The sequence below is a fragment of the Pinus tabuliformis genome, chromosome 9 (assembly GCF_031772625.1).
Source record: "Pinus tabuliformis cultivar Carrire ecotype Pingquan chromosome 9, CPIR1, whole genome shotgun sequence".
NCBI lineage: Eukaryota > Viridiplantae > Streptophyta > Pinopsida > Pinales > Pinaceae > Pinus > Pinus tabuliformis.
Genome location: NC_142307.1, coordinates 64,058,010 through 64,130,098, shown reverse-complemented (window position 1 = coordinate 64,130,098; position 72,089 = coordinate 64,058,010). Strand labels below are relative to the sequence as shown.

General features: G+C 40.7%; 1 pseudogene; it reads left to right on the top strand.

The window, feature by feature from the left end:
• Positions 1–18,288: 18,288 nt before the first annotated feature.
• On the top strand, positions 18,289–19,741 carry LOC149147124 (putative U3 small nucleolar RNA-associated protein 7; annotated as a pseudogene).
• The last annotated feature ends 52,348 nt before the right edge of the window (positions 19,742–72,089 follow it).

The window sequence follows — 72,089 nt, the reverse complement described above, 5'->3', positions numbered from 1 at the left end:
ATAACTCCTAATGGTGACAAGCCCACCATACTAGCTCATAATGTAAAAACAAGCCTCAAGGGGCCAAATAATGATGTATGCATGCTGTAGGGCCCTCCCAGGGCTCAATAACATCCTAAAGTGCCATATTGAGGAATAAATTCCTCAGAATATGATGGATAAGGGTGTGGCCCCTTGTTCTCCAAGTAGTAGACCTGTGGTGCTCTCAGTGGGTCTGCGGGCACATCAATGACCCGATGTGTCTCCATATGAATCAGAGATGTCTGTAGATCCTCTACAATGGTCCAGGTGGTGGAATGAATGCTTCCATGACATTGTACAAGCGCTGGGATACTTGCCAAGAGTGTAGGGATCTTATGGGGGCCTGTTGGGTATTGAGTACCAATCATGTCACCATCGTCCCAAAAGTGGATCACTAGTAGTCTCTGAACATCCATGAAGATTTGTGGAGTGCTATCTTGTTGAAGGAAGTGTAACTAGGTTCGGTCTTCATAGATGTACTTTTGATATTTGTACTTATTCAAGAAAAGAAATATTATTTTTTATAATATATGACAATGAGTTTTTTGCTCATTGTAGTAGGTCTAGCACATGTCAAAGTGCTATAGGTGCGTCAAATAGTCAAGAGAAAATATTGAAGGGCTTAAGGGCATGTTACACTATGTATCAATATATATTAAAGTCAAAGGGAAACCTCCAAGCAAAGTCAAGTCTACTCCTAGGCAATGGCACCTTCAACAAGCTCCTTCAAGCATGCTACAACGCCATGGAACTATCCGAAGTCTGCTCAACAAGTCAGCCACCAAATTTCCCTCAAAGTTGGCCTACAATTAAGAAGACAAGTCGGCCTAAATGCAGTCAATCAAGTTGGCTTAAATGGAGGGGCAATCCTCTATTTATAGAGGCTGTCCACTCTAAAGACAACACACCAGTTGTGCTCTGAAACCCGCCTGAGAAAGAGAACAAGAAGGTTGAAGGAAGCTAAGGTAAAGGGGCTACTAGGAAAGCGAAGAGAAGAGGAGGAACAACGAAGAGTAAGGGACTGTTTCTAGGGTATACACAGTCACACGTGCGAGGGAATGAAAGACAATCTGCAGCTGTAACAACAGTAAGATGACTGTTGGATATTTCTATTTGTTTGGGGCTAAAGCTAGGCCCATAAAGGCCTCCAACTCCAACGTGGAATAAGGACATCAAGCGAAGTAAGAAAGGAGACTGAAGTATAAAGGAATGTTTCTAGGGCTAGAAACAGTCACACATGTGAGTTGCAGTAAGGGTATGTCTGAGCCATAACAACAGCTAGTGAACAGTTCATTGTTTGGATGAGAGATCAAGCCTACAAGGACTCCCAAGCCTAGCAAAGGAGCCTATCTCTCTAAGGTAAAAGGACTCTAATTGGAAGACGAAGTGCTAGAAGACAAAGTGCCGAAAGAAGTGCTGGAAGACGTGCCGAGGTATATGGTGCAAAAAGGATTAAAGACTTGACTTGTGCTTGGAGGATCTCTTAGTCAGGGGTTTAGGGTTTGACATTGATCAATAGAAGCTTCAATAAGAGAAATTCACTAAAGGGTTTTCCTCTCAAGAGAAGAGAGGTTTTGGCCCTGGCAAAGAGCCAACATCTTGTGTTCTTGTTTTTATGTTTTGGTAGCAGTTTGATGAAGTACACACATATGCACTAATAAGAAGAAGAAGAATAAGCTAACAAGAAAAGTAAAAAGACTTCACAAATTGTTATCAAATAACGAAGAATCACACTACACTACTTTGCCATAGATTCTTCAACATGTCTGCTGCTGTGGAGGCCCATGGCTCTCTATGCACACCTTACATGTGCCAATGTGGACCTCTGGCAGTCGGGATCCCATATAGGGAAGCCAAACCCAAATGGAAACCTCCTACAACCCTGCATAAGATCCAATGCGTCCCCTAGGCTTCCAGTACAATCAGTCATTAGAATAATCGGGTAAAGGAGCTTACAAACCATGGATAACAAAGTGGGCACTTCATAATGGCATGCCCTTTCGTAGTGGGCTTTGGCATGTGCTAGTGTCTCCAAACTCCAAAGGGGGTTAGCCAAGTACCTCATTAGGTGGTTTCAACCCTTAGAGGGGATAGTATGTCCAAGGTACACCCTTCTAATGGGGGTGGCAAGTGACAAATAGGTGAGATGGAATAGGGAATGAGGGGGGCAACCTTGGGCCACATAATGGGGCATAGGGGTAGCTAGATAAGGGGAAGCCCACACCTGGGTATATAATGTATAGGAGGGAGTAGTCGTGGTACATGAGGTGCCTTGACCTTGATTTTTCCACCCTTCTTTATATGCCTTTTGCCTTTTATGAATTTTCTTTAATTAACTGCTTGGGGCTCAAAGGACAAGAGCATGATGTGTATAATATAGCAGTGATTACCCCTTTTGAGGTAGGGCGGTTCATTGCCCTCTAGGGGTTGGGACAATCATGGGTTCCTGAATGATAGAGGAGGCTCATCTAGGGCCTATGGAACTAGGGTGATGGCCATGGATGGGGTAGAGCTCATGTGTCGGCTTTTGCCCACGTGCTAATTATTTTTGTCCTGACCATCTTTTGCATTTTGTGGTACAATTTCTTGTTAAATGTGGCCATTTATGCTTTTCACTTTTTCTTTTAATTGCTTCAACCTCTGTGACATCATACTAGGCCCGACCTAAGGTGGGGGCAAGGGGATAGGGAGGCTAGCCCTATGTGGACTCAGAATGGGAATGTGGACCCAGGTGGGAGAAAAGATGAATGGGGGTATAGTGAGTGGAAAGGGAATGATATGTGCAGATAAAGGAGTGGGACCACACACCCAAAATCAGGATTTCCCAAGTAGTACCACCCTAGAACCAAACGGTCAATAAAGGAGATCCCACGGGACTAAGATCCAAGGGTAACGACCAAAAGAGATCAAGGGGATAGGAGCAAAAACTAAGTCCACTCTTTCCGCCAAATCCCCCCATCAATCCATACCTAGAAGTATCCATAATAAGTAAACCCAATACTCAATTACGAAATGACAAGACATACATTTAGATTCTGGAGGCCGACCTTCAAACATACGATCAATACAGGTGGGTGAGGAACCACATGGCTGGTTCAGGCGGCAGAGAAAAGGCACAACGAGCTAGTAGGAGGCATCAAGGGGTTGCTCGCTGCTAGCTGAGGCTCATCATGTAGAAAAAATTCTCATGGGGATATCAGCCACAAGGTGGTGGGTAACATCTGGCTCCAACTGGGACGTGATCTCTCGTAGAAGTGGCTGACGCTGCTCGAACAGGAGGTCACGAGAACTCCAACAATATCTTGGTGACCATAGACTTGTTATCTGCACATGTCAAAGATCAAAGCCACGGGATAGCATGTTTTTCACAGTGTCTGATGATCACCCATGCTTAATGTTAGCCCATAAAATATGAAAATCATATATATTATTATTATTATTTTTATATGCAATCTAATCTATCATGAGAAACATCATATGCAATTAGTTCTAATGCAGAAATCATTATGCAATGCATCCTACTCTAACATGCATATAGTACAACATCAAGAATCAAGGAAAGGAGTGATATGACTTATTTTGACTAGTTGAGGCCAAAGTTCGTCGTTGAGTTTGGCAATGTAGTAATAGTCATCCCCAACTTTCCCATGAATCCTGACAGGAACTAACTCTTTGTCCACCAAGACCAAGTCCCCTATTTTGTATTCTTTCTTTGGTTTCCACTTTTTGCTTGGCTTGTGGTTTGGTCTTTTAAGGATACAAACCTCTTGTGAAGGGAGAATGAGGGAGGGCTTCGCGGTGTTATGTGCTTCATAGTAAGGACCAGGTTCAATCACATGTGATAGGTAGGTAGGTTCTCTATGAAGGATGAAAGGGTTCCCATCAGAGTGAGGGATGGTAGCATATGATAGATCCATTTGAACATGCCCCCCAACAGTGGCTTCCCATTTCCTAGATAGCAACATCCCCCATACATAAGGACTATTGATGACAACAATGTCCATGAGAAGGGATATGTTGGGGTTTCTAGCTAGAGAAACCTTAAGATCCTTAATGAGACTCCACTTCCACAGGTTTGGAGTTCAACCCACACACCTTCTTCTATGGTCGGGTAATGTTGAGACCTAATTGCTTCATAACAGTTAAAGGCATGATGTTTGCGGAAGCCCTTGAGTCGAGCATACAATTATGGAGATAAAGGTCATTGATGGCCAAAGTGAGCATGAAAGGTTCGTGTCCGGGGTTTCGATCGGGAATGTGAATGTTTTGCAAGTCTTCCGATAATTCTTCCTCTTCAAAACCCAAGGACTTCTTAATTTGCTGTCCTTGCTCAGGAAGTTTAGCAATCTCTTTCAAAGGGACAGATACGGTCATCTTTCCAATAGCAACATCCATATCAATGTTAAGCCCAACATGTTTTCCCTTCTCTTTCCTTTTGGTGTTTTCTTCCCTTTGAGGGCCCTTTTTTGGTTTAGCTTTTGTTTGGGAATCCTTTTTTGAAGGGTTCTTTGAAAGGGATTTCTCTTTGGGAGGCTCTTTAGAGGGTACATTTTTGGGAGGATCTTGCTTGGGAAGAGATTCCTCTTTGTCAGGCTCTTTGGAGTTTGCAGGGTCTTTGCCATGGTCTCTTCGGGAATATTGGACCCCTTTGAATCTTCCACTACGTTCATCATTGTTTAGGATAGGCTCTTCTTTTTCAACTTTGGTCGTGACCTCATTGATGGGAGGGTGAGTGTATGAACCTCCAAGTAGAATGTTGAATATATCAACTTCTACAAGGTTAGCTTGTTCATTTGTTTCATCATCATCACTCTCATCACTCTCGTAAAGCTCATCTTCAAAGGAAGAGTCTTGGTCCACTATATTGGTTGGGGCCAAGGTGTTTGGGACTTGAGATGAGCTAGGTTTATCTTCATCACTTTGCTTTCTTGGAAAAGGCTTCCCCTTTGGGACAAAATTTGACTTTTGGGCCTTCTCCAAAGCGGTGATTTTGTTCATAACAATTCGATCCCGTGAATGAAATTCCTCACTAAGTTTGTCCATTTTCTTGAGGATAGCCCAAATGGTTTCTTCATGTTGATCCTTTGGTTTCTCCTTCTTGGTCTCAGTTTTGGTTTTAGGGATGTCATCAACATTCATTTTTGAGATACGAAGGTTTTCCTCAACCTGAATTGCTTTTTCTTTAGCTTTAGCCAATGTGGAAGGTTTCTTGTCTCTTAAGGCATATGTTAGGTGACCCCCCACAACTTTGACAAATTTATCAAGGATGTTGGCATCAGAAGGCTTTAGGTGATCAGGGATATCTCGTACAACCCTATCAAACTTTTGAATGAATTCCTGTAGGCTTTCCCTTCCCTTAGATATTTGATAAAACTTCTCGATGTTGAAGGTTCCTTGGGCATTGCAAGACCACCTTTTCATGAATAGGTCTTCAAATTCATCGGAATCAGAGATACAACCAGGAGGAAGACTAAGGTACCATTCTCTAGCTTGTCCCTCAAGTGATAAGGCAAATAGCATCATGATCCTATCTTCATCGAAGATCAACCTAGGGGACAATTTCCAATAAAATTCTTCAACAAAGTCACGGGCACTCATAGTGGCATCTCCCTTGAACCTAGGTAACCATCGGTCATATTTTTCAGGTAAGGGTTTGGGATCATTACCGAGCTTCAAAGGAGAAAATACACTAACCAAATGTCTTTGACTTTTGGTCATCTTGTTGTTGCTAGTGCCAACAGTATCCGTCATTTTCGGAGTTGAGTCACTAACTTTTTCAAATTCAGGAAGGAGAGTGGTGCCAACAGGTGATGGTTCACGGTTCCTTCTTGCAGCAGCCCTAGTTAAAGGAGGAATGTTGTCACCTTCAAGCAAACTAGGGGTTTTGACAATGAGTGGAGTCGCCAGAGGAATAATAAGAATGTCGTCAATGAATCAATTCCTCAATGATTCACTAGGGAGGCAAACCTGCTTCCTCCCTGACAACGATGCCATAAACGTTACCACTCAAACCAGCAGGGGAACTAAAGGGGTCCCTAAGAGGGCAACTACTAGGTTAAGGGCAACTGCGAAGGCTTAACCCACTGTCACCACAGCTAAGTCTCCCTGCTCTTTATGGACTTTCACCGATGGGAGGAGTCTCGATAGTGTAAGGATTCACTTATAAAGTATATGTCAATGGATAGGTGAGAAGTGACCCTAAAAACCCTTTCCCAAGGATGGAGTGAAGAATGGAGCTTGCTTGCTTTTTAAGCAAGTGACTTGGTCCACCAGGGATAAGGTGTCAGGATTGGAGGGTTGAGGGAGAAAGGGTAGGATTATGAACAAGTTTCTCAATCCCTATAATCCTTGGGAAACTTTGATTCCCAAATGGTCCTTGACAGATAGTCTTTATTGAGAAGTGGGACCACACGGGGCTAAGTGGACCCAACCCAGGTTCGGGGATGGAATGTAGCAACCATAGATGTTCCTATAGTGGACAAGGTGAGGGAAAGGACCAAACAATAATATTTACTTCAAAAGGTTGAATTGATCCTATTAGTGTCTAGCCTTGGGGATGCCTAGGCAAAATTCGGTACTACAGCTAAGGCTTGAGATTCCCGGAGATTCCACTGTCAGAATGGCCTCAAATTTGGAGAGAGGGAGGGGACCCATCGACGTAGTAGCCTAGAGGAGATCAAAATTTTTCCTTGGGCCAATTGTCGGGAAATTGATGCCCTAGGTGACCCATTGGGGCTAGACACAGGAAAAGGGGGAAAAATGGTGAAAGGAAGGTTAATATGATCACCCTTTTTATGGAACCAATGTCTAATTCACTTGGGGATATGGAGTCAAGGATGATAATGAGTAAGAACTTGGATTCTTGATCAAGGAGGCCTAGAAAGTCAACTTCATCCAATGTAGATAGTAAGAAAAGAAAAGCGACTTTAAAGCATTTATACTTTAAAGAAAATGATGCAAGCTTCTCGAGATAAATAATCTCTAGGACATTTCATTCATATAACATTGGCCCATACATTCAATAACTAAAACATTGCTCAATTCCACATTACAATAATGCAAAAACTAGCGCTAATTTTAGCAGTATGCAGCAACAAGAATAACAATGATAAAAGCACTTACAACGTTATAGAGTATATCCAACCAACAATTTGTTTGCATAACAAAGCTCCAAGATAAGAAAATAGCCCAAATCCATATATCAAAATTCATCCATCTCCAAAAATATCCTCCAAGGGAAAAGTGCGAAAATTCTCTATGAGTAGAGAGATCCCAAGTCAAGTGATGATACAAATGAATGTATCTAACATCAATATATGGCCTCCTAAGGAGATCGAATTAGCCTATGGGCCCCTAAAGATAAAATAATTTGCAAATAATAACTCCTAATGGTGACAAGCCCACCATACTAGCTCATAATGTAAAAACAAGCCTCACAAGGGGCCAAATAATGATGTATGCATGTCATAGGGCCCTCCAAAGGCTCAATAACATCCTGAAGTACCATATTGAGGAATAAATTCCTCAGAATATGATGGACAAGGGGGTGGCCCCTTGTTCTCCAAGTAGTAGACCTGTGGTGCTCTTAGTGGGTCTGAGGGCACATCAATGACCCCATGGGTCTCCATATGAATCGAGATGTCTGTAGATCCTCTACAATGGTCCAGGTGGTGGAATGAATGCTGCCATGACATCGTACAAGTGCGGGACACTTGCCAAGAGTGTGGGGCTCTTGTGGGGGCCTACTGGGCATAGTGTACCAATCATGTCACCATTGTCCCAAAAGTGGATCGCTAGTAGTCTCTGAACATCCATGAAGATCTTTGGAGTGTTGTTTGCTGCTGTGGAGGCCCATGGCTCTCTATGCACACCCTACATGTGCCAATGTGGACCTTTGGGGGTCAGGATCCCATATAGGGAAGCCAAACCCAAATGGAAACCACCTGCAATCCTGCATAAGATCCAATGCGTCCCCTAGGTTTCCAGTACAATCAGTCATTAGAGTAATGGAGTAAAGGAGCTTACAGACCATGGATAACAAAGTGGGCACTTCATAATGGCATTCCCTTCCGTAGTGGGCTTTGGCATGCGCTAGTGTCTCCAAACTCCAAAGGGGGTTAGACAAGTACCTCATTAGGTGGTTTCAACCCTTAGATGAGATAATATTCCCAAGGTACACCCTTCTAATGGGGGTGGCAAGTGACAAATAGGTGAGATGGAATAGGGAATGAGGGGGGCAACCCTGGGCCACATAATGGGGCATAGGGGTAGCTAGATAAGGGGAAGCCCACACCTGGGTATATAATGTATAGGAGGGAGCAGTCGTGGTACATGAGGTGCCTCGACCTTGATTTTTCCACCCTTCTTTATATGCCTTTTGCCTTTTATGAATTTTCTTTAATTAACTGCTCGGGGCTCAAAGGACAAGAGCATGATGTGTATAATATAGCAGTGATTACCCCTTTTGAGGTAGGGTGGTTCATTGCCCTCCAGGGGTTGGGACAATCATGGGTTCCTGAATGATAGAGGAGGCTCATCTAGGGCCTATGGAATAAGGGTGATGGGCTCATGTGTCGTCATTTGCCCACATGCTAATTATATTCGTCCCGACCATCTTTTGCATTTTGTGGTACAATTTCCTGTTAATTGTGGCCATATATGCTTTTTACTTTTTCTTTTAATTCCTTCAACCTCCGGGGCATCATACTAGGCCTGACCCAAGGTGGGGGCAAGGGGATAGGGAGGCTAGCCCTATTTGGACCCAGAATGGGAATGTGGACCTAGGTGGGAGAAAAGATGAATGGGGGTACACTGAGTGGAAAGGGAATGATATGTGCGGATAAAGGAACGGGACCACACACCCAAAATCAGGGGTTCCCAAGTAGTACCACTCTAGAACCAAATGGTCAATAAAGGAGATCCCACAGGACTAAGATCCAAGGGTAACAACCAAAAGAGATCAAGGGGATAGGAGCACAAACTAAGCCCACTCTTTCCGCCAAATCCCCCCATCAATCTATACCCAGAGGTATCCATGATAAGTAAACACAATACTCAATTACCAAATGACAAAATGTACCTTTAGATTCGGGAGGCCCACCTTCAAACATACAATCAATACTAGTGGGTGAGGAACCACATGGCTGGCTCAGGCAGTAGAGAAAAGGCATAACGAGCTAGTAAGAGGCATCAAGGGGCTGTTGGGTGCCGACTGAGGCTCATCATGGAGAAAAATTTCTCCTGGGGATGTCACCCACAAGGTGTTGGGTAACACTACCGAGGCCTGTTACATGGCTTTAATTCATCATACTAGTAGCATTTTACAATGTCCTTGCACGGCTGCGAAATCTGAAAACAGAATGAAGAGAAGAAGAAGAAAAGGGCTTAAAAGCCCTGATGAAGTCTGGAACTCTGACTGATCTAATGGTGCTAGAATGCTCTGAAGTGTACTTTGATCATGGAGTCTTTGACAAATATTCAAATGCAATTTGAGTGGTCAATAGGTATAATCCTACTGGTGCTTCGAACATCTCCTTGGTTGTCTTCTTCTCGGTTAAGTGAGGGATCAAATGATCCTTCGTGGCATCCATAAGTATCCTTTGCACCTTTATCTCCTTATTTTCCATAAGAGCCTTCTCCAAGAATGTGATGGCTTTGGAATTTTGATCTTAGCAATCTCCCAGAGATCGTTTTCCTCGAGTATCAAGGTGACCCTTGCCTAAGGTATAAAGTTTAACTCTTCGCCTAACCTATCTTCATATCAAAGACTCACTGCGACCATTTTTAACCAAATTTTGCCAAAAAAATTCTGAAGAATATTTTGCCTGGTCCTTTAAGCACCAAAATCTGTTTTTATATGTCAACCTGCGCTGCCATGTATGACCATGTTAACCCGAGGCTCTGGCTACCCATAGCTCGACCAACTCAAGTTGCTCCTTGCCCGGTTCTATCATCTGCACCCACGCGGCACAGTTGTTCCTTGTGCCCTCAGATTACATGACCTTGTAACCATTGTTGTTGGTTGCAAAACTTAGCACCACCATCACTGTCTTGGAATTGGCCCAACAACTGTCTCTTGTCTGAGCTTTGTCCAACCATGTTCGCTACACAACATTATGCATGCAACCTCATTGCATGCCTGTTTTGTGACCTGGAAAACACCTAGCCCAACCTCTCCTCTCCTATGCCTAGTTGGTTCCTTAGTCCTTGCACGATTGTCTCCTAAGCCTGTCGCCCTTGTGGCTGTTTCTGTTGGGCTTGATTGTAACCAACGTTTTCTGAGCCTTCCAGCAACAACCAATAGGTACATCTTGCATACATTATCACTAATCTCGCTACACCGATGCCGCCAATGCTACCACTGTCCTGACCCAATTCTGTCCTGTGCCATTGTGCCTCAACATCTCAATCCGCTTTGTCGCGCTCTGCTGACAGGTCATCGTATCTCTGCCTGCCCCCTCTATTGGTCTCGTTTGCAGGCTGCTGATTGCTATGGCGGTTGGGTAGGTCATCAGACATGTTAGCCACCTTGACCCCTATGTTTGTTTTTTGTTTTTGTTTTTTATTTTTATTTTATCTAAAAAAATCAACCTTGCTCCATGCTATGAACTTTTACCACCATAAATAATTCAAACTCAGCGCTGGACGATTTCTTCGGCCCTAAGATTTGACCTTTGTATAATCACGGTTTACTAGGCCCAACGATCCTGTACAAACCTTGATTTGTGTCATTCCGAGATTGGTTTTTAGAGATCAAGCTTTGGTACCATATTAAATTCCGTTAAACCTAGCATCGGTAAATTATTAACCTAGCATAAGCGAGATCCACTAAATAACTTACATAGCTAGGTTCTTAACATTCAGCGGAAGCAAAACTAAAATAACCAATATCATAAAACGACGTAGATTCTCGCCAATCAAAGTCTTTCATTAGTAATCCAAACTTACTTGGGCTCCTGACTTGGGATAATGGCCCAATTGAGAAAATATAGAATACAAAATAAACTTGGATCTAATCTAGCATATCTGCCCTAGATCAATGCTTGATTTTCTCGACAGATCTAGATCTCCAACCTCCTTGCACTCCCTCGGACCCAACACAGTTCTCATTGAGATGCCTTTCTCATTCTTGTGTTGCTATAGTGTGTCTTTCCCATCTCCCTAGTCTTGCTTTTATAAGTTTACATTGAGCTAAATCCCTAACCCTAGTCTCCAAAGTGATTGACGAACAAGATTAAATCTCGTCTCACTTGAGATTGATGATTGAGATTAAAACATGTTCACTAAATTAATTTACTTTACTTTTCCTAAGTATACTTTAGCTCAATGAGCCAACATAATAACATGTGCTTTTTCCTAAGTTAGACTTAGGCTAAGTTACATTAGTAATCTTACTCACACTAGAGAAGGTATCTGAGGAGACTACGGGTGACTTCTGCACGTTTACACACAAGGCCTGTGTAGAGGTACTTGCCTGAGCTACAAACATCAACACTCTTGTGGATTTCAACCTCTTTAAAAGAGCTTGACTTATCCTCTTGTACTTCGCTACTTGTGGGGATGTGATCTTATGTGGAGTTTTTCTATTGGAGACTAGTTTGTGTATTAGAGACATCATTTTGGGATTGAAAGAAGGCATTTTTTTGGAAAATTTATGATTATATTTTATGGTTTTACATGTAATGGAATATTGCTAGGGTTTCTACTTGTTCCTTGTCTAAATGCAAATTTTTATTGCAAAGTCTCTATGAATTATCACATGTTTAATCTATTTTCCTTGAAATCCCTAGAAGACCTCCTCGAGAGCATTCTTGTAGTTAATTTCTCCCCTCATAAAAAGATAGCTAGGGTTTGAACTTTGGAAGTTAAAACTAGGGTTTCCCTTTAGTCCATGCATGAATTTGATATCTCTATAGTTTAAATGTCTAAGACTCCATCACCTAAGTAGGCAAAGGCACTGGGATCCCATTGATGATCGAAGCTCATGAAAATTCTTACCTTTTTCCTTCTTACTTTTTTGGCCCTTCAAGGAAGCCGCTAGGGCTAGGGCAAGGGCCAAATTCAACTAGGGCTTGAACCTTTGAAACGTTGGAGTTGATTTGGCATATTTTCACCTTGATTGGCCTCACAAACTCAAAATCTAGCTTTTTCCATGCTGTAATTGTTCTCATTAGGGCCGATGTCATCAACCCTAGGCAATTAGTACCCTAGTATACCCTAGTTGATCTAGGTGGATATTGGTGGCCACCTGCCTATTCCACTTGGACCCCCACCGTTGTTTCTTTCAGTTTCTTTAATTGTAGCACAACTTTCTCTTTTTGCCAGTTTTTTGGGTCCTAAACTTCTGGAGCTGTTTTTTGGGACTAAAGGATGTTTTTTTTTTGGGAAAATAGAGACATAAAAAGTGCACGATCTATTTATTGGTATTTTTTCGATCTCCTCTTGGAGATCTTCGGAACGAGGTATTATAATAGTCAAATGGAGATCGTATGCCAAAGTTACGACCCTGGGAATTTGATGTTCCAACTAACCCTAATGGGGCCCACAAGCTTTTGGCGCTTCATCTCCTAGGGTTAGATTTCTGGATGTTTAGGGTTTCCCATTGTTTCTTAATGAGAAAAAGGCCTTAGAGCCTCATTATAACACAGTTCAAAAGGCATGTAGTTGCCACATCTCTTTTCAGAGATAAGCTACCATCACCCGGACTAGTTCATTTCCATTCTGCATGTAACTGTTTCCAGTGGTTTGTTATTAATGAATTAAAATTCTGTTTCGCTGTACCTGTATGTTTCAGTTTATATCTATATTTCATTTCGTTCCTGCATAAATCCGGATCACTAGTTCTATACAAGGCTTAAAATTAGGGCTTGTTGAAGGTTCAACATCTCCTATTGTTGATCATACCTCAAAGTAAATGTTTTGCTTGTGCTTCTATGCCTAGATGCACTCTTGTTGAACCATATCTTGAAATCCCGGGCCTCAAGTACTCTTTTCAAGGCTTAGTTTATGGTATGATGCTCTTTGACATAAAGAAGTGTGCCCTAATCCAACTAAGAAGTACCTTGCTTAAGCCATCCACATACATCACCTTGAACCAATTGAGTTAGAACATCTCTTAAGTGATATACATAATGGGAAGCCTCCCGTGTGGTGAAATTCCACTAAAGAGCAGGTGGTGGAGGGATAAGGTGATAGTGGCAACCGCCTCATTGCTATATCTTAGTCTAGCTCATGCCTTGTGAGACCTCTTGTAAGGTGTGCTAGATTTTGAGGCAACAATGCCTAAGCTCATGGACCCTGAATTTCTCCCTATTTCATTACTAGGACAAATTGTAGCTGGGCTTGAAGATGTTGGAGTTCAATGTTGAATTCATGAAGCTGTTGGCAGTGGTAGGATAAGATGTCTATCAAGGTGTCCATTTGAACTATCAACTTGTCCACTTTCCTACTAGCCATGGCTATCTCCATCCAAATCTCGTCCTCTTCTCTCAAGGACTTGGGGGTTGCACATTGCTTCTTCTCTTTGGTCTCCATTTTCCCTGAGTGAACTTGGGCCCTAAGTCTTCTGTCTGCTATTGCTTGGATCCCCTTTCTTGTCCCTGCAAAATGGCCATGTGAATTTTCCTCTCCTTACCTGTTAACAAAACGTTGTTGTCACCCTTGAAGAAAATCTCAACCACACTACCTTAAGCACCTAGTGACTCCAATTACAGAATAAAATAATCATTGTCAAATTATAGCTTCTGGTCCTCCTCAGCCTTAGTGTTGCATTCCCATTCTGTGCCATTAATCCTTCACGATGGGCTCACATGGGTTGATTGCTGCAATACCTTGTGTTGGCCTGACTTACCCACTCTAACCACATGAAATAATCTCTGTTGCATCTAGAATTCTATATCGGACGCAAGATTGAAAGCTTGGTATGCTGTGGACATCACCATGACTTAAGACCTATCTCCATAACCTCTAATTTCCATTGCCTAGCGGCTCAACTTCATGTGTTCTTGATTCTCCATGCAAAGGCCACTATCATCGGATATGGTGCCTTTAAACCCACCACCCTTTAAATGACGACTCATGAAAATTTGCTATGGGATCAGGGCCTCTCTTTGAGTACCATTGATTGTCATGATTTCAGGGGCCAAGAGCAAAGCTTGATTGGCCGAGTGGTCAGCTGCATTGTTGAGGGTCCTGTTACCCACCATTTTATGGGTGATATCCCTAGGAGAAATTTTTTCTCCAAGATGGTCCTCAGCCGGCAGTGCCTTGTAGCCACCAACTAGCTCGTTGTGCTATTTCTCCGCTACTTGAGCCAACCATGTGGTCCCTCACCCATCTGTCATGATTGTATGTTTGAAGGTGGGCCTCCCGGACCCAAAGAGTGGGCTAGGTCTGTGGTCTTGTCCCCTAGACCCCCTTTGGATGTTAACCTTGGACCCTAGTCCCGTGGGATCTCTTTTACTGACCTTTGGGCTTTAGGGATGGTACTACATGGGAATCCCTGATTTTGGTTGCGTGGTCTCGCTCCCTCATCCACATATATCATTCCCCTTCCACTCATTATAATCCCATTTGTCATTTCTCCCACCTGGGTCCACATTCCTCCACTGGGTCCACATATGGTTAGCCTTCCCCCTCCCCTTGCCCACACCTTGGGTCGGGCTTGGAATGATGCCCCAGAGGTTGATGTAGTTGAAAAGAAAGATAAAAGCATAATTGGTCACATTCAACAGGAAGATGTACCACAAAATGCAAAAGATGATCGGGACAAACACATTTAGCACATGGGCAAAAGCCAATACATGAGCTCTACCCCATTATCATGTCCATCGCCCTGGATCCGATAAGCCCTAGATGGGCCTCCTTTATCATGAAGGAACCTGTGATTGTCCCAACCCCTGCTAGGCAATGAACCGCCCTATTTTAAAGGTGGTATCCACTGATATATCTTACACATCATGCTCTTATCCCTTGAGCCCCAAGCAGTTAATTAAATAAAAATTATAAAAGACAAAAGACATATAAAGAGGGGTGGAAAATCAAGGCCGGGGCACCTCATGTACCACGGTTGCCCCCTCTTATACATAATATACCCAAGTGCGGGCTTCCCTTTTACTAGCTACCCTTGTACCCCAGCATGTGGCCCAGGGCTTCCCCTTTCACTCCCTACTCCATTCATTTCTTTATCACATGCCACCACCCTTTGAAGGATGTACCTTGTACATACTATCCCCTTTATAGGTAGAAACCACCTAATAGGGTACTTGGTTAACCCCATTTGGAGCTTGGAGACATTAGCACATGCCAAAGCGCTATGGAAGGGCATGCCATTATGAAGTGCCCATCCATTGTCCATGGTTTGTAAGCTCTTTAACTCGATTTCCATAAATGACTTGTTGTACTAGAAGGCTAGGGGACGCATTGGACCTTATGTAGGATTGCAGATGGTCTCCATTTTGGGTTTGGTCTCCCAATACGGCGTCCTAACCTTCCAGTGGGCTACATTGACACATGTAGGGTGTGTGCAGAGAGCCATGGGCCTCCACAACAGTAGACAACACTCCATGGATCCCTAAAGATGTGTAGAGATTGCTCGAGATTCACCTATTGGATGAGGAAGATGCACTTGCTTCAACATGCTGAGCCGACCCCACAGTTGTACCATGCACTTGGCAAATGACCCAGGACTTGTATGCTGATGTGGCATCACATACACCATCGTATGAACCCTTACAAATGGTCTATAGGCATCTGCAATCTACCTGGAGACCCATGAGGTTACTTGTGTGCCCTCACACCCATTGGGAGCACCGCAGGTTTATTATTTGGAGAACAAGGGGCCAACCCCTTGTCCACTACTTTTGGGAGTCTTATTCATCATTGTGGCACTTATGGACTTCATCAGGGTTCTTAGAAGGCCCAACGACATGTATTATTGATCATTCAACCTCTTGATAAGCTTATTCTTTTGTTTATGAACTAGTTTTGTGGGCTTGCCACCAAAAGTTTGTTGTCTTGCACATTATTTTATTTTAGGGGCTAATGTAGGCCCAAGTAGCTAAATCGAACTCATTAGAAGTGTATAAATAGAAGTGATGAGGATTCATTTTAGCATCATTACTTGGATTTGGAACTAGTATCTCCATAGAGATTTTCGCTACCCTTCTTGGAGGATGAATTTTTGGAGCATGGAATGAATTTTGATGTTTGGATAATTTTCATATGTCTTGGAGCTTCTTGATGACAAGTTTTTTGGATGGTTGGATGTATTCTTATACATGTAAGTACATTTTGATGCTATTCTTTCTTTCTAATTTTGTCACATATATTGTTGCTGGAATTTCATTATACCAGGGCTTGTTTGCTGCATTTCTTATGCAAAGTTGTGGAAATTTTGTTTTTGGATAGTGAATGCTTCATGTATGGGCCATGTATAATGAATGAATGTTCCTAGGGATGTTTCATTACCGAAATTTATCTTGACAAGCCATTTACCTTGCAAAACGAAGTTTAAAGTCTTTGACGCTACTTTTGCTGTTGCCCTAGTGCCAAGCGAAGTTGTGTTTGAGGCCTCCTTGACCTAGAAAATTCAAATGTCCATAGTCGTAATTCTACCTGACTCTAATCTCCCCAAAGGATTAGGCACAGGTCTACCCAAAGGTGATCAACTTAAACCTATTCTCCTTCTCCCCTTTTCTCTTCTCTAGGTCTAGTCCTCTAGGTGACCTAGGGCATCAATTATCTCACGATCTAGCCATCCAAATACTTTGCTTTTTGGTCCACAACTGCGCTGGTGTGTCTAGATAATGGGATCTTGAGATATTGCAAGCCCTAGTTTGAAGACCAATTCTTGCCCTTGGTTTGCCTTAGGCTAGAAACCTCATTGGGATCCTTGCATTGCCTTTTATTGAAAATTCATCCCTTGATCCCTTTCCCCTCCCTAATTAGGTCAAGCATATTCTTGGTTGCTAAATCCTATCCCCTTGAACTAGCCTCGGGTCCACTTGCTACCGTGTGGTCCCATGCACTATCAAGGTTACTTCTTCAAAGATCACATGGGACCCAAGTTTCCATAAGAATTCTAGGGCTTAAGGATTTCCGTTATAAGGAACATACTCAAAACCTAACCCTTGAAATTCTCCCCAAGCCCTTCCTTGAGAGCCTTCCATCTTGTCTTCCAAGACAAGCGAGCCATATATTTGAGCCTCTTTTGTGAATAGGCTTCCAGGATCAACCCTCACCCTATCATTGGTCCATCCATTTCATGATCCTTACCATAATGGGTCTCCTCCCATCTGTGAAACTCCGTAAAGAGTAGGGAGCCTTAGCCAATGTGACAGTGGGCTATTGCTCCATTGTCGCCCTTAGCTTAGTAGTAGCCCTTCAAGGATCCCCTTTTAGGACCCCTGCTAGTTTGAGCGGTAACAGGTCCTATGCACATGCTTGAGTTGGATGCTTTGTATTGAAGATAGAATTGCTAAATTTCTTTTGTACAAGTGAGGAAATTTTGCGTCAAAAGGACTGGTCCCCAATGCTAGATGCCAGATTGTGTTGTTTGAATCACCTACAATAATGAGGGATCTGATTTATAGGGATGCAGCCAAAAGGATGCCTTGCAGTAGCTCATAGATCTTGGCTTGGTTATTTGAGGCATCATCCAAGCTCCATGAATATTCAAATTCTGTTTGTCCTCCAGGGCCATTGAGAACCCACACCCCCCCCCCCCCCCCCCCAGGAAATCGGAAATTAGGATGTGAAGAAAATTAGATAAATAAATAAATGAAGATTCAAAATCAAATTAGGGGCTATTAATAGAATAAAAATGCAGATTCAAAGTCAAATTAGGGTACCATTAATAGAATATAAACAGAAAAGTTGGGAAGGAAAGTAATATTGAGATGAATCCATTCAAAGGAAAAACAAGATATGAAGAAGAAAAAAAAATCAAGGGAAAGGGCAAGCTAAGGGGGGAAAGGTGAGGAAACCACAGAGAATCTTTAATTAGCCTGTGTGAGAGAAGCTTTGGACAAATGACCTATGGATGAGTAATTTGAAAAAGAGAAAAAGGAGGATTCTTAGAAATTTGGATGATTCTATAAAAAATTTAGAGTGAAAAGATGAGAGTAATCAATGCATCTAGTTATAAGTTAAAACAAAGAGGAAAAATAAAAAGCAAATGCATCAAGCTAAAGGAGGTAATGAGAAACAGATTAACCCAGAAGAAATAGCAAAGCAGAAAAGAAGGGAGGTCAATTATTGACTGAGGTGATGAATAATCGGTTTCCAAGATTGGCTGAGTTTATAGCCATTTTCACAGTTGAAATTAGTGGATGCTTTTGTGTTTATATCCATCTTCGCGATCAAAATTTTTGTGTTTATTGGCTGAGTTTTGCAGATATGTCTATATCTATGACAGATCTGGTACAGAAATCCACTGTCTCATGTACGCATACTATGCCACTAACATTTATGACATTTTGGTAGTTAGGATTGATTATCTATTCCTGACCTGATCTCTACTTAGAGACAATAGTTCTGACATAGAAATGGTAAATGCTGATTTCAATTTTTCCAGGATCAGCCGCTAAGACTTGGATTTCTTCCAAAGAACTTTCTTCTGGCATCTACGAACAAGTATACTATATCGCGATACTGAGACACGAGTACTGGTGATCTGATTTCCCAACACCAAACACAACTAGGTTGCTGTGATACAATGCTTATGAATCCTTTTAATGCAGTTATAGCTTTAGGACACAACTATGGCACTTTTACAATGTGGAACCCTAATATGAACACTCTTACCAGTATGCTATGTCACCAAGGTCCCATGACTGCATTGGGTTTTGATTCTCGAGGGCACCAAATGATTACAGCTGGAAATGATGGAAATTTCAAAATATGGGATCTGAGAAAATATGCACCTTTGCATGGCTTTCATATCATGCAAAAAGCTGGATGTCAGTTAAAGATGTTTACTGGCTGTTGGATGTGAGTCACTAACAGAAATTTGGACAGATTCTCAAAAAATAAAGTAACAAAATCCATATTTGAAACACCATTTTGTAAATTGATTTCAGGAGCAAAATGCTGCATTCTGTCCATGTGAGCATGTACTTGACATTGGACATTCTACAGGGATAACTTCCATTCCCATACCAGGAACAGGGGATCCTAACTTCCACACGTTAGTTTTTGAAACAACCAAGCAGCATTGTGAGAGAGATTCATTCCGTACTTGATAAGTTGCAGTCAGAAATGATTATGTTATACCCAGAAAATATCGGTGTTGTGCAATGCTCTCAGAGAGAAAACAACAAACTTAGACTCAGCAGGCCCAGGAAGTTAACATGCAGACTACTATTGCAGCTGGTAAAAATGTTTTCTTGAGAAATAAAACAAAGGGAAGAAACAAACCAAGCAGAAGACAAAAGAAAAAGTAGGATAATGTGATTATAGCAAAACGGCTTTTTATTGAGCAACAACTAAAGAATGAACCTCTTAAAAGCATAAGATCAGTTATTTAAATCTGCCTAAAGCTCTTGAATGTTTTGTTTTCAAGTAAGTGTCATATTTTAGCTCAATCATAGATCCAATATTATGTGCTGTATAATTTCAATTAGATGTTCTGCACAGAACTGATAAATTGGTCCTCTGGTACTCCATTGCTTTGTAATGTAAAGAAACGTGCAACAACTTTGCAAAAATTGTTCTCAAAGTCTTCCTGTATTATGGGAGAAAATGATTTCACGTTGTTAAACTCGTACAGTAGTCCATGACGAAACAGTTTTACAATTAGTGTGATGCAGGATAGCTTGTAGGTTCTTCCATTCAAATTTAGGTACCATCTTCTCAGTTAAAGTTAGTTGCAGATATTTTATATATATATAAATTAGACTATGTAATGTTACAATTTTTTTTCACTTCTTTTTGTTTTATTAAACTTCCAGTTTTCAGACATCAGTTTCGGTTTTCTAATATGAAATTTTGATTTTGTAACTAAGGCACATGGCTTATTTTATAAACATAACTCTTTGGTCACAATTGCCTTTTTCATTTCAAAATTCAGAGTCTACTTTTTGTTATCTGGTTTTCATTTAAAGTTTGCAAGTTTGTAACAGTTATATGGCTGCTGTTATTTGTGTAGTATTAAATGATTGATGTAGTATTAAGTGTTGAGATTTGTAGTTTGGGAGGTACTCCAAACCCTAGGCTTAAGGGTTGTGGACGAGTTGGCACACAAGTGCAGCTTGTGGGCATGAAACCCAAGCCTGTGGGCTTTGCACCTGAGCATATGGGTGTGACTTCATGAGGCTGATGGATGGACATGATAGAGGACGCCTAGACGAACCGGATGCAACGAAAATCATCGAAATCCAAGGTGTAGAAGTCAAGATATTAATTTTTGAAGTTATGGTGTGGGCTTGTGGCACAAAGTTGAGGTCAGCCTAGCTGTTAGGAGGCCTTATGACAGGTTGTCAAGCCCTCAAAGGGCAGTTCATTGGAGCCCTTAGGAAAGGTATAAAAAGAGGTGAAGTGTGAGGCTATTGCTCACATGCTAAGTGCATTATCCATCAAGATTAGCTTTGAAATACAGTGTGAGACTGAGGCAAGAGAAAGGAGATAGTGCAGCCGAATTTTGGAGAGGGTATTCTCTGCAGTTTTGGTGTGGATCTTCTGAGGAACAGGCCGCAGCAAGGTGACTTAAGGGCAGATTTGAGGCGTCTTCCTTGCCAGATCAGGACGCAGTTCAGAGGTAAAGATTGAGGGTTTTATGTGGTAGTTTTGTGTGGAATTGTGTCTCTGTTCAGGCTGCATGGGAAGGCTTGCTACAACAGCGTATGGAGGGACTGTTTTGAGGGTTGTTAGGCCTAGAGAAGGTCCTTTCATCAGGTCGCAACTCCTTATGAAGTTAGTGCAGGTGGACAGAGGGTGTAACCCTTGGAAAGGTGACTCTTCTCCTTGCTGTAGCAAGCGGACTGCTGTAGGGTGCTTTGTGAAATATTCCAAGGCCTATAACAGTGATTAGGAAGGGCTTGAAGGGCAGTGAATAGGGATACTTATCTGGACAAGGGAACACAATGATTGAAGGATTGTTGTAGTAGATTTGGCAAAGTGTTTCATACCCTAACCAGTGATTGAAGCTACAACAGTGTGCACATAACCCAAGGGCAAGAGGGCAGCAACAATATGGTTGCAGATGGTCTCTTGATGATGGATGAATGCTAGTTGGATGGGTGTCCTAGGATAGGACAGTTTGAGGAGTCTATTAGCAGCCAAGAGGAACGGTGATCCTAGTGTGAGGATGCCCTAAGCAGAGTGAAAATGCTACAACAAGGATTGGTCACTCGTGGTCTATTGGAGGGCAGTGTTATGTAAAAATGATTTTGTAAAGATTATTTAGTGTAATTAGACAAAAGGGCACGATCATAAGATTATTCTCTTTCTCAAAAAAGTACCCATGGCAATATATAAGCCCAAGGACCCTCATTGTAAAAAACCATCATTCAGTGCATTAATAATATATATATATACGGCTGACTCTGATACCAGATGGAGCAAAATAACTTTGATTATATATATATATATAAATCAAAGTTATTTTGCTCCATCTGGTATCAGAGTCAGCCGCTGTTGTTGAAATTTCATCAATTCACTGCCTACTGTTCTGTCTGCAACACGTCCGTCGCTCCTCGTTCCATTGAACATCACTCTCTGTTGTCTTGTGAATTCTTGTGCTACTCTGCTGCCCCTGTGCCTCATTCTCATCACCATACACTATGTCGACCACCTTTGTTCCCCTGTGCCCTATCTCACTGTGTATATTCATTCCCATTGTTTCCAAATTCTGAACTGCAACAATCTCGTGCTAACAACCTGCGCCCACCACCCGATCGCTTGTCTTACCCTTGTTATTTCTTCACCGCTAACTCTTCCGACCACTCTGTTGTGTCTTGCGTCTCATTCATGTTCTTTCCTACGAGCCAACTCTTCCGCAAATTATTCAATGCCGACTGTGCCGCCTGCCCTGACCGTGCCTGCCTATCTTTGTGGCCACCCCGCAAAATTTCCAACTCGTCGTCCCCGATTGACCGACCCTGTCCCACACCGCTATCACCACTCTCTCCGCCCTGACTCCCCGTGTCTGTTTTTCTATCTTTTTCTTGCCCCTCTGCTGGCTGCCGTGTCATATTCAAGCTTGAACCATTATCGCTGGTCAAACACTGCGTTGTCCGCGTAACACCTTTCCGTCTATAATAGTTGAATTATAGTGGTAAAACATTATATTAGGGTTACATATTAATCAACTATATGATTAATAAAGTTGATTAACCATATAAATTTTTAATTGTATAATTAATTAATATTTAAATTAAGTATATAGTTAATTAATAAATATAATTTAATTATATAATCCATATATAAGTATAAAAGAAAAGAAAAGAAAATTAGAGTCAAGTTAATGAAGAAGGTTAAGTTTGGATAAATATACTCCACCACATACCCTATCAATGTCTTCATCAATGTCAATGGCTGATTTTAACAAAAAAATGATAGATCTTGAGACTAAGGTCAATGAACATGCCGAAAAAATCGAGGAACTCCAGAATTCAACGAAGAGAATAGAGAATCAACTCGAGTAAAATCATAATGAATTTAAAAAGGATCATGTAATCCTTTCAAATAAGGTGGATCAAAATCATAATGCAACATCAATAGCTCATGATCGAGCAATGGTGATGTTGACCTGTATTTGTGACAAGTTGAAGATTACACCTGATCAAATACCCCAAAATAACAAAGCTACTCAACATCCAAATTCTTCGGATACATCAAACTCATCAGACTCACATGAGACCCCTAAGTCTCCAAAAGCATCGTCCATGCCCAATCAACAAAATAGTAACACGAATTTTCAAAATATGCAGCTTTGGAATCAATACTCAAATATGCAGTTCTTGAATCAATACCCTTTCTTCACTCCACCAGTGGCTACATATCAACAAAGAGCAAAACTGGAGCTCTCCAAATTTGATGGTAACGAGAAATGTAGTGTCGCATGGTTCAATAAAGCAGAAGAATATTTCGAGATTTACGGTATTGACAATGATGATGAAAAGATTAGGCATGCATCCATGCAAATGGAAAGTGAAACATATAATTGGTATATGTGGTGGAAGAAGACGTCACTTGCTATCAGTTGGAAGAAATTCAAAAATGCATTCTTGAAGAGGTTTCAAGGTGTCAAGGAAGAAGAATTATTCTGAGCACTCACCATACTCCAACAAAATCGAGATATGGACGAATACACTCGAGAATGGGAAACTTTAGCTACACGAGTACCTGGATTATCAGAGACTCATCTCATTCAATCATACATCACGGGAATGAAACCCCATCTCTAAGTTGAGCTTGAGCTTCATGACATCACTTCTATAGAAGAAGCAAGACAGAAAGCAAAAGCTGCTGAAAAGAAACACGAAAAGATGCAGTGGCCAAAAGTGAAAGAGTATATTCGAGATGAAGATTTTCCCAAACTGCAAACATGGATAATACAAAATATGTTCCACCACATCTTCGTGAAGGAGACAAAACGAATTTGGAAATGTAAAGAATGAAAGAAGGTAAGTGCAAACATTGTGGTGAAAAATGGGACTCTAAACATAGATGTGCCAAGGGAAAAGAAACCAAGAACCTGTATACATGTGAAACTGTTGACACCTAATCTTTGTGATTGGGGGAATTTGTAAATAAATAAATCAGGAATGCGAACAGTCATCGAGAGATGAACTGAACAATCACTCCTAATGTATATAACAATAACCTACCTATGGAATAATCAGACGAATCAATTTTACTGCCTTTGGAGAGTTACTGCCTGGCCTGACATGGTATCAGAGCCAGTTCTAAAAATAGTTGTAACTCCCTTCATTTTTGCCACTGCCTCTGTCCTGAGCACTGCTCTGCCTCTGTCCATGAGCAGATATAGCGCTGCTCTGCCTCTGTCCATTGCCTGACCAGATATAGCGCTGCTCTGCCTCTGTCCAGACCATGAGCAGTCAGACCATGTCATAAACGTTTCAAAAAAAAGGGCGTCTCCATTGATTATACTCTGCGGATTCCCACATCTCACCTACGCCTTCATTTGTTTTCTGTAGCGACCGTTAACCAAAAGCCTACTCCACCGAGAAAGTCATCCTTTTGTTTGTCTCAGGCCTGATCATATCCCTTCAATATACCCACTATGTTACGACCATCATTGGTAATGACGGATATTGTTTCATCGACTAAATCCTCCAAGCCTGAGATAATAGACATGGCGGAATGCGCACAATAATATTGATTTGGAAATACGACGACAAGAGAAGCTGAACAGATTTCTTGTTGAAGAGCTTCCGAAAAAGCCACAGTTGTTGCCGCAGAGGGCGAGCGCTTCCGAAGATTGCTGGCACCCGATGCCGTCGGCACCTGAATTCCGATTTTCTTGATCCATCTTGTAATCCCGAAAAGATGGAAACAGAGTTTGAAGCCTTGAAATAGAGTCTGGAATTTGGGAATATGGGCAAAGAATCTATTTTCTATTCTGACACCTCCAGCGATGAGATGGATATTGGAATTGAGGGTAACTAGCCTGTTTTATAGCATGACTTCTAAAATTCTAGAATGACAACTTTTCTTTGAAAATACAAAACCTAGTGCCCTCGTTTAAGTCGTGATTCATGAGGGTAGAAGAATAATCTAGAATAACATGTACATTTGACCATTGTATTTAAAGACAAAGAAGATGGCGCCGTGTGTGGGAATGTGAAAAGATTGATGCGTTGTTTTGATGTGTTGCTGATGCGTTGAAGCATGACATAGTATGCTGTTGCTGATGCGTTGTTTTGATGTGTTGCTGATGCGTTGAAGCATGACATAGTATGCTGCTGTTGATGCGTGGTTTTTATGTGCTGCTTTGAGACAGCTGATACGCGTGGTTATGTTATTGTCTTTTTGATACCTCTGCGTTAGATATGACTTGAAACGCAACCATATGTATTTTTAACGCTGTCCCATATGTTTTAAGGCTGTTCCATATTTTTTAACGCTGCCATATGTTCTAACGCTGTCAAGCACTTTGGAAGGCAGTCTTGCTGCGTGGCCTAAGCAACAACTCTAGAATATAGATGTTTTTTTTTTTTTTAACATTCTCAAGGAGAAAAGGCAGACTTATATTGCATTCGCTGCAAAAGAAATGGATCACATGATGCCTCTACATGCAAGCTACCATGGGACAAAATTGAGCAGAAAAGAAACCAACGGAAAGGTAAAACTGATGATACAGACAAAGGTAAAGCACCTGAATCCGCTCACTATATTGAGGCACAATGTAACATTGGAGTAAATGAAGATTTGTTTAATGTTTCACTTGCTTCTTCGAAAAATGATTGGTTGCTTGATTCAGGAGCAACCTGTCATATGACTCATAGAAAAGATTTTTTTGAAGATTTCACTGACAATGTTGATGGAGCAGTATACTTTGCAGATCAGTAAAAAATCAAGCCATCAGGGCTTGGCACAATCAGGCTTAAACTGCCTGGTCTTCCAGACTTTCTTCTGGATCATGTTCTATATCTCCCACAACTCAAGAGAAACTTGTTGTCCTTGGTCCACATCCGCCAGCAAGGTCACTCCATTCATATGTTTGATGGCAAGCTTGAGGTAAGAAAAGCATCTGAACACTCACTTGTCATGAGGGGAATAGAAGAAGAAAGACTTCTCAAACTGCAAGGAACCTCTGCTCATGCACAACATTTCTCTTATATTTCTCATCATGAAGAAGGTACACTTCCATCAAGTTTATTATGGCATGCTAGATTTGGACATTTAAACTATGACAGTGTTCGCTTATTGAAGAAAAATGGTGTTGCTGGTTTGCCTACAATTCCTAGGAAACATAAGCAATGTGATGCTTGCATTCTAGGAAAGCATAGCAAACAGTCTTTTCATGATTCACATTCAAGAGCACATAGGAAGCTTGAACTCATTCATTCAGATTTATGTGGTCCAATGCCTGTTCCTTCTGCAAATGGAAATAAATATATCATGACATTTATTGATGATTACACCAGAATGTGTTGGGTTTATTTATTGAAGAACAAATCTGATGCCTTTCAAACATTCAAGAATTTTCATAAATGGATTGAAAATGATGCACAATCTCATATTGGGTCTATTCGCACTGATAATGGAAAATAATATACATCAAATGAATTTGATATCTTCGCCAACATGGGATCAAACATCAAACAACTGTGCCTTATAATCCCCAACAGAATGGTGTAGCTGAAAGAATGAATAGAACAATCTTGAATATGGTACAATCCATGCTTTTCTTCAAAAATGTAAAGATAATGTTTTGGGCTGATAAGAAACAAGACTCCTTATGAATTGTGGTATGGACATGTTCTTTCGGTAAAACATCTCAGGATCTTTGGTTCCACCTGTTATGCTTTGATACCAAAGGTACATAGAAACAAACTTGGTGCTAGAAGTCGTAAGTGTATCTTCCTGGGGTATTCAAAAACCTCCAAAGCATACCGCCTCTATGATGAAGTAAATAAAAAGTTTGTTGTATCTAGAGATGTAATTTTTCTTGAATCATCCAAATCTGGCAATGTTGTTGAGCGACAACTTGATTTGGATAGATTCGCAAAAACGAAATCATTTCAAGAGTTTGATAATCAGATTCCACATCTTGAAGGGGGGATTCCTATACTAGATCAACATGTGGAATCTTCTTCTGAAGAACAATCTCCTCTGCATGAAACTCCAACAACGGATGATGCTTTAAGTGATGTAATTGATAGAATTGGGAGACTCAATCTTGATTCAGTCCCAACTCAATCTTGATTCAGTCCCAACTCAATCAACATAGCAGCCTGGACCATCTCAGAAAGGTCCCCCAAAGTGGCTGACAAAGACACTTGAAAGTGTTCATCTTGATGAAATTGGAAAAACAGGAACCAGAAATTCAAACCGACAAAATGGAGGTGATGTAGATGACTCTAATTCACCTGTTGATATGGATGTTACTTATGATTGTGAATTGAACTTGTCTACAGATTTTGAACCAACTTCCTTCAAAGAAGCCGCTTCTCATGATGAATGGAAAGAAGCGATGCAAAAGGTGTATGATGCTCTCATAAAGAATGGCACTTGGAAGCTGGTTGATCCTCCATTTGGAACCAAACCAATTGGCTGCAAGTGGGTCTACAAGAACAAGTACAAAGCTGATGGCTCACTTGACAAGCACAAAGCTAGGCTTGTGGCAAAAGGTTTTGCACAGAAGGAAGGGGTCGATTATGAGGAAACTTTTGCCCCCACAACAAAATGGGCCACCATCCGGACACTCTTTGCACTAGCAGCTCAGAACGGTTGGAAAGTCCATCAAATGGATGTAAAAACTGCATTCTTGAATGGAGATCTAAAAGAGAATGTTTTTATGTCCCAGCCTGAAGGATTTGCTGTGAAAGGACATGAAATAAAGTATGCAAACTTGTGAAGTCCTTGTATGGCCTCAAACAAGCACCGCGAGCCTGGTATGAAAAACTAACTGAGCATCTTCTGAAACTCAACTTCAATCATTTTGATCTTGATGATGCAATTTTATTTGTCAAGAAAGTTGGCAAAACAGTTGTGTATCTTGTGGTATATGTAGATGATCTTTTAATGACAGGGAACAATGAAAGCTACATTGCATCCATAAAGAAGGAATTAGGGAAAAGTTTTGAAATGACTGATTTGGGCTATGTTCATTACTATCTTGGCATTGAAGTAACCCAACATCCAAAATCCATATTTCTTTCTCAAAAGAAATACATTGGAGATTTGTTAAACAGATTTGGCATGACAGAGTGCAATCCTCTTTCTACTCCAATGGAACAAAACTTAAAGCTCACATCTATTGAAGGAAAGGAATTTGAGGATGCAACAAAGTATAGACAGCTTGTAGGAAGTCTCATCTACCTCACTACTACCAGACCAGACATTTCATTTACTGTTGGAATCCTCTCCAGGTTCATGCAAAAGCCTTGTGAGGGACATTGGTCTGCTGCAAAAAGAGTTCTAAGGTACTTGAAGGGAAATCAAGACCTTGGAATCAAGTATACACAGGTGGACGACTTCAGCTTGATTGGATACTCTGATTCAGACTTCGATGGAGACAAAGAAACTGGGGTATCTACTTCAGGATATGCTATGAGTCTTGGATCAGGAGTTGTCTCCTGGAGATCACGCAAACAATCAGTTCCAACAGATTCCACAACAGAAGCAGAATACGTGGCAGCAGCTGAAGCAACGAAAGAAATTGTGTGGCTCAGGAAAATTCTTGAAGATTTGCAGGTAAAACAAGTACAATCAACTCCACTCATGATTGATAACACCTCTGCAATAAAGTTGGCCAAGAATCCAAAGTTCCATGATCGAACAAAGCATATCAATACTAAATATCATCTGATTCGACATCATGTTGAGGCCAAAACAATCCATCTCCGTCATTGTTCCACAAATGAGCAAATTGCAGACATCTTCACCAAAGCACTTGGAAAGGAAAAGCTTGAACGATTCAGAATGATGCTTGGACTCACCAACATCCCTTCAGATTAAGGGGGGGAATGTTGACACCTAATCTTTGTGATTGGGGGAATTTGTAAATAAATAAATCAGGAATGTGAACAGTCATCGGGAGATGAACTGAACAATCACTCCTAATGTATATAACAATAACCTACCTATGGAATAATCAGACGAATCAGTTTTACTGCCTTTGGAGAGTTACTGCCTGGCCTGGCAGAAACAACCAATGATTCAAATAGTGAAGAATCAGATGTAGAAGAAATTGAATATTCTCCACAATTTTTCTCCAGAACTAGATAATGGGAATATTTCGCAAGTATCATTATCGGCCATGATATGCAAATCTCAGCCCAAGACATTAAAGTTAAAAGTACATATCAAAAATAGCAACATAATGGTTCTAATCGATACTGGTAGCACCCACAACGTTTTGGACTCAACTATGGCGAAAAGGTTCGACATTTTCGAATTTCCTATGCCCAATATGAAATTTATGGTAGCTGACGGTAAGAAAATTGAAAAAGTAGACAAATGCCATAAAGTCAAATTATAGATTCAAGACTATAATCTAGAATCTCCGTTCTCCATTGTACCATTAGGAGGAGTGGATGTGGTCCTATGTATCAATGGCTACAAACCCAAGGCACTTACTCTGCCAACCATCAAAAGCAATTTATAAAATTTAAATTGGAAGGGTAAAAATACAAGTTATATGGGTTCTAATCCCCTGAGAATCAAATTGTATTATCATCGCAGATGATGTAAATGATCCGGAAGGAAGCACCAACTTATTTAGTGCAGTGTCATTAATTAGAAATGCTAACTTCAAAACTGGTTAACGAAGAGTCACTTGAAGTTCAAGAACTAATTCAAAAGCACGAAAAAGTGTTCCAAGGCCTTCCAATGAAGATGCCCCCTAAAAGAGAAATTGAGCACACAATTGAAGTCAAATCAGGGTCAAATCCCGTCAACATCAAATTGTATTGATATCCACATCATCAAAAAACTGAATTTGAGAGATTAGTCCATGATCTTTTAAAATGTGGTATTATCACAAAAAGTATAAGTCCATACGCTGCTCCAGTTGTATTAGTTCGAAAAAAAAGATCGATCATTTAGACTGTGTAGATTACCGAGGTCTAAACAAGATAACGATTAAGAACAAATTTCCAATTCCTTTTATCGATGAAATGTTGGATGAACTACATGGCGCTAAATACTTTTCAAAATTAGATTTGAGATTAGGGTACCACCAAATAAGGATAAGTTTGGAAGACAGAAAAAATTGCATTTCGTACGCATGAAGGTCATTTTGAGTTTAAAATAATGCCTTTTGGTCTAACTAATGCTCCAACAACATTTCAAGCTACCATGAATGAGATATTCTGTGCATATCTAAGGAAGTTTGTGTTAGTGTTCTTCGATGATATTCTAATTTACAGTAAAACTTGGAAGGAACATCTATAACATTTAGAACAAGTTCTCACTATATTAGAAGAGCATCAATTTTATGCCAAGAAATCCAAGTGCACTTTTGGGAAAGAGGAAGTAGAGTACCTCAGACATATAATATCCAAGGAAGGAGTAAAAGTAGATCCTAATAAAATCAAGGCTATAAGAGAGTGGCCCAAACCAATTAACATATCCAAGTTAAGGGGTTTCTTAGGGTTAACTAGATACTATCGAAGGTTTATTAAAAACTATGCCCATGTAGTTGCACCTCTGACAAACCTTCTAAAGAAAAATTCATTCGTTGGGATGATGAAGCAAAAAAGTGTTTTAGAGACTTAAAATAAATTATGTCCAATGCACTTGTATTAGCAACTCCAGATTTTTCAAAACCATTTATAATTGAATGTGATGCTTCAGGTTTTGGGATAGGAGCAATATTGATGCAAGATGGTCATCCAATAGCTTTCGAAAGCAGGAAGCTCAATAAGCGAGAACGTCTTAAGTCTACATACAACAAAGAAATGCTCACTATTATGCATGCACTAGCCAAGTGGAGGCAATATCTTTTGGGAAGTAAGTTCTCCATACGAACAAACCATAACAGTGTCCAATACCTCCTCCAACAGAAAACACTCTCTGAAGAACAACACAGGTGGATTGAAAAAATTGTTGCTTTTGACATGGAGATATTACATAAAAGGGGCAAGGACAATGTAGTGGCAAATGCTCTCTCTAGAAAAGATGAAGAAACATCCTTGTTTGCAGTCTTAGCTATAATTCCAGAATGGTTTAATGAAATCCGAAGTGAATATGCAAAGACCTAGAAACATGTGCTATAATTAATAATCCTACTCAAAATCCAAAATTGGAATGAAAAAACGATATGCTGTGGTATAAAGGGAGAATTTACCTAAGCCCTAATTCTAAATTTAAGTCCAAGGTCCTCAAGGAATCCCATGACTCGTTTTCAGCAGGACATGTAGGGTTCTTTAAAACCTACTATAACGCACACCAATGTTTTTTCTAGAAAGGAATGACTAATGACATTCAAAAATATGTAGTAGAATGTGATCAGTGCCGAAGGAATAAAAGTGAAAGTGTTACGACCCTTGACCTACTCTATCCCTTGAATATTCCTAATCAAAAGTGGGATTTTATTGAGGGATTACCCATGTTAGGTGGAAAGGACAAAATTCTCGTAGTAGTCGATAGACTCACAAAATATGCACACTTTATAGGGATGAAGAAATCAGATTCAACCAAAGAGATTATTGAGATGTTTTGTAAAAATGTTTACAAATTACATGGTTCTCCCAAAGTCATTGTTATTGATAGAGATGCCAAATTTAAAGGGAATTTGTTAAAATTGGTAACTAGGGCCAAACTCCATGTGGGTCACCTTATTTATGGCAACTGATATTTTTCTTGGATTCCTGTCATCAAGAGGTGGAGGATTGATCTAACGATCATCCAATTTCGACATGTATTCATGGAGATATGAATTTATTTGTATTTCTTGACAATTTGTCAAGGTCGGCCAACAAGCAAAACAATGTTTCACACCCCCAGCTTATCCTCAATGTGGCATATAAAAGGAGGAGACCTTGTGGCATTATGGCACTCATCTCATCATCTCATTCCTCTCTGTCCTAGTCTATTGGGTATGCATAGGAGAAGGAAGACACTCACACGTGGGAAGAAGGAAGGACGCAGATCTGATCTAGGGCAACGTTGACTAGGGTTGACTGTGGAGCAGCAGGGTTGTATTTTGACTGTGTTGATCAATGAAGAGGATTGTTTGACTGTGGTTTTGGTTTGGGCAACCTCTCCTAGGCTAGCCGCATTTTTGGGCAACAAAGCGTTGACTTGTTTGACCATACATTTGACCAATGTTGACTGTTGAGGGCTGACCGCAGAGCTGCACATGCATTGACCACTATTTGACAATCTTTCTTAGACTGTTTTGGGTTGCCTATCATTGCTATTGGAGGCCGAGTTGACCAAGGTTGACTTGAGGTCATTTGTGAGCTGTTTGACCAACTTTGACTTTGTTGGTTAGGGTTTAGTTGTTGCTGTCATAAAATTACAGAATTGTGTAATTGTACTATCTCTCTGCTGAATTATTGAAGAATATAAGAAGAATTGATAAAAGGGTTTCCCTGCATTGGGGTTTGTCCCTGGCTGGTGCCACATCTTGTGTCTATTGTCTTGACTTGTCTTCTACTGTTTACATTTATGTTCTATTTGCATTTTACTATCTTGTTGATGTGATTGCAATTATGGAAATTGATATTGGGGTAATAAGAAGATTTGAAGTAAATTGCTCTTAACCATAGAATATCCCATAATGGAAATTGATATTGGGGTAATAAGAAGATTTGAAGTAAATTGCTCTTAACCATAGAATATCCCATAATTTAACATGGTATCCGAGCTGAGGTGAAGACAAAGCCCAAGCAAGAGTGAAAGAGCAATCATCGAAGATAGTTGGAAAGGTCAAAAGGCTTCATGGGTTCTTCATCTCACTTCCCGACTGAAGATAAGCTTCGTGAGAAGTCTGACTATTACAGATGGAAGATGTATCTTGCTCTGACATTGGAAGAGCAAGAAGTGTTGGACTATGTGAGGGGTAGAATTACGGAGCCTCCATCAAATGCACCCACTGCTACAAAGAACAAGTACACTAAGGGTGAAGTCAAAGCGAAGAAGATTATCCGAGACTTTATTGACAAGCGTCTGGTGGCCTACATTTCCGAGTTAAACACCTCCAAGGATATCTATGACAAACTGGTAAGCTTGTCTAAAGTTAGTGATGCAAATCAAGTTTTATTCCTCAAGAATAAGCTGAAGGATATTAAGAAGGGCAAGGACGAGGATATTCAATCCTACTTCTTAAAGATCACTGAGATCAAGAATGATCTCCTATCGATTGGAGAAGTCATTCTTGATAGGGAACTAACTATCACTACCCTTGGAGGGCTCCCATTCGAATGGTATATATTTAGAATCACTCTTCTCAACAATGATCGTATTCCAGGATCTGAAGAATTGATGTCGAGATGCATTTAAGAAGAGACAAGGATGGTGGAGCAAGAAATGCCTTCAAACAAAGGCAACCCCACTGCTTTCTCCTCTAATGCGAAAAGGAGAAATAATTATGGGTCTAAAGGTCATTTCAAAGGAAAGCTCCGATCAAAGGGTGGAAGGAAGGGATGATGCTTCGTTTGCAATAAATTTGGCCACTATGCAAGGGAGTGTCCAAATAGAAAGGGCACATCACATGATGATGATCAAAATCATTCTAGGGGCAACTCCAACGACAATCAAAGGAATGGCAGGTTCAATGGCAAAGGAAAGAGGAATGCCGGAAATCAAGGAAGTTGTCTGTTAGGGTTCAAGAGAAATAAATATAACAATCAAGAAATACACATTCAAACCATGTACACCATGATTATCTGGAAAACCCTAATTGGGAAAAAACCAACCAACAATAGATCTATTATTGTCCTTGGCTAAAACACAGCCAAGCCGGCCAACAACCTAAGCTTTCACCGCTCAACCATGGCTAACTACAATGGAGAATACACAAGCCTTTTAAGGGCTTCAACTACATTTAATACCATGGGCTCAATACCATGAGTCACCAATACTAGGTGCCCAAAACCACAACTGTTAACCATAACTTTTGTTAGGGTTCAAGAGAAATAAATATAACAATCAAGAAATACACATACAAACCATGTACGCCATGATTATCTGGAAAACCCCAATTGGGGAAAAACCAACCAACAATAGATCTATTATTGTCCTTGGCTAAAACACAGCCAAGCCGGCCAACAACCTGAGCTTTCACCTCTCAACCATGGCTACCTACAAAGGAGAATACACAAGCCTTTTAAGGGCTTCAACTACATTTAATACCATGGGCTCAATACCATGAGTCACCAATACTAGGTGCCCAAAACCACAACTGTTAACCATAACTATTGACATAACCTTAACTCCACCATAGGGTCAAGTTTATCTAACATGGTCAACCCTCCAAGAAAGCAAGGAACTCTAGGTATGAATCAAATGTTGTTAACAATAAGCGAGATGAGTATTATCTGATATCGACCCTCTCTACTACCTCTCCTACGGACTCGTTGGGAAATTGGCTTATTGATAGTGGTACCTCAAGGCACTTCACTAGTTACAAGGAAGCTCTCTCTAATCTGATAGAAAAGAAGACAAACTTGGAGATTATTATTGGAGACAATTCCACCTATCCCGTAAAGGGTGTAGGGAATGTTACTCTTCAATTAAATCATGGTAACATAATTCATTTGCAAGAGGTCTTATACGTACCTGATCTCAAGAAGAACCTGTTGTCCATTTCGGCAATGGAAGACAAAGGCTACGAGGTAGCATTCATTGATGGCAAGGTACATGTTTGGAAAAAGAATTTTAAAGATGCTTTCACTCTTGGATTCTGGGTTGACTCTTTATATCAAGTTGGAGGAAGTTCGTTGGGAGTCATGTCTTGCGACACATCTCTACAGTCTAAACTATGGCACTGGATGTTTTCCCACCTTCATTATAAGGCTCTACCCGATGTAAGACAAATGGTGACAAGGATGCCCGAGTTCAAAGTAGAGCATGAAGGTGTATGTTCGGGATGTGCCGAAGGAAAGCTCAAAAGGGGACCATTCCTCTCAAGCCATAGCAAGACCTTCGACATTTTGCAGTTGGTTCACTCCGACATATCTGGTATGATACCCATGAACTCTTTGGGAGGATATCTATATTATCTCACTTTTACAGATGATTATTCTCGCAACACTTGGATATACTTCTTGAAAAAGAAGGATGAAGTGTTCTCTTGGTTCCGCTCTTCAAAGCCTTGATCGAGAATCAAACCGAGAAGAGGATCAAGATTTTAAGGACTGATAATGGGATTGAGTATGAATCCAATGAGTTCTATGACTTTTGAAAATAAGCTGGCATTAATAGGGAGACCACAACACCATACACTCCTGAGCATAATGGTGTGGTTGAAAGGAAGAACCGTACGATTATGGAAGTTGTTCGTTCCATGCTCCATGATCAAAGGCTTCCGAAGTTTCTATGGGCCGAAGCTGCGAATACCGCCATATATGTTCAAAACCAATACCCTCATCAAGCATTGGATTCCACGAGTCCCGAAGAAATGTTCACTGGTAAGAAACCTGATGTCTCCTATTTTAGAATTTTTGGAAGTCCTGTATATTTTCATTTGCCGAAAGAGAAAAGAAGTAAATTGGGTGCATTTGGAAAGAAGGGAATCTTTGTGGGCTATAGCGAAAATTCTAAGGGCTATAGAATTTGTGTGGTTGGTCAAAAGGGAAGTCGAAATAAGTCATGATGAAACCTTTGACGAAGATATGGCTCTTAGCAAGGTTGACAATCTTGCTATTTTAAGGAAAGATAAAGAAGCTGACACCAAGAAGCCGGATGAGAAGGAAGATGAAACAATGCCCGATGTTGAAGAACATATGGATCCTCTTGATCCCCCTCCGCAAGAGCCTTCCTCTTCTAGGAAGAGGCCCTCATGGCTTAGGGGGACTTTTGAAGATGCCGAGAGACATATTGCACGTAGAGGGACTTTCCGTGAAAGCAAGACGCCGACCAGGTATTAGGGATACTTGACCATTATGAGCACCATCATTCAAAATGAGCCTTCATCATTTGAAGAAGCCGTGAAGCATCAAGTATGGAAGGATGTTATGAATGAAGAATATGAGTCCATTATGAAGAATGATGTCTCGGATGTGGTCCCCAAACCTCAGGACAAAACAATTTTCACTTCGAAATGGCTTTATAAAATCAAGCATGGTGCTGATGGAAGTGCTGAAAAGTATAAGGCTCGCTTTGTTGCTCGAGGGTTCTCTCGAAAGGAAGGTGTAGATTATGATTAGATATTTGCACCTGTTGCTTGATACATCACCATCCGCTTAATCATAGCCCTTGCTGCTTCGCAAGGATGGAACCTACATCAGATGGATGTCAAGACTGTGTTCTTGCATGGTTCAATTAAAGAGGAAGTCTATGTGGAACAACTCGAGGGGTTTGAGATTCATAAATGGGAATCTCATGTATGCAGGTTGAAGAAAGCTCTCTATGGGATGAAGCAAGCATCCCGAGCTTGGTATGAGAGGATCGATAGCTATTTGATGAAGCTGGGATTGACTAGGAGTGAAGCCGATCTAGACCTTTACTTTAAGTTTGAAGATGATAAGGCTCTCATACTGGTGCTGTATGTTGACGACCTCTTTTTGACAGGTGCATATCCTCATCCATAAATGTAAGAGGGAGTTAGCTTCCGAATTTGAGATGAAGGACCTAGGACTGATGCACTATTTCCTAGGGCTGGAGGTCTGGCAAAAGCCAGGAGAAATTTTCCTATCTCAAGGAAAATACGTGGTGAAGATATTGGAGAGATTTGGTATGGTGGATTGCAAGCCCGTGACTACCCCGATGGAGCTTAACTTCAAGAAGTTATGCGGTAGTGCTGTCGGACCTGTTTTGGGAAATGCTTCTGAGTATCGTCAACTCATAGGAGCATTGATGTTCTTGGTGAACTCCCGTCTGGATATATGTTTTGCAGTCAACACGTTGAGCCAATATATGGTTGAGCCTCATCACTCACATTGGATTGGTGCCAAGAATCTTCTGAGATATCTTCGGGGCACAATCACTCATGGACTAAGATACACTGCCAGAGATGTGAGGCTGCATGGTTATTCCGATGCTGATTGGGCAGGCAGTGTGGTGGACTGAAAGAGCACTTCCGAGTGCTATTTCTCTTTGGGTTCTGCTTCGATTTCTTGGATGAGCAGGAAGCAAAAGTCGGTGGCTTTGAGCACTGCTGAGGCCGAGTACATTGCTGCGAGTATGGCCCCCTGTGAAGATGTCTGGTTATGGAAGCTCTTTAGTGAGCTATTTGGTCATACACTGGATACTACCGTGATCCTATGCAACAACCAAAGTGGGATTCGTTTATCTGAGAATCCCGTATTTCATGATCGCTCCAAGCACATCGATATTAGGTACCACTTTATCCGAGATATGGTACAACGAGGAGAAATAAGGCTCCATCATATTGGGACTGATGAGCAGGTCGCCGACATTTTGACGACGCCCTTGGGAAAGGTCAAATTCTTGACTTTCTGAGAATGACTAGGAATCGTGGAGAGACCCTCTTATGAGAGTCCTATATGATACATACATTGATCTTTGGGACCTCCGGGGGGCTTGGGGTACTTCTTGGAGCGATGAGAAACCATAGGGTGATTCAACCTTCCCCTAGTGGTTTGCTATGTACAGGGTGAGTGGTTTAGCCTTCCCTTGTGATACCCCATGGCGACATGTAGGCAGGAAGAGTGGTTCATCCTTCGCTCGCTGAGACATCCTACCCGTGCAGTCTGGGACTGATGGGAAGTACCTCTCATTTGGCCAATGAGTAGGGAAATGATGATAGGGACCATATTAGTACCGATGGACGCATCGTGTATCTACTGTACTCCCTATGCTAGGATGACATTGATCTGGGATCAATTGGAACCGACTTCGGGTCAGTAAGAGTGATATAACTCACTCTCTTTTAGAAGTGACTTGAGGTTAGTAAGAGTGATATGAGACACTCTTTATTTAGAACTGATTTCGGATCAGTAAGAGTGGTATGAGACGCTCTCTTTATTTGGAACTGATTTTGGATCAGTAAGAGTGGTATGACACATTCTCGTCATTGGGACTGACTTCGGGTCAGTAAGAGTGCTATTAGACACTCTTTTATCTAGGACTGACTTCGAGTCAATAGAGGATGGTATGTGTTGACAGTGCTGGACCTGCCAACATTTTAAGGGGATCTCCTCGGTAAGAAGTCCCAATTAGACCTTAGACCGTTTGGTGTAGGAGTCCTAGCAATGGGTTGTAAGGTAATGCCTTGACCGTGATGTCACACAGAGGCAAGTAAGATAACTCTATTAGTAGCAAGGGTGTGACTGATGCAGAGAGTCAAGGAATGTGTACGGGAGGTTCCAACACTTTGAAGGGAGAGGAAGGTGAAGGTGAGTTCCAGGTTGAAAGGGATCAGTCGTAACTCGGCTAGGAACACACCACACAAAGGACATGCACAGCTTCTGGCGGAGCAGTTGACTCAAATGTGACAGTCACAACATATAAGGTAAGATAACACAAACAACACTCATGGATCAGTCCGAGACGAGTGTGACGGTTGATATAGCAAGGTTCATGAGAAAGGTCTGTCTGATGTCCGGTAGAGTAGTCGACACAAACGATGACAACATTAACAACATATGCAACACATTAACAACAAGATTCATATAATTGCGTAAAAATCAGTTCATATACAAGTACGTAAGTTAAACAACATATATCATTAAGGCAACCGGAACAGTCCAACTACAATAACAACAAATGCATTAAAATGTGCTAGCTCTTATTATTAAAGAAGTGTAGGTCACAATCATACAATACACCATGTAAACCTGCTAGCCCCAACTGTGGAATGTTACAACCACATCCACCTGCTCCTCCAAAGAGATGTACTAGCTCCATGCAGTGGAGAAGCCAAGGTGCGTTACAATACTGTCCAAGCCTTCTTTAAGATAGTCTTAGTACAAGCTTGGTTGACCAAAAGCCCATACAATGAGTTATGAGGGACTATTTGTAGCAAAGGGTGGGGTGACCCTTGGCATTCCCCTTTGTGACAGTTCAACTACCCTCATGACTCTTCACCTACTCTATGACTGTTACATCCAACTGTTGGGACTCAACTTACACTTGACATGACTCAACATTACAATGCACATGTACTCATGTGAGACAACATGGCTTGAGTAAGCCTTGCAAGACATCACTGACACTCGGTCCCCTGTGTTGAGACCAACTCTTTGACATGCTTGTGATGGTGAAGCTCGTGAGCTGATGCCAAGCTTGGTCGTCCGTGATGGCGTGCACGTACCTCATGCTGACATCTTGTTGAAGTGAACTCTTGCCTCTGTTGCAACTGGTGCATTGGTTCGACCCCTTCATCCAACTCGTCTGCTAACATGTGCATGGCCTTTTTGGGTACGGTTGAACTTGAATCGACAACACACTGATGCATAATGTTTGCGCTAATTTTCAAGTGTGTGCTGGTGGTCATGCGCATCAACTTGCCGAAGTGCATGTTCAGCCCCAGTTGGACTTGCTTCTTGGCTTTGCCTTGGTGAGTGTGTTGAATGGGTTGGATTGCATGCATGCACTCAACGACATGTATGCTGCTGGATCATTTGAATGCGATCAACAACACTGCTCACCATGTCTGCTCTGTGTCAGCTGCTGGGATGGATCCTTAACTTGTACGGGCACAATGTCCTCCGTGAGTGCATGTTGCACCCACTACTGTTCCTATTCCTGTTGCAACTCAATCGTTTGTCTATGCAGCTGCATGTTCTTCCTGAGTTGCTGCTTTAGCACATGCAACTCCTTCTTTGTTCCATCTTCTGCCTTCATGCGATCTTCATGTCGTGCCATCACTTCATAGCCTGAGTCTCCAAGGTTGCTTTCATTATCAGTGGATCTGCTTGATCTTACAACTTTGTTCCGCCTCTATGTTGTCAACAACCTTCCTCTTGCATTCGCTACATTCGATATGCTGCCTTCAGCTGTTGTTCATGATGCTGCTGTTTGATGTCCTTGTCTACGAACAACTTGGCATCTTCGTGGGTAGGCAAGTCCATGGACACTTGATCGACTACATCCCCAAGTGTGCTCTGAACGGTGTCTTCGTCTCTGCTCTCCTGGAAATCATTGTACATGTACTGCTAAGAGGCAGATGAACACCTGCGATACCTGGAGACATGGAAACACTCATAGCAAGCAATCTGTCAGTCGAAAACCAGAATGAACATGAGAATTGACTTGCAACATACTTGGGTGAATGATCATGAAGGTTGCACAATTTCGGTTGGGAGGTCGGGAGGCCGACTGCCAAGACTGCACAAGGCACAGTCTGGGATGCTGAGAGACTGACTAACTGCTGGAACTGTGCAATGTACAATCCAGTTTGGCTGCTGACTGCTGGGATTGCGCATTGCACAATTCCAGTTGGGAAGGACTGCTGGCCCAAGGACAAATTTGCGCAATTTCTTGAGCCAAGCAGCCATTGTCCTCCAGAAATGCGCAAAACAGCCCTGGAGGCCAGTGTTGGGCAAGAATGCGCAAATCTGGAGAGGAAGGTGAGCCTTCCTTTCTCAGATTGCGCAATGCAGCCTTGGTGAAAGCAAAGCCCGGGCCAAGGTTGGCCCGACTCGCCGACGGGCAACTGAAAGCAAGTCAGTGAATGCATGGCGATACTAAGTGATAGAAGAAGTGATTAACAATGCATGCAAAGCATGAATGAAATATTCAACAAATAGATCAACATGCATGTGGGTGAGGCAATTTTCTGATTGGGCGAAATTCCGTGTAAAACAGTTTCATGCATGCGACAACATCGAAAACTGAAACAGAGTTAGGACAAGCTAGCATACATGTAAATGACAACAAGCATTCAAAGAAATCAAGCAAACAATACTCCCACAAGCGAAAACACAAAAAGCAACAGAAATGCAACACACCCCAAAACCACTGAGCTGAATGTGCCGACTACTCCTAGATGTGATGTGGGATGTCAGAGCTACAAGGTTGATGTGAGGAATGAGCTCTGCAGCGTGCGGTTGACGAGTTTTGATAACATCGAGGTTGTGACGCACATGCCACAAATCTAGGGGAACCGACACTTGGAGGGAGGTTTTTGAATTGTTCCTTGCATGTAACCTCTAACTGCTAAACATAGATCCTTGAAACAAGGGATGCCTTTGTATGTTGCCTTGGGAGAAACGACCCATGCAAGCATGTTTGTTTTGCTCAGTCCTGGAAGGAACCAATCAACTTAGCTGCACATGCAAGAGACTGCTTGACTGCTGGAGAAAAATGCGCATTTTTGGTTGGGAGCTGGGCTGGCTGCCCAGGAGATTTGCGCAATTTCTAGGCTGAGCAGTTGACTGCTGCCCAGATTTGCACAAATCCTGGGCTGAACAACCTGCTGCTGGGAAAATTTGCGCAAATATTGCTGGGAGGGTTGGCTGGTAGGATTGCGCAATCTTGGAGCCCAACAGGTTGTTCTGCTCAGCGTGCAGCTGGACCAAGTTTGGGTGAACAGACTGTGAAGGGAAAAGATCAAATTGTGATCGACAGGCTGCCTTTGAGCAAGAAAGACACTGAAGCTTGAGGACTTGACGAAGCAAGGCAAGCTGCTGTGAAGGTTGGTAGTGAAGCTCCAAAACAGGCTAAGGCAAAATTTTGGAGGGTGGTTGTAGCCGCTACAACAGTATGATACATTCTCGATCACTTCTTCTTCTTCATAGTTCAACAGAGCAAAGCAATGCAAGGCAGTGCATTGATGGCAGAGATAGTATCGACAGGCAGATGGAGTTCTCCCTAGTTGAGAGGGAGTGTTAAAATTGGCAACTAGGGCCAAACCCCTTGTGGGTCACCTTATTTATCGCAGTTGATATTTTTCTTGGATTCCTTTCATCGAGAGGTGTAGGATTGATCTAACGATCATCCGATTCTAACATGTATTCATGGAGATATGAATTTATTTGTATTTCTTGACAATTTGTCAAGGTCGACCAGCAAGCAAAACAATGTTTCACACCCCCAGCTTAGCCTCAACGTGGCATATAAAAGGAGGAGACCTTGTGGCATTATGGCACTTATCTCATCATCTCATTCCTCTCTTTCCTAGTCTATTTGGTATGCGTAGGAGAAGGAAGACACTCACACGTGGGAAGAAGGAAGGACACATGTCTGATCTAGGGCAACGTTGACTATGGTAGACCGTGGAGCAGCAGGGTTGTATTTTGACTGCATTAACCAGCAAAGAGGACTGTTTGATTGCGGTTTTGGTTTGGGCAGCGTCTCCTAAGCTAGTCTCATTTCTGGGCAGCAAAGCGTTGACCTGTTTGACCATACATTTGACCAACATTGGCTGTTGAGGGCTGACCGCAGAGATGCACATGCGTGGACCACTGTTTGACCATCTTTCTTGGACTGTTCTAGGTTGCCTATCATTTCTGTTGGACGCTGAGTTGATCAAGGTTGACTTGAGGTCATTTGTGAGCTGTTTGACCAGCTTTGACTTCACTGGTTAGGGTTTAGTTGCTGCTGTCATAAAATTACAGAATTGTGTAATTGTACTATCTCTCTCTGCTAAATTATTGAAGAATATAAGAAGAATTGATCAAAGGGTTTCCCTGCATTGCGGTTTGTCCTTGGCTGGTGCCACATCTTGTGTCTAATGTCTTGGCTTGTCTTCTACTGTTTACATTTATGTTCTATCTATGTTTTACTATCTTGTTGATGTGATTGCAGTTCTGGAAATTGATATTGGGCTAATAAGAAGATTTGAAAATTTCTCTTAAGCATAGAACATACCATAATTTAACAGAATTTCTGGAAGGAACTCATTAAACATGTTGGGACATACCTCAACATGAGTTCAACATATCATCTTCAAACAGATGGACAAACCGAGACTGTCAATAAATGCTTAGAAGCTTACCTTCGTTGTTATGCAACAGATAAGAAAAATAAGTGGGCTCAATGGTTACACCTCGCTGAGTGGTGGTACAATTCAATGTATCACACCTCTGCGAAGATGACCCGTTTCAATCTTTGTACGAATATGAACCTCCTCAATGGTAGGACTTAGCCTTCACCGAAACTAGTATCTTTTTGAAGGTAGATTGGTTATCGATGGATTGATACCAAGCCCCAATTTTTGTATGTTTTACTTATGGATATTTGAGGGCCATTATCCATGGTACAAGAGTCCTAGACTGTTGTATTATTCAGGTTTATTAATATAATGAAGTTGGGTTATTGTACAAAATTGTGTATATTTTGTGCACTAGTAGATTTACTGCTGTTTATATTCTGTCATGCAAAGTAGTTTCATTGCGATATTTGGTTTGGTAGCATCAATGATTTACGATTCTATCCTAAACACCAATATCGTGGAAACACAACATGGTATCAGAACCAGGTTTGAGCTACTTTGAGTGTCAGTGAATTAGAGTGTGCACAACGAAGCAACTTAGAGGGAGTTGTGGGTGTCTAGATCATGGAGCAGAGGGTTCAGTTGAAGACATGGAGATGTGGTCTTGACTGGCTTGGCAACGAGATTCGTTGGGAGTTCTAGTGGATTGGTGGAGAGCTTGGGGAAAAACAATTTGTTGTAGGGAAAATTGTTGATCATGGAAATCAGTTGATTTTCCATGAATTGTTGGGACAACTCGAGGGTTTCATTGGCATGGAAGAGATTGGTTTGATCGAGATTGCTTCATTTGATAGACTACGGGTTGGCAGGCTAGAGTCTTCATCAGATCGTGATGTTGCCTATCCGAGATTGGAGGGATTCGCACTGGTTGTATTTGATCCAGGAGGATGAGTGCTTGCAGGACTAAGTCGGTGGAGATCGAATAGGTTTAGAGGGAGTCTAGCCTTAGAAGGAGTAGCCTTATGGAGGTTTGGGATCTTCAGGTTCAAATGTGATGAGGCAGGGGCACTATCGAGCTTGCAGGGTTCATTCTACAGAGTATGTTGCAGTGATGGATGCAAGATGGGCTAGTGTCGCCGATGATGATGGAGACTTCCTAGTGTTGGAAGTACCTCCCTCGCTAAGAGGGAGTGTTGAGATTTGTAGCTTGGGAGGTACTCCAAATCCTAGGCTTAAGGGTTGTGGAGGAGTTGGCACACAAGTGTGGCTTATGGACATGAAACCCAAGTGTATGGGATTTTCACCTGAACATATGGGTGTGAATCCATGATGAAATTTGTACATGTGATGGATGGAGATGATAGAGGATGCTGAGACAAACTAGACGCAATGAAAATCATCCAAATCCAAGGTATGGAAGTCAAGATATTAATTTTTAAAGTTATGGTGTGGGCTTGTGGCACAAAGTTGAAGTCGACCTAGCTGTTAGGAGGCCTTATGACAAGTTGTCAAGCCCTCAAGGGGCAGTTCATTGGAGCCCTTAGTAAAGGTATAAAAAGAGGTGAAGTGTGAGGCTATTGCTCACATGCTAAGTGCATCTTCCATCAAGATTAGCTTTGAAATAGAGTGTGAGACTGAGGCAAGAGAAAGGAGACAGTGCAACTGAATTTTGGAGAGGGTATTCTCTGCAATTTTGGTGTGGATCTTTTGATTAATAGGTCTCAACCTTGAGGCAACCAACTAGGTGACGTAAGGGCAGATTTATGGGCAAATTTGAGGTGTCTTCCTTGCCAGATCAGGACGCAATTTAGAGGTAAAGATTGAGGGTTTTATGTGCTAGTTTTGTGTGGGTTTGTATCTTTGTTCAGGCTGCAAGAGAAGGGTTGCTACAACATCCTATGGAGGGACTATTTTGAGGGTTGTTAGGCCTCGAGAAGGTCCTTTCATCAGACCACAACACCTTATGAAGTTAGCATAGGTGGACAAAGGGTGTAACCCTTGGAAAGGTGACTCTTCTCCTTGTTATTATTATTATTATCCAATTTTAAGGTCACAACCAAGCCAGACACCACATTGGTGTATGCGACCCCCTTGTTTGTGGGACAAGGGACCCACCTCCATGCAATGATTTGACAACTAAAGTCTATGAAGGCATATATACTCTACTCCCTTTGGTTTTGAACTTGTAACCTCTTAGGAGGAAACACATGCTCTTAACCATTAGGCCCACTCATTGTTGTATCAAGCATATTGCAGTAGGGTGCCTTGTGAAGTATACTAAGGCCTATAACATGATTAGGAAGGCCTTGAAGGGCAACAAAGAGGGACACATATCTGGACAAGGGAACACAATGATTGAAGCACTGTTGTATCAGATTTGGCAGAGTGTTTCATACCCTAACCAATGACGGAAGCTACAAAAGTGTGCACAGAACCCAAGGGAAAGAGGGAAACAACAATATGGTTGTGGATGGTCTCTTGATGATTGATGAATGCTAGTTGGATGGATGTCCTAAGATAGGACAATTTGAGGAGTTTGTTAGAACCAAGAGGAAGGGTGATCCTAGTGTGAGGATGCACTAACCAGAGTGCATATGCTACAACAAGGATTGGTCACTCGTGGTTTGTTGGAGGGAAATGTGAGAGTGGACCAAGTGTGGACAATGGATTGGGCATTAAGGTTTGTTGGAGGGCAACGTGATAGTGCCCAAGTTGGAGCCTGGTGTGCAACACTTTGATGGAAAAAAGCAACTGTTAGAGTGGCACTTGTTGAACTCAAAGGTTTGATTAGCCAGGAGCAGTTTGAGTAGCCCTAGACTTGTGTGTGGAGAAGGACACTAGTGTGGAGAAGGACACTAGTGTGGAGAAGGACATATACAATAGAAGATGGGCAGTATTCATAGCTCGTGTTCATTGTGAGAGATGGGCATCTTGCAGTGATAGGTGGCAGCCCTCTGTGCCCTATGTTAGTCTTCATTGGAGCAACGCAGGAAGACTATAGTGGGTTGAAGTCCCTGCGTAGCTGAGGCGCAACATTGGGTAGTTGAGAGTTGTTCACAAACAAAGTTGTGAATAATTCAACGCGAGTGTCGATGTGTTGTGCCCTTGATGGAATAAGGCACAACTAGTAAGCATATTGGATAGTCAAGGTTCAGTGGCCAGATGGACTTGGATCATTGACAGAGGCAGTGTTGCAAATCGAGAGCCAAAGCACTAAGCAGGTAGAAGGTACGACCGAGAGGAGCTGTGATTGCATGCTATATCAACTAGATGGTCAGATGGATTGAGGGTAGATTGGTTGTCGATGGACTAACACTTAGCCCCAATTTTTGTATCTTGCACTTATAGATAATTGAGGGCCATTATCCCTGGTATGAAAGCCCTACACTGTTGTATTGTTCATGTTGATTAATATAATGAAGTTGCGTTATTGTACAAAATTGTGTATATTTTTTGCACTAGTAGATTTATTGTTGTTTATAGTCCGTTGTGCAAAGTAGTTTCATTGTGATACTTGGTTTGGTAGCGTCAGTGATTTAAGATTCTATCTTAGACACCAGTATCATGGAAAAACAACATTAAATGTTATTTATAGTCTATTTGTGTAGTACTATGTGGTTGATGCTCCGATGAGTAATCTATACTATGATGAAATTTATAATTTCATAATAATATAGTTTGTTTACAAGTACTACAAATATGTTTATTTTCATCTTTTCTGCAACTAATTTGGCAGTCTTGATAGTTTTCTTTTAATGTATGGTTCTTATAATTTAATGAAATTTAAACAATATAAAAAATCCTCTTGGGAGGCTTTGCTCCCAGGGTTGTTGAGAAATGGTGCCCCAATGATCCTTGATTCAGTTCTCACACCATGCTCTTGCGACATTGGTTTCAACAATACACAAGTCATGGTGTAGGGGTGCTTACTCTCAACACTCTAATAACTACTTAAGATGCTCAAAGTTCAGAGAGCATTTTTCACTGCTGCTGGAATTTGTAGGGTCAGATTGACCATGATAGACACTTTATCGTGTTAAATTTTAGATTGTTTATGATGTTTCAATTACTTTAGCCCAATTCAATTCTTGTATTAGAAATCTTTCAATAACAAATAATATTTCCAACCATCAACAATAATTAAATATAGAATAATAAATGCAATGACAAAGGAGACTAACACATCAACAAGAGACACCAGAATTGGTCAATGACCAGGGAAAAACTCACTATGGGGAAAACCCTTTGAAATTCTTCTTCTTATTAGATTGTGCCATAAAATGTTCAATTGAGAGTACAATGAGCCCAATACAAAATCATCAAGCAAAAGTAACCCAACATTCAGAAAAATGTTCCTAACATCAATCCATATTAGAGTAAACTTGTCTTGCCTTCAGTCAATTGCGGTCAACTGTGGTGAGATGTCAAAATCCAACCCTAGAGATCAACCGCATGGAGGAAGAGGTATGTGTGCGGTTGAGACCTTCCAATCGCATGGATGAGCAGGTAAGCCTGCAGTTGTAGCCAAAAAAATTGCTTGTGTAGCCTGCAGTCGGAAACCAAAACCCTAAAACACGTGCGAGCTTTGGACCCTGAAATCTTGGACTTGTACGAACCATTTTTCTTGACCCAACCTCAGACTCGTGCAAGCCAATCAATGAAGAAGAGAAGAAGATGCTTGGTGATGTCCAAATGAGCTTGAGGTCACTTGTATTTATAGGCTTCCAAGGGTGTCCATTTCCTTGTTAGGGCCAACATGATCAAATGTAACATTGTGGGCTTTAGTTCAAAATAAACTTTCCCTTGTCCAAATTGAGTGCTTCAATAGTCAAAATTGGTCCTCTCGAAAAGGGGAATCTAGTCTCCCATGGTTGGAATTTGTCACTGAGCTGCCAAATTAACACTCCCTCTCAATTAGGGAGAAATTCCAACTGCATCATGTAATAATCTTATGTATGATGTCGTCATATCATGTCCCATCTTTACTCAACTCTCTTTGCTGAAACATTCTTGAATCTAAAGAAGAAGAATCATCGACGAGCTAAAGCTACCACCCTCTCAAACAATGACAAAGGTCATATTGGACACTCTCATCTCACGTGATCTCATCAAGCAATAGGCGCGATACAACTCACCAAGCAAGGATCACAACCATCCCATGATGTAATCAATGGGCGAGATACAATTTCATATATAAGAGGTAAGGATCACATCCATCCTATTGCCTGCTGATCTTCCCAGCAATGACCCTCAAGAATCATGTGGTAGAACACCTGCATCATAATCAACTTGGGTGAGATACCCGACTTACCAAAGGTAAGGATCACACACCCCTAAGCTCTCTCTCAACCCATTGGCCAAATAGGGAGCGATAATCCCAACAAACCCAACTTGTGGGTATGATGCCAACTGGGGTATACTTTGCATAGACCAAGATAGGGGGAGATACCCGACTTGTTAAAACAAACAAGGATCACACACATCTTATGGGTGATAGATAGGGGTGTTATCCTATTGTGCAGAGATCCCTCAACCCTAGGAGCCCTTTATCTCAATTCCACACCCGAGGAGCTCAGACAAGGGGGAAGAGCCGGCTCAATGTTCTCGATCATTAATGCCCCTTATCCAGAGGGGTCACATATGTTAGTGCAAGCTGCTCTCTGAAGACCAAGAACTTTTTTTTCGACAAAGCCTTGGTGAGAATATTTGCAATTCTCTCATTTGTCGATATGTGATGGAGTCTAACTGTTCCTGTTTGCACCATGTCTTGAATGAAATGATACCGAACCTTTATGTGCTTGGACTTGTCATGAAATACAAGATTCTCTGCCAGACTGATCCTACTCTTGTTGTGACAATATATAACTGTAGTGTCTAGGACCTGCTCAAATAACTCTCCAAAGAACCTTCTCATCCAAACTACTTCGCAACTAGCCATGCTAGCGACAATGTACTCTGCCTTGACGGTACTAAGTGCTATGGAATTCTGCTTCCTGCTCATCCAAGACATCATGCTAGATCCAAGGCTAAAACAATATCCAGACATACTCTTCCTGTTGACAACATTTCCTGCCTAGTCAACATCGATATACCCATGCAGTGGAACATCTCTGACAAAATATCTCAGACTAAGAGTGATCGTCCCATGCAAATATCTCAAATTGTGTTTGGTAGCAATCCAATGTGCATGGAGAGGCTCGATCATGAATTGACTTAACATGTTCATTGCATAACATATGTTCGGACGAGTGTTCACTAAGAACATCAGAGCCCCAATAAAATGTCTGTACTTAGATAGATTCGCCAAATCGGGTCCTGCAACAACTCCACGTAAATTCTTGAAATTAATTTCCATCGGTGTGGGAAAGGACTTGCATTCTATAATTCCAAATCTCTCCAACAACTTCACGACATATTTTCCTCGGGAAAGGAAAATCTGACCAGGCCTTTGCCACACCACAAGGCCTAGAAAATAGTGCATGAGTCTAAGGTCCTTCATGTCAAATTCAAAGGCTAAATCCCTTTTACATTCGTTCATCAAGGGCTCACTACATTTTAATAATTGATTGTCAACATATAAAACCAAAATCAACAACATATCTTGGACTACCTTGAAGTAGAGGTTGGGATTGACATTGATTCTTGTGAATCCCAGCGTCACCAGATAATTGTCTATGCAGGCGTACCATGCTCTGTGGGCTTGATTCAAGTGATATAATGACTTCTTCAACCTACAAACATGTGTCTTTCGATCCTCTACTTCAAATCCTTGTGACTTCTCAACGTACACTTCTTGTAACATGCCATGGAGGAATGTTGTCTAAAAGTCCATCTGATGAAGGGTCCATCCTTGACTTGCGGCAAGAGAAAATATCGAACGAATGGTTGTATATTGAGCCACCGGTGCAAATATATCATCATAATCTTCTCCCTATTTTTGGGAGAATCCTTGAGCCACGAACCTCACTTTATGTTTCTTAATGCTACCATCAACTCCATATTTGATCTTGAATAGCCACTTTGAAGTCACCATAGATTTCCCCTTTTGTCTCAACACAACATGCCATACATTATTCTTCAGCTATAACATCCTTCCAAACTTGTTATTTCATGACTTCTTCAAAGGTGGGAGGTTCAACTTGAATTATAGTGCTCATGGTTGCAACATATCCCTGGTACCTGCATGGCTTCTTGCTTTCTCTAAATGATCTTCGAACGAGAATGCGTCTCTTGTTATCCTGTAACGTGTCACAAAGCCAAAGTGGCCTTTTCCTGGCAGGAGGATCACATGCAGGAGGATCTAAGGGGTCCATGGGATCATCAACAATATCTGACTCAGATTCAGGCATGGAAGGACCATCTAAAATATCTATATCATCATTCTATCACATCTCATCATGCCACATCATCCACTCTTTCGATGACACCTTGCCTTGTTGTTTGCCATGTCGTTCATCCATACTTTTTGTCCACATTATCATAACTCTAGTTTTCCGTCTTCCATCTACAAAAACCCCATTTTTGTGCAATTTGCTCATTTAAGCTATTGTTTTGATGACCAATTGCTGTCGTCCACAACAAAGTTAATTTTGTTACCACGTTCCTTGAAAATTCACCAACTATTTAAATCATCTCATTACTATGTGAATTCTGAAAAAGAAGTTTAAAATGACAAAGAAAATTGTTCTCTCCATTTCTCCGACCCGCATCCCCCTCATTGACGTGGAACACGATATCTTGAACCTTGTATGTCCATTGGATTTAATGGAAATCCGTCAGAGTGTTCTTGCTAACCAGAATGAGTCACAAATGTCATATAAAGTGATCAAGTTGGGTTTTTTTTGCAATATTCCTCAAGCATATCTCTTCCCGGAGTTTGTCACCTGGTTGACTTCATCCTTGTTTCCTCAGAGGTGTTATGTCATGAATTCTCTAGGAGAAAACATTTTACAAGTCTCCTCTTGTCCGTCTATTAGATTCTGCGAGAAGAGGACATAAACAAATTGTATAGCTATATCATGTCTCGGAAAATAGTTTGCCATCAGAATCAACCAATTTCTTGTAGCTTATTTTCCCGAGAGTGTCAATTTTGTTCTCCAAATAATTATGAGATTTTTGGGAAGGGCTGAAACTTTAGTAATAAAATGTCATGCTATAGGGTTGTTTCACCTTATGATGCAACCTGATGTGTTCCTGGACATCCCAACCTGTTGGGAATATTCAATTAATACACAACTCCTCAAATTCAGTGTTACTGGATGTTTTAGGTTTCCTTCAATATTAGTATACCTCTTCCTATATGTTCATGTTGAGCAGTTTATGGATTGTGTCTGAATATTGTTGATGTCAATAAGAGGAAACAAACAATTATCAATTGGACTGACCTAGTCAAGAGTAAACCCATCAACGAAGGTTTTCTTATTATATTGCTTCCTTTATGTCCATTGTGTATAGAATCATCAATAATTTTGCCCCTCCTAAGATTTTACTGAAGGTCCAATCTTTGTTACAAATGAGTATAGATTTGAAGGTGGGAGATTGGTTTTTATTGGAGGATTATGTAGAAATCAGATTGTAGGGAGCAAAGATCCTTACTTATAGGCTCCCCTCTTTTGTTCCCACGAGGATATTTGCATTGGAGTTCATTAGGAAAATCCTAAATGTGGATCAAATACACTTTGTCCCACCTAAAAAGGGATATTTATTCAAATTTTCTTGCACTGTTGGCCCATTCATTGTTAATAATAGACAGGCAGCTGAGGAGGCTGAAAATTTACTACAAGCAATGAATTTCCAGCAGGGAGAAAAATGGTGTTATGATCCACATTAGATCATTTCAAAGAGAAGAGTAGAGAATTCCTATGCCCCTTATGTACATGAATCAAAGCCTGAATTGGAGAAATTAGTAAATGGTGGCTGGGTTGAAACACAAAAAAGCATGGAAGTTAAAACTCCCCTTCCCATTGAAAAGGGGTTGAAAGGAGGGGTTGTAAGTGTCATTGATCTTGAAGGAGAAAGCTCCCAGAGTGCCAAAAAGCCAAGAACACACGAAGGAGAAGTAGAATTCAAACATCTCATGGAGAGGCCTTCTAGTGAAGTGGGTTTTCAGCTACAACGAAGAGGACTAAAATGTACACCATCATCTGTAATTCTTGGTGAGGAAGAACATAGTTCCATAATTTTTTTGAAGAATTCTTATGAAGAGATTGAAGAGAGAAATAAGAAAATCAAGGAAAATGTGATCACACAGTTGGAAGCTCAATCCATCCCTACTTATCAAACCAGACTTCTTTCCGCGATGGATTTGGAAAGAAATCAATTGAAATTCTTCTTTACTCATCTTGTTTCACAATCAATTTCTTTTGGAGCTAATTTTAGGATAGTCAATTTATCTGTGAATACGAAAGATATTCCCTTTCCTGACAAGATAAATCTGCACAGGAAGACTAGAGAATTAATTTACAATGATCTCAGTAAATCATTGCTGGCAACAAGCAAAATAGAGGCCTGATTAGGCAAGGTAATCGATCAGTTGAAGTTGGAGAGGGATAATTCTTGAGCTTTTCATATTCAAAATGAAGAATTCAAGAAATCGATTATTAAGCTTGGAGTGAATCCATAGGATAAAATAGTTGTTCAAGATTTGGTCCAAAGTGCAGAATATGAGATCCAGCCTTTGAGGAGAAAGTTAAAATTGCATGCCATTGAACATGTTTTAGCTCCAAAATTGGCTCAAGTTCAAAAAGAAAAGGAGATCCTAACTCATGAATTGGTGGAAAGAAATAAACAGATAACAACTCTCAAAGAGATCAATGCAGATTTACAACATAAGATAGATAAGCATGCTTGCACAATTGTGGTGCAACCAGAGTTTGAAGATCCCACTGAGAAGCTCACCAGAGTTATGACAGAGTTGAAATTTTTAGAGGGTGAAAAAAAGAAAATCCAAAAGAATCTAGACGATACAAACATTGAAGCACAAGAGAGACGACTAAACATGACCAAAGAAAATGCAACCCAACATCACAAGAACTACCAATCAACTTGTGATGAAGTTGAGGAATTAAAAGAGAAGTTAAAAGGAAAATTGTCTCTAATCCAAGAAAAGGAGATCATCTAGAATGACATTATCTAGCAGGTCAAAGCAATATGGGATCATATGATAGTCATGGTTGAAGAGAAGGAAATCCTCAGAGATTTTGAATATGTTATTTACACCAACAAAGCTCAATCACATCAAAGTGCACAACTAGAAAAAAAGATGATTGGCTTCTTAAATGCCAAGTCTTCTTTGGAGTTAAGAGCAATGGATATTGTGGACATAACATCTATGGTGTTAGAAATAAGTAAAATGGAACAAAAAAACATATACAGGAGGAATGTAGAGAGCAAGCTATTGAAGGCTAAAGAATCAGTGTTAGCTTTTAACTCAAACTTTGACAACTGTTAAAATTGGCAACCAGGGCAAAACTTCATGTGGGTCATCTTATTCATGGCTAATAATATTTTTATTAGATTTCTCTCGTCGAGAGGTGTAGGATTGATATAAAGATCATCCAATTCTGATAACTATTCATGGAGATATGAATTTATTTTGATTATGGAATTATTATCAAGCCGACCTACAACTCATGTAGGCTCAGAAGCCCAACAGTCGCATCTATTCACCCACCAACGTTGTGTATAAATATAAGAGGACTTTTCCTCATTTGGACTCACTCATCTCATCACATCTCTCTCTCTCTCTACTGCGCAGATATGAGTCTCTTCTCTACTGCGCTGAAATGGGTCTCTCTCTCTCACACATGTGAAGCCAGAAGCTGTTGAATTTGAAGCTGCAACTGTAGAAGTAAAGATTGACTTGCGTGGCCTAGAAGATCTCCTCTTTGGAACGGCGCTGTAGGTTCATCTGAACCTCCTTTGAAAGCCGCAACTTTTGGTGGTGGAATGAAGTCAATCCGACGAACGGTTTGCAAGATATCGACTGCCCTAGTTTGAAGCCGGAAACTGCTGAAACTGAAGTTGAAACTGCAGAAGTAAAGATTGAATTGCGTGGCCTAGAAGATCTCCTCTTTGGAACTGCGCTGTAGGTTCATTTGAACCTCCTTTGAAAGCCGCAACTTTTGGTGGTGGAATGAAGTCAATTCGACGAACGGTTTGCAAGATATCGACTGCCCTAGCTTGAAGCCAGAAACTGCTGAAACTGAAGCTGCAACTGCAGAAGTAAAGATTGAATTGAGTGGCCTAGAAGATCTCCTCATCTGAACTGCGCTGTAGGTTCATCTGAACCTCCTCTGGAAGCCGAAACTTTTGGTGGTGGAATGAAGTCAATCCGACTGTCGGTTTGTGAGATATGGTCTGCCCTAGTTTGATAATGAAGCCGCTAATGCTGATGCTACTGATCTAGGGTTTGCTACTACTGATATGAATAAGATTTATTGTACTATTTCTCTCTGCTGAATTATTGAAGATAAAAGAAGATTTGATCAAAGGGTTTCCCCACACATTGTGGGGTTTGTCCCTGGCTAGCCGCCACATCTTGTGTCTCTTGTCTTGGCTTGTTTTCTGTCGATCGTTTAATGTTCTATCTGCACTTTACTTTATGTACATGTGATTGCTAATCGGTGGAATATAATAAGAAAAAGAAGTAAACTGTTATAAGCATAGAACATACCATAACTTAACAACAACAGAGTTCGAGTAGGGTTACCTTCACGCTGGGACCAACAGGGAAATATCCTTCCTTGGCAACAATATGAAACATTGCTGGTGGAGGCCAAAAGTAAAATTAATGCTTCTCATGAAAGAACTGCAATTCTAAAAGGAACAAGAATTGTTAATTACTTGCATAGGGACTTTCAGTTGTTGTGGCTAATTAAAACCCTGTTTGCTAAGAAGCCAACATACCACAAGACAACGAATCTAAGGATGGCCTACAACAAAATGGTGCAATGTCCAACTCCTGGCTTAGCAGTATGGAAGAAATGTCGCAATTTAATCTCCCAACCAAAGGTTCGAGTTGTGGAACTTGGAGCTTCATCAAGCAAGCTTGCATAAGAGTCTAAAGTCATTGAATGATAATAATTTACTTATTTTCAATTTTGAGGAAATATGAATTTTTTGTAATTTTAAATTTAAAAATAGTTTAGTCTTTTAAGTCTTCATAAGGACTGAATAAGCTACATATAGTTATGAATTAGTTTTTATAGTTAAAAGTTTTGTAACTGCCTTCAATGTAAGGTTTTCTTTAAAAAAAATGAAGGGACTAGTTTTGGGGTTTTGATTTTTGGCCACGGAGAAAACAATTTTGGCTGTGCAATGTTTAAGATTTTCTTGGAGAAAGTAATAGAAAATTTCCATATGATTCCAACTATTTGATGAGTATACCATATTTCCTTTCTGTTACTGTAAGTTGTTATATGTTTTTCTTCCTTTGAGAATGTGTTAAGAAGTTGTTGGTTCTTTTTAATCAGACATATTTACTTTTTCTTTAAATAGCTCACAGTACGTGTGCATCTTTAATAAAAGTAACCTTAAACTGCGCTCCACATTTTCATCATTCGATTTCTTTCGACTTTCATAATTTCTGCTAAGATTTGGTGTAAAAGATTTTGGCTTTGCAACCTTATACATTGAGTCTTTCACTATTTCACTCCACCCCACTACAACTTCAAAAGTCATTTTCACAGATAACATGGCCATCTTGGGAGGGTTTGTCTTTTCTCCAAGAGATACTCACACATTACATTTCTATAAATAATCTCTGGGAAACCATGTACAAGTTGATAAATAAGGATGTTCTACCTTTTCTGCATAGATGTCCTAGACACTGACCTATTTCAGCCAGAGGTTGTCCCTAGGGTTACAACACCAGGCTCGGGGAGATTGCTTCATACACTTTTTTTTGCAAACATAAAAATTGACCAAACCAATATGCTCAACGTTACAAAATCAAGATTATGCAATCAAATCAACTATGTCAGTTTATCATGCCTTAGATGTCAAATAAAAAATAATAACAAAATCATAAAAGTTTCTCCCAATATCACTATGACAAACTTCTTTGGACCAAATGTCAGGTAGAGCTCACATCCAAATACCAAGTCATGATTTCATCTATTGTCATATCAACAAATTATTTAAGCAATATCAAATTCCATCATGCCATCATAACATGAATTGTCACTAGATGCTAACCAACAATAAGTAACAATTGTTTATACTTCAACCAATGTGCCAAAGCCAATAAAGCCAATACAAAATCAATGTTAACATCAATCACTAAAACTCATTATGCTCACATAGCACTGTCATCAAGGAAAATTATCAGACATCAAATACCAAATCAGATCAAAATTCTAACTTGTTACCACCGTGAATTCAAACAATCTATAAGCCTAAACATATCCATCAAGCATCATGTCAAAGTTCTAAAGCATCATCAATCATCCAAGCTAATATGCTCACTAAGTCAAGCCAACAAGCCAAATCTTATCAAACCCTTGCAATTGTTATCAAACACTGCATATACTAAATTCAATGTTAAAATCAATATAACATATTAATATTCATGTTTCGGTCCCCTTCAAACACAAGTTTAGTCAACACTTTTACTTTCTCTATAGTAAGCCAAATATTCCAACTTCCCTGCTCATAAAAATTTCTAATGTATGCTCCATATCTATACAACTGCCATACTCTAGGTGCACTTCTGATTTCGTGCATGAGGCTTCATATTTTGTGAGCTAAGGTATAACCGTACCCATAAGCTTTCTTCTATGTGGTTGGTAAGCTATAACTACACTCTTAAGCCTTCTTCCATGTGGTTGGGGCTTAGACTAAGAGAAACCTTCTCTTCTCATACCAGAACATGTTGCAGAACAACAACATTTTTTTTTTTTTGTCTATTTATGTCATAAAACTTCAACAATGAGGAATCTTCTATACGTTTAATGCACATGATAATAGGTGTAGAGATTTTATGGAGAGTTTCTCCCTCTGAATGGGAAGCTACTTCAGTCATCATCATTCAAAACATCAACCTGTCTATCATAATGTTGTCATGCATCAACAAAACTATTAGATCATGAAATCAAGCTATATTAGGTTCAAATTTTCATCATGGATATAATCATCAGTCATCATGGATATAATCATGTTAGCATCAGCTACTTGATCATCACATATTAACATGACATCAAATTTTCGTCAAGGGTTAGTCTTATGGTTAGGGCAGTTGTCAAGTGTTTCATCATACTTTAAGGATCATAATCACTTCATCACTTCGTTTACGTTTATTTAATCATCAAATTAGGGCATCCAATTTTACCATATGCCATAATTACTAAGCTAAGGTCGACAAAGAGATCTTGAGAAACAATCTTATTGTTACACTTCCATCATCATGGTTATCATGTGTATCACAAACACTATCAATAGTATCAAGCTAACATATATAAGAATCAATGTGCTAGCCTTCTTTATGGGATCAGGAAATCCATCATGTTTAAAATGAAATATACTTGCCAAATATCAAGAGCACCAATATATCAAAAATCAATGTTCCTATGTAGCTTTACCATGACTTAATAAAATGTAAGATACTTGTCCAATAATAAGTGCATCATCTCATCATTAGTACCATGAATCAAAATTTCATAAGCATAAGCCATTTGTGAAGGTGACATTCCCATCATACCTTAGGGATTACCTTGCCATCCAATATTGCAATATCATTGAAATAAAGCACTATACATAACTTATAGTATTCAAATACTCGTGCACCTTCTTATTTGACATAGGCAGTGTGAAAATTCCTTAAAACGAGAATTCCTACTACATCACTGATGATATTTCTTCTACTCGTTATATTTACATGAACAAGTTATTTTCAGTTTCCTACAACAAATATCGAAATACATACACTGCGTCCTACACCAATTAAATTATCTGCCAAAACAAGACTATGAACAATAGAGAAAGATACACACAAGTGACATAGTTGTTTTTGGAAAAATGTCCCCGGAAAAACCCAATGCGGGAAAACCGGTGCAACAGATTTGAGGGTTTTTATTATTATGCAGTAGTTTTCTGAATACAACTTCTGGATTCCCTCCCGGTAATCCAGTTACAGAGAATTATGACTGGCATAAAGAATTTGTGAGATTACCTCAATCTACTCGGCTAGTCCTGGCTGACTCGACAGCTGAACCAATGTGTCCTCGACTATTTCTACGCTGCCCCTGTGTGGGCCCTGTGTCAACTCTATGCTGTGTCGATTTTCTCACTTGGAGCTCTGACGTTAACCCTCCAAGCTTAGATGTCAAAACCCCAATAAATATTTAGACTTCTGCTAGGAGGACTGCGCTGCCTCTGCGTGAGCCCTTTTGGCTCAGCGATAACTCCTCTTGGGTACTGCGCTGCCTCCTTCTGGTGTCTCTCTGCCTCTCTGCTGTGTATCCTGGCTCAGGAGAAGACTCTAACCAAACTATCCCTGCCCCTCACTGCAACAACTCATTATCGAAATTCTCCCGGCAGTTGCTCGGCTTCATAAAATCAAACTTTTGAACTCTCTTTGTGTGTCCTTCCAAATGACCTTGAAGCCTCCTTAAATAATCTTCTCGTTAACATTGAACGACCCATATTAGAAGCTAATCAATGGCTAAAATCATCTCTTCTTGATCCCCGTCTTCTTCTAGAAGTTACATCCATAGTTAGATTAATACCCATTAATAATTTTATTTTCCTAATTTTAGACTTAGGGTCCCATTAAAAATAATTAATTATTTTAATAAAATTGTTTTTGGGTGGAATTTCCCGAAACTCTTTCTGGGTTCTTTGGAATACATGTGCCCAAGCCTCCCTGCAAAATTTGAGACTTAGAGCACATCCGATGCTATCAGAAATCAACACTCCCTCTTAGCGAGGAATGTGCTCTAATAATGCGACTTGCTGAAGCATCACTTAGTTCTGTAACAATTCCCTCTGCGCTGCTGATGTCTGACATGCTGTCCACCAACCACTGCACAAATGCTGCATCTGTACTGCTGCTGACCCTACCACTGTCAACATTGCATCTGTATTGCAACTCCCTCTGAGTTTCTGTAGCCATGCTGCTGCTGGCACTACCACTACCAATTGCCTCTGCACTGCAAACAACTCCTACTACTGCATCAACAATGCAAAAACATCCCAAATTATTGAAATAACTATGTTCAGTATGATGCCATGTGAATGCTGGAACCTGACTGCTGCTAGTCTCTGCGTTGACCCTTTGAATCTTCTGTGTTGCCTTTGACCTCTGCTCTGTGCCATCTGCACTGTTTCCAACTTTGCTCGGCGTTGTTCAGTCTTTGGCGCTCCTAGCCACTGCAACTGCCTCTTTGACACTCCTTGGCAACATCTGACACTAGTCCATCCCGCTACCACAAAACTGGGCTCCCTTAGCAAGGTATTGATCCAAGAGGTGGGTTCTTCAAGGATCCTGCCCATATGTAGCCCTTTCTAACTACAACTCCAAATCAGCCCACTTCCCTTTTGGAGGTGTCTCGGTTGTCATGGTGAACTCCTCCTCCTCGTTATTTGCGGGTGCAGCGTTCAAATCGTGCTTCTCATCTTTGTCCTTCCTGAGAGGACATTGTGTATGTAGTGACCCATTTCACCACACCTAAAACACTTTACCTTCGAGACGTCTTTCTTACGTCTTCGCTTCTCCTGTTGGCCCTTCAATGCAAGGGCTGCATTCTCCTCCTCCTCCTTGGGCTTCGACGCACTGCTGCTGCTTCCATCAAGCTTACACTTAACTAGATCTCTCCTCAGCTCCTCTTGCTTAAGAGCTGCCCACATCTCATCCCAATTTGACAAAGTCGTCTTGCCCAAGATACTCTGGGCAAAGACTTGCCACTCAGCTGAGACAAAATTGAAGGCTAATCTAACCAACTCAGAATCTTGAGGTGTAGACCCCACAACTGATAAGTCATCTCGGGCCTCTTGAAGCTTTGTGAGGAACGAATCTACGCTCTCCCCCTTCTGCATCTGTGCAGATCCCAATTTCTTTTCAAGGTACATCTTCTGCTGCTCGAAAGATCCCTAATACAGCGTAGACAACGCATCCCACATCTCCTTAGCAATTCCTTTACTAGCGATGTGACTAAAAACATGATCCTTCACTTTGTCGAGGATCATTCTCTTTGCCTTCGCCATTTCTACCTTGTACTTCTTCTACGGATATGCATCTGCAGGCACAACCATCACGCTGTCGACATATGTCTTGAGAGCATGCTCAAATAGAAGGAATGACACCCTTTCCTTCTAGATGCCTCTGTTAGCGATGTGACCGACAACATGATCCTTCACTCTGTCAAGGATCATTCTCTTTGCCTTTGCCATTTCTGCCTTGTACTTCTTCAGCGGATCTGCATCTGCAGGCACAACCACCACGTTGTCGACATATGTCTTGAGAGCATGCTCATCTAGAAGGAATGACATCCTTGCCTTCCAGATGACGTAGTTGGATGCTCCATCCAACCTGTCCTGATCTCTCAATCCACTGGTTTCCATCTCTGCCACGAAAATGTCGAAATTCCCTCTCTACTCTTACTGGTGCTACTCAAAAAATAAGAAAACAGACTTCTTGGTGGGAAGTCTACTAAGGAAAAATTCCCTCACTGTGCTTCTCTTCTTTTTTGACGTCTCTCTACCCAACAGAACAACCTACAGAAAAGCTACGTCTCACCAGCTCTTCCTCGCGCTGAGGCTTCAATGTTGCTCCCTCTGCTACAACAAGATCTCGATCTGGAAGTCCTTATCTTTGTCAACTCATTCAAAGAGAGACCGCCTCGAAATTAAGCCCTTCGGCTAGGACTACGCAACTTGTAGCTTTTTTGACCTCCTTTCTTGCTCAGTGCTAGGTTCTTTGGTACTGTTCTTCTTGCTTCACCTGCACTAGCTCTGATACCATGTGAAAAACTCGTAAGGAATTCCTATTGCAACACTGATGCTATTTCTCCTACTTGTTAGATTTACATGAAAAAGTTATTTGCAGTTTCCTACGACAAACATCAAAATACATACACCGCAACCTACACCAATTAAATAATATGCCGAACAAGAAACTGAACTATAGTGAAAAATACACACAAGTGACACAATTGTTTTTGGACAAACGTCCCCGGAAAAACCCAATGCGGGAAAATCGATGCAACAGATTTGAGGGTTTTTATTATTATGTAGTAGTTTTTGAATACAACTTTTGGATGCCCTCCTAGTAATCCAGTTACAAAGAAATACAAATGGCATAATTTTTTTGTGAAATTACCTCTCTACCCGGAAAGTCCTGGCTGATCCGACAGCAGAACCAACGTGTCCCTGGCTATTTCTGCGCTACCCCTGCATGGGCCCTACGTTAGCGTCTAAGCCTCTACGTTAGCTCTGCGCTGGGTCAATTTTCTCTCACGGATCTCTAATGTCAACAATCCCGGCTCAGATGTCAAAACCCAAGCAAATATTTGGACTTCTGCTGGGAGGACTACGCTGCCTTTGCGTGAGCCCTTCTGGCTCAGTGTTAACTCCTCCTGGGTATTGCGCTACCTCTCTTTGGTGTCTCTCTGCCTCTCTACTGCTTATCCTGGCTAAGGAGAAGACTCTTCAACTAAACTATCCTTGCCCCTCACTGCAACAACTCATTATCGAAATTCTCCCGGTAGCTGCTCTGCTTCAGAAAATATAACTTCTGAAATATCTTTGTGTGTCCTTCCAAATGATCCTCAAGCCTCCTTAAATTATCTCCTCATTGACATTCAACGACCCAGATGAGAAGCTAATCAATGGCTAAGATCATTTCTGCTTGATCCTCGTCTTCTTCTAGAAGTTACACCCATAGTTAGATTAATACCCATTAATTATTTTATTTTCCTAATTTTAGACTTAGGTCCCATTAAAAATAATTAATTGTTTTAATAAAACTGTTTATGGGTGGAATTTCCCAAAATGCTTTCTAGGTTCTTTGGAATACATGTGCCCAAGCCTCCCTACAAAATTTGAGACTTAGGGCACATCTGATGCTACCAGAAATCAACAGGTAGCTGTAGCACTTTGTCAAATTTTCATCAGGTGCCCCTTATCCTTTTCTTGTGCTAGTTCTTCTCTTCCTGCACTAGCCATGATCCTCAAGAAGGATCCACTTATCACAACTCATTAGAAGTATCCAAATACTCAAATATACATGCACAAAGTATAAGTAATAATCAAAGCAATAAACTCAAACATGAATATAATCTCAAAGAGGTAACATAAATCTAATTGTACTTATCTTTAATGAGAGGTGATCATATTCCTCTTGAACTAGCCTTTAATAGATGTGACTTTCCATTGACCATATAACATTGATGTATTCAATATATTCATCAACTTCAACAATAATCAAGCCTAGATAAGACTATCCCATCTATGGCTACGCCAAACCTATCACAAGTGCTTGAACATCTTCATGCTGAACATGCTAGGGTTTCTAGAGTGCATGTCTCAAACCTTTGTCATAATCCAGGGTTTCTTTCAAACCCTAACCTTATAATATCCATCAAATCCTAATTCACAAATTTCCTAGGGTTTCCTTTAAACCCTAGTATTGTTTTAGGTCTCCACCATCTTCTCTTGTTTCGATCAATGGTGTCTTCATAAGGGTGATCTTCAATGTCTTTACTTCAGCCAAGCTCTCATACCATGTTAATTTTTCTTAGGGCTATATTGTTCTTTGCTTTGATAATTTCATTTTGTTAAAATTTCAGATTGTTCAATGCTGTATCAGTGACTTTAGCCCAATTTATCTTTTTATCAACAATGCATCCAATTATTAGCATTATAATCAATAATAAACATAATTGAAGAAAGAAAAATATATGAAATGATAGAGAAGACAACAACACAACCATAAGAGACAACAGATTGGTCCAAGACCAGGGAAAAACCCCACAAGGGGGAAACCCTTTCAAATCTTCTTCTTTAGTAGATCATCATAAAAAGATTTCAACAGTGTGTACAATGAGCCCAATACATATGATTTGCAGTGGAAAACAATAAGTCAGATCTACAGATCTGCAAATCTGTTATAATAGCAGAGATACAAAGATCAACCATTTCACTGAAGTTGACTCAAGCCAAGATGTCAAAACCCTAGATTTGAACAAGGTCGCTCTCATCAACACTATCTGTGGGCGATTGAAACTTCAGGGTCGCTCTCTTGAATACAATGTGCGACTGACTGCGACAGTAGTGTCGCTCCTTGGCCAAGTTGTGCGAGCGACCGGGGACTAGACCCTTCTGATCTGCGTCTGAACCTAGAGTCGCTCTTGCTGAACTGTCTCCGAGCGACCAGAGAGCCAAAGTCGCTCTCTTGCCTACTTTGTCCCTGTGAGTGAGGAAGAAAAAATCTGTTATGTGCCAGCGACCGAGATCTAGAAAGCCCTAACCTAGAGCGAACCTTTTGCTTGTACTTTCGGACCCAATGCGAACTTCTGCCGATGAACCTGCGCAAGCCAAAACATAGTAGAAGAATAGAAATATGCCTTGATCGAGTGTGTTGAAATGAGCTTGAGGTCGCTTCCTTTTATAGGCTTTTTTGAGGGTTTACTTGGGGTTGAGGTTGACCCAAGCAGTTACCCAAGTGGTTAGGGCCGACCCATTCCATAATGAATGAATGAATAAAAAAATTCTTAACAGAATTGGGTGATCTTAGGTCGATTTTGGTCATCTCGAAAAGAGGAATTTAATGCAAGCATTATCTTGGTCATCTGAGCTGTCCAATGTGGAATTTGACCCTAGTTGAAAAATTAACACTCCCTCTAAACTAGGAAGAATTCCACTTGCCAATATCTGTCAGTTGATCTTTACATCGTCCTGTCAAGTTGTTGTGATGCTTGACTATCTCTGCTCAACTCTAATAACTGAAACTTTCTTGGATCTAGAAGAAGAAGAATTTCTTGCCAGAAGGGAGCTCAAGCTACCACCCTTTATCCATCAGTTTGTTGTTTGGAATCTCTGCCAGTGGGTTGCTACCCTGAATATCATCATCAATCGTCATTGGAGAGCATATCATCAGGGAGCATGTCTCAACCAGGAACCATATCAGGGAGCGATAGCTTCCACCCATACCGAGCAATAGGATAACTCATCTTATAGGGGTGTACACCCTCGACCCTGAACATTCATTGGGGAGCTTACCCTCTTCCCGGAATCATATCGGATTATCTCAACCCATCCTATTGCCTATTGATCTTCCCATCAATAACCTAGAATAGTCATGTGGTAGAACATCTGCATCATAATCGACTTGGGTTGTACACCCAAGTACACTCTCAACTCATTGGCCGAAACAAGGAGTAGTGTTCCCATCAAGTTGGCCTGTTTGAGGGTATGATTCCAATTGGGGTATACTCTGCAAAGACTAATAGGGGAGCAACATTCTCCGACCCTATAAATATAGGGGAGCAACATTCTTCAACCCTGGGTAACAGATAGGGTAACGCCCTATTTTCCAAAGTTCCCTCAACCCTAGGAGCCCTCTATCTCAATTCCTCACCCTGGGAGCTCAAGCAGGGTGGTAAGAGTATGTATGCTCAATGTCCTCGATCAGTGTTGCCCCTTATCCAAAGGGGTTACATCCATCAATCCAAGCCGTTCTTTGAAAATTGAAAACTTTCTCTTTGGTAATGCCTTGGTGAGAATATCTGCGATCTGTTCATCTATCGATATGTGATGGAGCTTGACAACTCCTCTCTACACCATATCTCAAATGAAGTGATATTGAATTTCGATATGCTTGGACTTGTCATGAAACACAAGATTTTCTGCCAAACGAATCCCACTCTTGTTGTCACAATATATCGCTGTTGTATCTAGGACCTGCTCAAACAACTCTCCAAAGATCTTTCTTAACCATACTGCCTCGCAACTAGCCATGCTAGCGGAAATATATTCTGCTTCGGCTGTGCTCAATGCTACAAACTTTTGTTTCCTGCTCATCTAGGATATCATGGCAGATCCAATGCTAAAACAACATCCAGATGTACTTTTCTTGTCGTTAACATTTCCGGCCCAATCAACATCAATGTATCCATGAAGTTGAACATTTCCTGCATAATATCTCAGGCCAAGTGTAATCAACCCATGTAAATATCTGAGTGTGTGTCTGGCAGCTATCCAATGTGAGTGTTGGGGCTCGGTCATGAATTGACTCAAATTGTTTACTGCATATCATATGTCTTGACAGGTGTTCACAAGGAACATCAGAGCCCCAATCAGTTGTCTATACTGAGATGGATTTTCTAAGTCTGGTCCTATAGCATCTCCACATAATTTCTTGAAGTTCATTTCCATTAGAGTGACCATGGATTTAGATTCAGTCATTCCAAATCTTTCCAACAACTTTACAATGTATTTTCGTTGTGAAAGGAAAATCTCACCAAACTTTTTCCATACTTCAAGGCCCAAAAAGTAGTGCATGAAACCAAGGTCTTTCATCTCAAACTCAGAGGCTAGCTTCCTCTTACATTCGATCATTAGAGGCTCACTACCTGTCAAAAATATATCGTCAACATACAAAACCAAAATCAATGGTATACCTTGGACTACCTTGAAGTAGAGGCTAGGATCAACATTGCATCTTGTGAATCCCATCTTTACTAAGTAACTGCGAATACGCGCATACCAAGCTCGAGGAGCTTGCTTCAAACCATACAATGCCTTCTTCAACATGCAAACATGTGTTCTTCGATCTTCCACTTTCAATCCTTGTGGTTGTTCAACATATACCTCTTCATATAACATGCTATGGAGGAAATCGGTCTTTACATCTATCTGATGAAGAGTCCATCCTGACTTTCAACAAGGGACACTATAGAATGGATGGTTGTATATCAGGCTACGAGAGCAAATATGTCATCATAATCTTCTCCCTCTTTTCGAGAGAAGCCTCGTGCCATGAACCTTGCTTTATATTTCTCAATGTTGCCATCAATTCCATGTTTGATTTTAAATAACCATTTTGAAGTCACAACAGACTTCCCCTTCAGTCTAGGTACAATATCCCATACATCATTTTTCATATTTGATTCATATTCTTTAGCCATAGCATCCTTCCAAACTTGTTCTTTTACTACTTCTTCGAAGGTGGATGGTTCGATGTGAATCATAGTACTCATAGCAACAACATATCCTTGATCCCTGCATGGTTGTTTCCTTTCTCTGAATGATCTGCGAAAGGGAAGCATTTATTTCAGTATCCTGTAAAGTATCGCGAAGCCAAAGTGGTCTCTTCTTGGAGGGAGGATCACTTGGAGGAGGATCTAACAGATCCATGGGCTCTATGGGATCATCAACCATATCAGGCTCAGGTGCAGACGGACCATCCATAATATCCCAGTCATCATTCTCTTCCGTGGGAGGAGGAGGTGGAGGAAGATCTCTTGCTTTTTCAAGAGATACATCTTCATCAAATGTTACATCCCTACTAATTTCGACCTTCCTCTAACCAGGAATATAAATTCTATATGCTTTAGAATTTTCACAATAACCCACAAACGTACCTTTTCTGCCAGTAGCTTCCAGTTTGTTCCTTTTGTCTTTCAGCACATGAAAATACATTGGGCATCCAAATACATGAAGATGGATGATATCAGGCTTAGTGCCTGTGAATATTTCTTCAGGAGTCTTGTTTTCCAATGCTTGATGAGGCACCCTGTTCTGAACATATACCGCAGTAGATGTAGCTTCAACCCAAAGGAACTTTGGCACCTTTTGATCATGGAGCATAGCACATGCAACTTCTAATATAGACCTGTTCTTTCTTTTGGCAAGACCATTATGTTCAGGAGTATATGGCACAATCGTTTCCTTCTTGATTCCGTCTTTCTTGCAAATTCTATGAATTATTTTGACATGTATTCTCCTCCATTATCAGACCTGAAGACTTTGATTCTCTTTCCTGATTGATTTTCGATCAATGCTTTGAATTCCTTGAATGTTTCAAAGGCTTCATCCTTGTGCTTAAGATAGTATATCCATGTCTTTCTTGAGAAGTTGTCAATAAAGGTTATGTAGTATAGATGACCACCAATAGAATGTACAAGCATTGGACCACATATATCAGAATGAATGAGATGAAGGATGTCATGAGTTTTGTTCTTACTGGAGGGAAATGGTCCCCTTGTTTTCTTTCCACTTGCACAACCTGAGCAAACTCCATCATGATGAGCCTGAACATCGGGAATACCAGAGACCAATTTATTTAATTTCGGAAGTGAAACATAGTGAAGATGATCCAGGCCATAATTCACTCAAATGCAAGGAGAGGTCTTCCAGTGACCCTATAGAGTCCTTCAAATCTCGATCCTAGTGTGAAGGCATCTCGCATAGATGAATTAGCAGGCCAAGTTAGAACTTTACCTTTGATGAAGGCAACCCTCATCCCTTTGTCTTCCAATGCAGATATAGATACTAGATTCTTCATTAATCCTGGTACATACATGACATCATGCAACAAAACTGATTCCCCAGAATTTAGCTGAAATTTGACGGACCCAAAACCTTTCATGGGATGAGTAGAATTGTCTCCAAGAATGATCTTTAGCTTAGTCTCCCTCTCTACCAGATCAGAGAGGACTTCTTTATAACCAGAGAAATGATGAGTGGCCCCACTATCAACCAACCAACTATCCCACGAATCCAATGGAGAAGAACTAGTAAGAGCAGAAATGAGAATGTATTCAGATTTATTTACAACATTACTTTCATACTTGTGAGCCCTTGGATTCTTTTGAGGAGGATGATTTTCTTCACAGTTGCTTGAGGAGTCTCTTCTTCTATCATCTCTTCTGTCACGGTTATTTCTTTGATTGTATTTTCTTCTTTTGTTATTATAGTTGCCTCTAGTGTTGTAGCGTGGCCTCTTTCCTTTCTCAGGACAGTCTCATGCATAATGACCTTTCTTATGACAATTGAAGCATTCAATATGAGATGTCGATATGTCATTCCTTATTTTTGTATTTTGAGAAGAAGGCTTCCTTGATGAACCTCTTTGTCTTCTTTATTTTTCCATGAGTGATGTATGCAACGACTTATCCCTCTTTATGCTTTTGAATCCTTCCTCTTTCTATCATTCTAGATTCTTCTTGAGTGAGTTTTCCAACGATCTCATCATATGACAGAAGGACATTGCTGTTGTTGATAGTGGTAATGAAGGTTTCCCAAATAGAGGGGAGACCTCTAAGAGTCACTACTACTAGCTCCCTGTCAGGTACATTTTCTCCAACCCTCTGCAATTGATCTCTAAGACGAGAGATCCTCATAATGTAAGATTGAACAACTTCCCCTTTGTTCATCTTGACTTCCTTGAGTTGATATTTCAAGGTGATGATCTCATTTAGGTTGTTGACTTCATACATGCTGGTTATCTTGTCATACATATCTTTAGACTTTCTTAAATTCCCAACATAAGTAAGTAAATGATCTTGTAATCCATGGGCTATAATTTGCTTTGCTTTAGACTCACCTTTCTTGTACCTATTCTTGAGAGAAGCGGAAGCATTTTCTGGAGGCTCGGGCATCCTTCCTTGAATGTATTCTAGGACATCATTGTTGTCAGCTATGATCTCCAGTCCGACTTTCCATGCAACAAATTTTGATGCATCACCCAACTTTTCATGCTTCTTGAAGGTAGAGGACGACATCTTGACCTTGAATAGGCGATCTGCTTTCTGAAGGAGAGGGCTTCAAATCTTGTCTTCTCTTGGGCTTGACTTTCACCTTAGCTCTAATACCATGTTAAATTTTTCAGATTGTTTAATGTTGTATCAGTTACTTTAGCCCAATTTATATTTTCATTAACAGTGCTTCCAATTATTAGCAGTATAATCAATCATAAATGTAATTGAAGAACGAACAATATATGCAATGATAGAGAAGACAACAACACAACCATAACAGACAACAGATTGGTCCAAGACCAGGGAAAAACCCCACAAGGGGGAAACCCTTTCAAACATTCTTCTTTAGTAGATCGTCATAAAAAGATTTCAGCAGTGAGTACAATGAGCCCAATACATATGATTTGCAGTGGAAAATAATATGTCAGATCTACATATCTACAAATTTGTTATAATAGCATAAATACCTAGATCAACCAGTTCACTAAATTTGACTGAAGCCAAGATGTCAAAACTCTAGATCTGAACAGGGTCGCTCTCATAAACACTATTTGCGGCCGACTAAAACTTCAGGGTCACTCTCTTGAATACAATATGCGAGCGACTGCAACTGCATAGTCGCTCCCAGGAGGTATCTATGTGTGCGGCTTTGGCATTGAACTGCAAAGACCCAAAGTCGCTCCCTCGACGAGCTGTGTGAGTGGACGACACACCAAAGTCTCACCTTAGCAGTGTTGTGTGAGCAACTGAGATGACAGGGTCGCTCCCTGGGCTATCTGGTGCGAGTGACCGGGGACCAGACCCTTCCGATCTACCTCTGAACCCAGAGTCGCTCTCACTGAGCTGTCTCTGAGTGACCAGAGAGCCAAAGTCGCTCTTTTTCCTACTTTGTGCCTGCGATTGAGGACGAAAACTTTTGTTTTGTTCCAGTGATCGAGATCCAGAAAACCCTAACCTGGAGCGAACCTTTCGCCTATACTTTCGTACCCAATGCGAGCATCTGCCGATGAACCTGTGCGAGCCAAAAGAAAGTAGAAGAATAGAAAGATTCCTTGATCGAGTGTGTTCAAATGTGCTTGAGGTCGCTTCCTTTTATGGTATTTCTTGAGGTTTTACTTGGGGTTGAGGTTGACCCAAGCAGTTACCCAAGTGGTTAGCACTGGCCCATTCCATAATGAATGAATAAATAAAATAATGCTTAACCGAATCAGGTGATATTTAGGTCGATTTTCATCCTCTTGGAAGAGGTATTTAATGCAAGCATTATCTTGGTCATCTGAGCTGTCCAATGTGGAATTTCACCCTAGTTGCAAAAATTAACACATTTCATCATTTATATATAGAATTCAAAGCATCATAACATTATTCAAATTTACAACATTATTTAGAAACATATGCAATTATATAGAAAGAACACCATCATCATCAATGCAGTGGAACATAAAGGAATAATAGAAGAAAAACATTCACATGCAGAGACACTAGGATTGGTGAGAGACTAGGGAAAAATCCACTGCGGGGAAAACCCTTTCAAATTCTTCTTCTTATTAGATTGTCACTGAATGATCCAACAAAAGAGAGTACAATGATCCATATATTCAATCATGATCCTATTAAGAAAAAATCAACTAAACAACATCATGAGATGAACCCAACAATGCTAATAATCAAAACCCTACTTCAGAAGCCTATGATCAACTGTCATTGTCTGCGGTCAATTGTCAAACCCTGCGGTCAACGAGCGAAATATTTGTTCAATTGATAAAACCAAACCCTAGGTCCCAATCGTAAGGATGACGTGATGTGCATGTAGCTAAAAGGCTTCAACGACATGGATGAGGTGGTCTACGTGTAGTTACAACCGAAAATTTCCTGTTACAAGCTTGCGGTTGTGGCCCAAAACCCTAGCACACATGTGAGCTTCAAACCTTGCAATCTCAAACCTATGCGAGTGAACTTCGATGAACCATCTCAGACATGTGCAAGCCAAAACCAAAGAAATAAAAATAGAAGAATGCTTCATGATTATTGTCCAAATGAGGGTCACTTGACTTATATTTATAACCTTCCAAGGATGACCAATTTGCTTCAGGGCCGACTTGATCAAATATGCACATGTGGGATTTTAATTAAAAAATACACTTTCCCTTGTCCAAATTGAGTGCTTCAATAGTCAAAATTGGCCCTCTCGAAAAGAGGAATCTCATCCCATGATTGGAATTTGTCACCGAGCTGCCAAATTAACACCACCCAATATTGGGAACAAAATACACGAGAATTTGTCGCAACATCATCAGTTAGAGATTCTCTCAAGTAAGTCATGGATGATTCCCAGGAATTTTTTTATCAAGTCTCATACTAGAGTGGTGTGCTCTCAAAGAAGAATTAGCCGATGTACCCAATCTAAGAAACTGTGAAGAAGCTATTTGATCAAGCTATGTAGACTCTTGATTTGGATCAGCAGAAAAGTATCCTTACACAAGTTAATACCTTGGACGCCTAAATCCACCATATAGAAGAAGGCATCACAAGATACAAAGCACATATTAAGGGACCTTTAGCCTGTTGCACAAAACCACTTTGTGACTTTGCGTGCCTTAAATGCTATATTTGATGGCCAATTACATGAAGTTATTCAATCCCATCCTGTTGAGCCCATTATTGAGGCTACTGAGCACTTTGTTGGAAAGATCATCACCATTTTGGATGCTTGGAAGGTTGTTGTTAATGTAAATACTAGTTTGAAGGTTTATGTCTTGTGCGATGTACAAGAGTTGGGTCATTTGTTTGAAAGAGAATCAGAAACATAAAAAGATGAAGCAGTAGGTGAAGAAATACAATTGCAGAAAAGATCAGATGCACCAACAACAAATTGACTCGATGGCAAGTCAAAGTTTATGGTCGGGCCCTGTTGGGTCCTTTGTTTTTTGAATTTTTTTTTGAAGAATATGGTTGAAAATAAGTTATGGAGAAGGAATGGCCACACTTGTTAGAAGCGACCACCAAAAATTGGGAAGCGACAGAAATGTTAAAAGTTAATTATATTGGTATGTGCGAAGCTGTAAAAGAGGGAAGCACATGCCATATTTTGAAAGAATCAAAGATGATAAGGACAAAAGCACTAGAACGCGTCAAAGTGGACCCAATCTAGATTGGGACCAAGGAATTTTCATGTTGATTAGATTACACCAAATCAAATGAGCGTGATCTATAAAAAGGGCCAAAGATGAAAAATTGGGTTGTTGTTAGTCGAATAATTGAAATTCTGTTGGTTTAGTTTTGTGTAATAGATTGAGTAGAGTCTTAGTATTTTCTCTCTGAAATTTTGTCATGATCCTATAATGTAATGCAACCCATAGTATTAAGATCTCGAAAGCATGCGTAAGTTCCTAGTGTAATGATTTTGGCTAATGAATAAAGGAGTTGTTGCGGGAATGATCTGTGATTTGATGGTTGATGATTATGTGTCCCCTTTAAAATTTTAATTATCTTTGCATGATCATTTTACTGTCTTTAGTTATGGATGTTTAATTTGCATGTCGACTTTGTTGTGCTAGTTAATGAGATGTTTAGAATGAATGTATAATATTATGGCTAAAACTCCTTCACCAATGTTCTAGACCCGTTGTCTCTTATTGTTTCGACACGCCTCGGGTGAGATGCTCCTTTTTCCCAAAGAGGAGTGAAAATGTCGGCGATAAGCTAGAATACAAAGATACTTTCTGTTGGCAACC